Source organism: Ischnura elegans, chromosome 5 (genome assembly GCF_921293095.1).
Source record: "Ischnura elegans chromosome 5, ioIscEleg1.1, whole genome shotgun sequence".
In the NCBI taxonomy this organism is placed as follows: Eukaryota; Metazoa; Arthropoda; class Insecta; order Odonata; family Coenagrionidae; genus Ischnura; species Ischnura elegans.
This window is the reverse complement of record NC_060250.1, coordinates 53,740,641-53,812,729: the sequence shown is the minus strand read 5'-3', so window position 1 is coordinate 53,812,729 and position 72,089 is coordinate 53,740,641. Positions and strand designations below refer to the sequence as shown.

The 72,089-nt window shown below is 38.0% G+C and overlaps 1 protein-coding gene across 1 annotated transcript; it reads right to left on the bottom strand.

Annotated features, from left to right (window-relative positions):
• Window positions 1-38,408: 38,408 nt before the first annotated feature.
• LOC124159824 (caspase-6-like) lies at window positions 38,409-68,008 on the bottom strand. Its single transcript, XM_046535732.1, has 7 exons — window positions 67,949-68,008; window positions 62,277-62,357; window positions 52,616-52,704; window positions 50,281-50,564; window positions 46,533-46,711; window positions 43,672-43,822; window positions 38,409-38,674 (listed from the first exon to the last, which is right to left on the bottom strand). The coding sequence occupies exons 2-7, from the start codon at window positions 62,277-62,279 to the stop codon at window positions 38,442-38,444; spliced, it is 939 nt and encodes a 312-aa protein (XP_046391688.1). The 5' UTR covers window positions 62,280-62,357; window positions 67,949-68,008; the 3' UTR covers window positions 38,409-38,441.
• Between the last annotated feature and the right edge of the window lie 4,081 nt (window positions 68,009-72,089).

Sequence of the window (72,089 nt, the reverse complement as noted above, 5' to 3'; positions counted from 1 at the left end):
TGGAACGGGGAAGCCTACCCAGGCGGAACTTGACCCCGCGACCTCTTCTTTGGCAGGCGAGAACGTTACCCCGCCGCCACCGAGGCCGACTATTTTGTTAAATTACGAGGAATAGAATTGAGAAGTAATTTATTTTATAGACCACATCATCATTTTTATAGATTTCGGTTAAAACCCCTAATCGTACATCATTTCCCCGTGAAACTCGGATCAATTTGTCCGTCAGCGACACGAGTGGCGACTTCTGTAAACTCGAGGTAGATGACAACACATTTAGAGGCAGACTTGAGGATCCCCTTTTTTTATCTTCCTTGTTTCAAGCAATAATTTAAATAATCGGCGATGGCTCCAGGGATGGTAATCCCATGTCTTTTCCATCATTCGCCACGTCCCTTTTGCGTCGCTGAAAGCACCGCTGGTACCATCACGTTCGATTAATTGCAATTCTTTTGAATCCGACATAATATGTCGTGAATAGATACACTTTTGGTGAAAGAATTGAGTTTATATTTGTAACGATTCGCCACATTTTATCCTTTCATACTCTTCGCTATCGCAAATTTTGCCTCTCGTCTCCTATGTTCGAGATAGTTAGTTTTATTGATTCCCTCCTGGGAGTAAGATTCTCTCCTATTTATTAATCCATAACCACTGTTTGGGATTGAGCTTGAAGAATAATATAGGTAAATATGACTTTATTATGTCTGCTTAAGGAAAGGAAACAAAAACTGTATGAGTATATCTGTATTCAAATCACTTCCCTTTGACTCAGCGAAATACAGTAGATATTAAATAATATTGTGTAATAAATGGAGCGGATAAGCGGAGCTTATGAACAAAAAAGTTTATTTTTGTTAAAAAGTATATTTATATTTAAATTTTAAAAGTTTATTCTATTAAAAAATAAATGTAAAAAATATTGGATAAAAATGGTATAATTAAGTGGGATTTGCCGTTGAAACAAGTTTCCTTTATGGATGGCCTTATTTTGTGCTCATTTCTTGAGCACCTAAGATTGATCGTGGGAATTGTGTCCTGTCATGAAGCTCGAGTGAAGTCTTTCTTAGCCCATACATTCGATCCATTTTTACGAGATACAGTGACAGATATCATCAGGATAAAAAATAGTGAAGTCATGCGGAAATGGCTCTGAAAAACATACCCAATGCCTGAAAATTTTATGGTTGACTTATCTTAATCTCACCCACGTACCTTAAAAAAAGCGTAATGTCAACCAACCGTTGTAAAACGGGCGCGTGCTCTCAGGTCAGAGGTCATAACTACTCTCAAGAGTGCCCTCTCGCTTGTCTTCATCTTATTCAAAACGTTTTACGAGAGCAGGGGCCGGAGGAAATGAAGTCGCAGGTTTTTTTTCGCTCAAGAATGGGTCAGAAGAGCATGGTGACCCCGTCATGGTCCATTCAGATGTCTCTCGTGATCGCTCGTGATTTCATCTCCGGGATGGTCGTAATACGTGAAAGGCATCGTGCTATTTTTTTATTAGGACATAGGCGTAGGGATTGGAGGTCGTTTTACCCCATTTTCATGAGTATCGAAATGACGTGTGCTTCGAACGCAAACATTATTTTTCATTCCCGTACAAAAATTATTGCTCGTAGAAAGGACACATTTTCCCTCTTTTGAAGATGTAGTGAAGGCTTTTTTCTCCGTAATGCGTTGGGAAACATAAGTGACGAATTTAGGGAGTACTGATGAGTTATGCATGGCTAAAGATAGTAATAATATGAAGGAATATTTTTGGAATACGAATACACTAGTATATATTGAGGATGATATTATAAAAGGGGTTCAATAAAATTATTTTATCATGAGAACTACAATCCAAAAGAGAAATATTTAAAATAAACTGTGTATTAGTGTTCATAATGAATAATATAAAATAAATCGTAATCTTTTAGCAATTTTATAATGATTTTTATAAAATACTCTATGGTAATGTATCCAATCTCTATTTAAAATGACCTCGATTGAAAAATAATTTCCGATCGTGTGATGTGGTGTTAATAATCCACCTCCTAGGCCACAATAATGATTAATGAGATTCACTATTTTTATTTGCTTTTATTTATTTTTTTCCTCGAATGTCATCAAATCACCATATTTTCAATTTTTTTCAAAAATTTGACCGGCGAAATTTTGAGCAATAAAATAGAAAATAATGAGATCATCAATCTTTATTTTTCGTTTTTGTGTTAATGACAATGTGATTGAGTGATGCACATTAATAGCATCCGAAATATATCCGTGGAAGTTACTGTATTGCCACATGACCATGAAAACGGATTTTTTTGACATTCTGGGTTTTTGATTAGTCCTAAATAATAAGTGTCGAAGTAAAAACTTAAAATGAGAAGTTAAAAAACTTCGCTGGAAACTATAAATTTATTCCAAAAATTTTAATTTGATATCATTCGGTATGAGTATAATTTCTCTTCATGGTTAATAACCGTCTAGGTTACTAAATCTCTTAAAGTGTGAGATTACGTGTATTTTTAAGTCGAGAAAGATGCAGGTAAATTTTTAGCTTCATTATTAATTATTCTCCGAGACAGTCGGACATACGCAGAAATAATAATTATGCTGAAGAATTTAATATGTCATTTTTAAGCAAACGGTGCCGCGCAGCATATAGCTTGAAGGAATCAAAGCTGTGAATTTAATGTGTTTTGCAGATTAAAAATAAAAGTGTTCTTTTTTTTAGCTTAATTATTAATTATTCTCGGGTACAATCGGACACACGTAGAAATAAATAATTACGATGATGTAGTAACATTTATTCTTTAAGCAGACGGTGCTGCGCAGTATATAGCCTGAAGGGATCAAATCTGTGAATTTTATGTGTTTTGCAGATGAAAAATAAAAAATTTTCTTCGTCCATTTACATTTTTCTAACTCAACGTTAAAGATTTCCTGACTACAGAAAACAGTATCTCAGAAACCTCTTTTATTTTAATAGCCGTTGAATGATTTCAAGCGTGAACTATCTTTGGAATAAATTTTGACCTCCATAATCATATTCATCCGAGCCGTACTCATTTCCCTTCTCCGAAATAATTGTTTCCCTTGTTACGAGAAACATCGAACAATTTTTAAAACATCGACTTAATTCCAGGAAACATGAGGTTGTGCTTGGAGATGTAAATTGCTTTTCAGATTCGAGAGGGATTCAGTGCAATATTTTCCGAGCGCTCTCTCTGACATGGTCAAATAAAAGCTGTTTTGTTGTTGCGAGAAACATGCTTTTCCACAAGTGGTGATTTAATTTTCTCGTATCAGCACCGCAGTTAGCTCAAATAGTCCCGAGGAGTTAGCTTATATTCCTAATTAGGTTGCATGTATAGAGGAGACTTTCAAAGCAAACTGCCGACTGCCGCAAGAGTCGTTCGGTTTTCAATTTGCCCACTAGTCAAAGGCTTTTTACTTCGCTCTTTTGGTGTCAATTATTCAATTAGCCTCTACGAGTAAGCGTACATATACACTGTTGTCCAACGGAGGTAAAGAATACATTTTATTATTAAAAGAGTGAGTGCAGATCGGTTTGTTAAGCTGTAGAATGGAATCCGTCCAAAGAATAATTAAATTGGTCTTATATGCCTCTTTAAATCGTTTCTAAAATCATTTTACACCCAATTTTCCCATGATATTGGTAGAAATTCAAGAATTTTCTGTATTGAAAGAATGGATTTTAGTTGTGAAAAAAATTGTATAGCACGAACAATATATATTTTTAGTTCGGTTGAATGGTTTTTATGTGTAGTTTCCCTTCTTTTTCTGTAACCAGTTCTTGTTTCATGTGGTAAAATATTTATTTACGGTTTTTTGAAAATATTTCAAACCGGCAATCAAAGAAGAGCATCTCAAACACTCTCTTCGAATACCTATGATGATTAAACCAGAAAATATGTTGTAAACTGATCTATGGCTTAGAATAACCTCATTACCGTGTGTACAAATAGTGTGTATTTTTAATGTTATGAACGCGTTTTTGTATCATATAATCCTCTCTATATAGTAAGTATCGTTTGATCCTCCGTAATATGTCTTGGAAATATGATATGGTACAGAAAACCTGATTTCACCAAGGCATTCACCACCCAAAAATTAGATAAATTATCCAATAAAAAACTAGATGAAAATTTTATACCTGTTGCTCAAGGTTACCTTCGTCATACCTTGAATAACCATTTTATTCCAGGCCCAAGGTCAGAATCAGCTTGAAAAAGTACATAATATATTTTTAATTCAAATAATTTCATCGCCTCAATTGAAATTCCAATAGTTAAATTCATTTCTCATACCACTTACTGCATAATAATTAATATGATGTTTCTTTCACTAAAAATAGAGTAATTTAGGGATAAAATACAACCATATACCATATCATTTAAGCGAAGGGACATAAGTGAAAATTTTGCCTTAGCGATTGACTAAGTAAAATTGATGGTTTGAGGCAGTGGCGGATTCAGGATAGGGACAAGTGGGGGGGGGGGCTATGTAGGGGGTTACCTCCCAGCAGTATTACGGGTCCGAACAAAATTTCCATTCTATCTAGTGTAAATTGGATATTCAAGGGGCTGAGGGAGTTATAGCTGCCTTAGCCCCCTACAGATCCGCTACTGGTTTGAGGCGTAACTTGGTGAGATTTCTTCATGTTAAACAAAAATACTTTGTAAATTTCACACATGATTTTAATAACAACCAGTTTCGTCGCCGTGCGATATCATCAGGTTCAAATACAGGATACAGGGAGAGTATGATCTTATATTCATTGAGTCAGTAGGGGTAGATCAAGGAGGTTTAACAAGGAGGAACAATGAAGTATTACAACCACACAAAATATGGTGTCGATATTGTTGACCAAATGGCAAGACACCTTTTGGTAAAACCATCATCAAAAAGGTGGACCGTGCATACATTCAACAATACTCTTGACCTTGCTGCAATAAACACTTTCATGATATGTAAAGCTATCACGGAAGAGAATCTGTCAAGGAAAGTGTTTCTTCAAAAATTATCAGAGGAGTTGAGATTCAAAAACTTAAAAACAAAAAAGTGATGGAATTGAGGCAGTATCTGAACTATATGAAAACAATTTACAACGTAGCACCAAAAGGCAAAATTGCCAAGCGCAGAAAAACTGCAAAAGTAATAAAATAAGGGAGATGTGCATCAAGTGCAGGAAAATTGTTTGCGGACAATGCACTGATAGAGTGAAGTACTTTTGTGTGGACTTCAAGGAGTCTTTTAATTAGTAAACAACAATTTTTAAAGTGATATTAAATTTTAAATCTATATATATATATAAGTATTTAGCATGTAAACTTATTTGAAATCCTTGCAATATCTTCTCAAAATTCATTTTTTGAAAATAAATGGAATAAAAAATTCAAAAAGAATATTGTCAATAAATGAGTTTTTTGTTGTTTTTTATAACCCTGCCCCGCGTGTGATTGACCTCATACTAGTAAAACGAAATAAATTGGCCAGCAAAAACAATAATATTTTAGTTAAAATTTCATTACCCTCACCTATTTGCATAAATATGCGGATAACTCGAAGGGGATCAATTTGATCCCCTCGGCCGTTGAAGGTGAAGTGGAAGTCCGGACGTTCTAGTGTTAAACATCTGGAGGCGCCGTTTCCGAGTTTTTATAGCGTGGTCGAAGTTCCGCCATCTTGGTTTGACAACTTTTGGACTTAAGTCTCCGACTGATATTTTAAGGTGGCTAAATTTTGTTCTGAAAATGGATTACAATAAGAAAAATATGCTTCCATAATTTCTGAAAATGCGCTACATTAAGTGAAAAATGGTAGGTACCATAATCACTGCTATTTAATCAGTGATTGTCATCCGAGTTTTCCCATCATTTGCGATACTTCTATTACTGTATTAACTCTGTGCCCAGTTAGCCACTTTACTGGCGGGGATATCCTTGAAGATATACTTTTGCACTGTAGTAGATAGATTTATTTTGCCTATAATAAATTAAATATCAATATTAGTGCAGATAGATGACTAGTTTGCAATTGTAAAATTTCATTTTCTGCTAAGCTGGTTGTAGAACGTAACCGTGGTGATTGATAATAATTTTTCCCTGGGAAAAGATGTTTGAGACAAAACCTCGCGCATAGCCTACCAATGAAGTAAGAAAAAAGGTTTATATTGTGCGTTCCCTAGTGTTATTTAATGTATTAAATTGTTATGGCCAAATGTTTCACCAAATAGTAAGCATTGACCTTTATGGGATTGCCAATGTTTTGGTCAATGGTATTTAACCGGTGATTGTCATCCGAGTTTTTCCGTCATTCGCCATACTTCTATTAATGTTTAAACACTGTTTCTGTTATAGGCACTTTGCTGGCGGGGATATCCTTGAAAATATACTTTTGCGCTGTAATTGTTGGATTTCCATTGCCTATAATAAATTAAATACCAGTATATGTGCTGAGAGATGACTAGTTTAGTAAAATTTCATTTTCTGCTAAACTGGTTGTAGAACGTAATCATAATCGGATAACAATATTTCCCTGGGAAAAGATGTTTTATACAGAACTTCGCGCAAAGCCTACCAATTAAGTAAGAAAAAAAGGTTTACATTGTGCTTTCCATAGTTTATTTTAACTTGTTATGACCAAAAATTTCACCAAATAGTGAGCATTGATCCTTATGGGATAGTCAATGTTTTGGTCAAATTGGGCGTGGCTTATCCTACCCAAGCACCCCCATTCCGGCCAAACTTCGCTCCGCGCTCGAAACCAGTGGTGCCCCCTGGTGGCTGGTCAAGGTGGGGAAACTAGAAAGGAGGTGGTACTTATATGGAGATACTTAACTCATACCAAGTTGGCCATTGGGAGGCACACAAGTTATAAAATGACAAAATGGAAGGAACACAATGATAAAAAATGATAAGTAAACAGTGTAACTTAACAGGTATTTAGTAATAGTATAATATTATACAGTTAAACAGTGTAACTAACAGTGTATGACTGGAGTACCGCCATACCCTTCTTCCTATCTTCCCCACCTTAGCCAGCCTTCTACCTCTACTGACTCAATGAATGAATATAATGTCACATTCTCCCTGTATTCTGTATTTGAACCTGACTCGCACGGCGACGAAACTAGCTGTAATTAAAATCATATGTGAAATTTACAAAATTTTTAATTTGACATGGCCTAAGTAGTTAATTTTTGGTCATTGGAAACAAAGAAAAACCTCCGATATACAATGACACAAATTCACGCCCTGGTCGGAACAAATCAATAGCCATAATCTCTTCTGAAAATGGTGTTCAAAAATCTGAGATTATTTTCACGAATTTCTCGTGCTTGACAGTCAAACGTTTCCACAATGGAGTAAAATTTCCATCTCCAGAGTTCCGCTTGACGTATCTGTGCCTCAGAGACTCGTGGAGTTAATACGAATCTGTAGTTTCAGTCTCGCCGTCACGTAATTGGAGCAAATCTTGGGCTGACGTCGACTAATCCGCGTCGTAGACAGTGACAAATGAAAGGCGAGACGGATTCCGCGGCGGAAATACGACGAGCGCGGAGTGATCATCCGAAACCTTAAATTGGGTTAAACATGAAGGCTCTTTGATCAAATGCAGTCGCACTCGGGGAAACAAATGAGAGGATTGCTACCCGCGACACTGGTGGGACACATTCTCATCGCCCGCCCCATCCTATAATAGTAAGGGGACCGCATAGAGGAGACTCAATTCCATCCCATTGAAGGCTGATTTCTGTTGCCACTTCGATCGCATGTTAATCGGTTTTCAAAATTTTCCGCGGCGCAGTGATGAGTGCAATATGTTAATAATCGCGGATTCAATTGGAAATCGATCCAAAAACATAAATTAAATTCAACTCAGTTATTATCGTGGGCCTTTCACCCATGAGATATTTTACAAGAGCACAACAATTCAGGAAAAAGCGATTGACAGAGATAAAAATAAAAAAACGACAGCAAGGCTCAGTAAATACAAAATTGAAAAAAAAACAAAATATTAACCTGAACAAGCAGATGCATAAAATTCCATCCCGAATGCGGACACCCGGGTATCTAGGCACACAACATCTCCAGACATTATATGACAGACAACATAACTTTATGGCAGCTACCTGTAGTGTTTTGGCAAATCAATGAAGTTATAGCTCTTCTTTTCATAGAATCTGAAAAATTCAAACGTTAGCAACCGAAAATGCAGGTTATAAAATGGTAAGATTGAACCATGGGGATAGCATAGAGGAGGCTCAATGCCATTACATATAATGCTGATTTGTGTTGTCACTTCGGTCGCATTTTAATCGGTTTTCAAAATGTCCACGGCGCAGTGATGAATGCAATGCAATCCACTTTCTTTTAAATTTTTTGCAGTATAATTTTTGTTATTGCGAGGAATAGAACTGAAAAGTCACGAATTTGATAGATCAGATCATCATGCATATAAATTTCGGTTTACACCCCTAAAATTCGGATCACTTCTTCCGTCAGCGACGCATGTGGCAACTTTTGTAAACATTGAAATGCGCGGTGAGCGACAACATATTTAGAGGCCGACTTAATGATCCTCTTTTGCAATATTCGTGAGTGAACTACTCGCTAGATTGATGGCCACGTGGACCGATGACGCGCAAAATATACTCAACTCTTGGTTCTGTGGTGATGTGCTAAAAATATTCACTCCGGCATTGTCAGTTATTAAACGTGATAAAAAAATATTCAAACAATTATTTGCACTACTCTCCACACAGAACATAGCTGGGATTTTATAAACAAACAATTAATTTCTCCCGACACAAAAAATTCCTAAATCTTTACATTATAATATTGCAAAAAAATAAATTAATGGTTTTTTAATAATATGCGTGGATGTCCCTGATCATTATTGAATTTAGTTTTATTTTCTAAGTCGTGCGTGTTTTTGTCAGTTTTTTGTCTTTCTGTCGCTGTAAAGCCTTGTCTTTCTGTTGAAAGAAATACATAAGAAAAATTGATTCCAACCTTTTGATGCAATTATTGTTTTAAACGCATCATTCCTTGAATAAATATAAATTTTAATTGGTGTATTGAGCCAAATTAAAAAACTTGGCCTGAATTTTAGTCAGCACGTCTGCTGCGTCAAAAAACGAAAATCCGAGCGATAAATACTCGGGTACCTACATTGTCCCCTACTGGCCCTCCATATTAATAATGAATATTCAAGCTGCGTTTCGGCCACAATATTTTTTCTCTCAAGGTCAACCAAAAACATGGGGTAAATATGTGCGAGTACAGGTCACACCAGACTAAGCCCGAGACGTGAGAATATCATATATTAAGCGGCCGATTCCTTTCATTATGCAGGAAGAGCAGCAGCAGTTCGAGGACCCCCCAGGCCCCCCAGTGATATGAATTAGAAGAAAGACTATATATTTGATTATTTATTACCTTATTTATTTATTGTTTTTTATTACATCAACGCAGTTTAACTTTGGCGTGTTGATATTTCATAGTGTATAGTACCGTGGTGGCCTGACGGCGGTTTTACGGGTTTCCCGCCGTCCTTAATGTGAATGCCGGACCAATACCACTCCCGTACCAGTGTTTACAATACTTACTTTTTGCGTACGCCTCTTCAGCACTATTGGGGATAAACAAAGCCTCCACGGGATGTTATGTTATTGTTATTTTGCTACTTTGTTAAGTATGTATATTTTGTTACATCTTGTGGAATAAACCGTTGTTGAAGTGAAACTTTCATTATGCCACCTCGTACTTCGAGGGCTTTAGGTTGGCCCTAAGTCTTCACCCGGTTTTGAACCTGGGACTCGTCAATTACCAGCGAAGCGCTCAATCCACTCGGTTTCTACTCTTCCCTAAGCCATGAAAGGGACTTTATTCATGGCACGCAATATATGCCTCTTCATATCCCAATATATTCCCGCAGCCCCTGAATACTTGGCGCAATTGCGTTGTCCGAGATCACAACAAAAATACGCATCATAGCGGTTTACTCTTGGTAAGATCCCTAGGGACTAATTATTATTTTCAGCACAATCAGAGCAGAAAAATATTTTCATCGGCTACGACATTTTATCAGCCTAGGATCTCATCTAATGACTAAAACTTTAGCATATGAATAGGACGTAAGGGTTAATATAGGGTCTAAAATACGTAAAAAAGTCACACAATGGGTTGCGTCAGATCATCAGCATCTGGAGAAAACTATTTATACGGCTCTAATATTTATTTATCGTGTTATAATCATAACGATAAGTGCAATTGCGAGCAGATTTTAATTTACTCAAAATATACCGTACAGTAGGTCCATCAATAATTTCACCATTACCATTTATCGCTCTCATATCAGCGGACATTTTAAAATAATAAGCTAATTTTAATATATATTTTCTTGAAAATTTCCTTAGTTAACGGTAAAAAAATACAACTGTTTGGCCAAATTTCTCGCAAATGAGTCAATGTGACTTCGATGAAATAATGAAAAATATTATAAGGGAAGAGCGAAATGGATAATCTTATGCACAAATGATGATTTTCCACTGGTCGGTCGAACACAGAGAAAATGGAATTGAACGTATTTTATGGTGTCACCAAATGATGGAAATTTGAAAATATGGAGTTAGTTTTACTATATGTATCTTTTGAAAATCTCCATAGCTGACGGTAAAAGACTACGACTGTTAGGCTAAATTTCTCGCAAATGAATCAATGTTACTTCGATAAACTGAATGGAATAATAAAAAGTATTATCAAGGAAGAGCGAAATTGATAATCTTATACATATATGGTTTTCAACAGATCGGTCGAATACAGAGAAAATGGAATTGAACGTATTTTATGGTGCCACTACCTTGCCCATAAAATATCCAAACCAGCAGTAAGGCCACAGGTTTTCAATCCAAAAAAATGAATTAGGACGGTTTTACAAGAGACCATGAGAGGGGACCCGAGCTCATCTTTATTGCAACCCGTTGAGATGGAAGGCATTTCATCCAACGACTCATCCACGCAGAAAGGGGAAAGGGGGGCGTTTATGACGTCCGTTCGCGGACCTCCGTATGAAGTGTCCCGTGGGTTATGGGGGCACACTACCTCGGCGATAAGCTTGATGCTCGTAATAGCTGCAATTTCTCCTCTATTTTTGCATGAAAACTCAACGCAATATTGCGTTTGTACATAAAAGTTTACAATATAGAATTTAATGAAGCATAACTGATGTTTTCAAGCTCAAATGTGTGTATTCTTTCCATAATGGAAAATGAATGAATAAACTTGGTTAGGCTCACTAATGTATTTGAAATAGCACGACCCGGGTTTCATAACATAGTTGCAACGTCATTATGGATTAATAAATATAACGCTCATGATTAAAATTATTGAAAGGACCTCATGATGAATCTGTAACTATATCATAAATCCCAGGTCGTGCTTTTTCAAATATATCGGTGAGCCTATTGGTGAACCTATTAATAGTGCTGTGATATTTAAATTTTATGCAAAAGAAATCATCAAAATGAAGTGTTTTTATGCAACGAATACATTATTATATGTAAGAAAAGTCACAATACAGTATGTTAATAGAAATTCATAACTTACAAGCACATTTAAATGAAGTCCTCCTGTTAAAAGAAATCTGTAATTTTCTTTTGGAAAATCCTTTCTTGCTTCGATCCGGATTTTGTTGAGGTTATGAATTCGAGGTTTTGGAAAATATTGAAGATAAATTCAATGCTAACACTTTAAGCTTGGCGGGACTTAAGAACGAATGACGTTATATCCGTGTTGACCGGCCATAATGGCCGAGGCCGTAATAACTAAGTTGCACTGTTTTATGTTCCCGATGAAAATTGTTGCTGGACAGTACAATATGTTCAGAATATTTCCGATTGTTGTAAATATAGGAACTGAAACCGGTAAGCGGCCATTGCTTGTCAGGGAAACGATGTATGGCATTAAACAGATATCGATATTACGTTCTGATTCAGTTGTACAACAGTAATTCTACTTCTTGTTTTGACTGGCCCCGAAGAGATCAACTGTCTCTACTGATAATAGTTAATAAGGCTTTCAAACATGTAACTAATTACAATCAATTTGGTGAAATCCCTGAAAACGTGAGTTCATTTAACTTAGATTTTATTTAATCATTGCCAATATAACCGTGAAAAAGAGATATAGAACTCTTTCATCCACACATTTGTCAATTCTATCTCCAAAATTACAATTCATGTAGGTTAATTTTGAAAAAAGTTAGACCAGCGTTTAAAATGTGTTTTGTTGACTCTAATTACTTTACGCTTATAACTGCGCTAGATGATATGTTTTAGACAAAAACAACAAGCCAAAAGAGGTATTATCCAATTGATCAGCAACGAAGGTAAATGCTAGTTCTGTTAATTACGTTCTTGCTTGGAGGTGCCCAGTAATATTCTCACTCAGTGTGAATTTCGAACGCGATGTGACGCCATTGATTGGATATTGGAAGGATTGCTGCACTACCTCATCTCTCCATCCAATGTGATCAATTCGCAAGGTCAATTGAATTTTCGCATCAATTTCAGCGGCATCAATCTCTCTCGGGTCCAATCTCATCTCCCAGAAATTGCAATGCATTTTGAAACGGTGAGGTGATTAGCGCAATGGCTTTCAATTCCATCTGCACAGTTTCGAAAATGGAAGTTGCGAGAACCCCACGTCTGAGGCGGCCATTCGTAACTATTGTCTTCCCGAGATTCTTAATCATAATTCGATTTCCCATCATCCCGGTAATCTCTCTGTAAGCTTAAGCTAAATCATGGCATCGGACCTACCAGCTCACGGACGACCGGTCAATCAACTTTTGGTAACGATTTCAATCGCTGCAGGGCACGGTTTGTGATTAAATCGTAAATGCGTACACGCTTTATCAAATTGTATCAGTGAGGATGGACGCCGAGGAAGGAGGATGAAAATAGGCCGCAGGCGTTTGAGGTGTGGGTGTGGAGGAGAATGGAAAATAAAATAATATGCTCTCACAAACTCACCCAGTGATTCAACGCTAATCACTCACCCAGTGATTCACCAAGGTTTGTTTGGCTAGGTGAGGGTAGAGCTCACCCTGAAATAGGCCACAGACCTGTGAATATCGCACATAGACTAGAATAAAATATATTAATTTATGTTCTATGCATCACTCTAGGTGCAAAACACAATTTACAATGATTGACTAATCAAAAAGCTCACAGTTATATGAATACTATTGGCTAGGTACATGAAAAATCAAACAGAAGTAATTATTTATGTATCAGTGTGATACATAAATAATATCGAGATGCCAAAGAAATAAGGATTCAAATTTAATAACATGGTTAGTATAAGTTGTGCTAGTGGTGGGTTATAATAGTAGTGTTTAATAGAAGAATATTGCCTCAAAACTTTCTTTTAAAATGAAACTTTACATGGAAATTTTGATTCATAAAATATTATATCTTAAAATATAAGTTTTTCAACTTTTTTCAGTAAAATAATGAAGTACATAGTCCCCCTTTTCGCAGTATTCCAGCTGATACTGCTTTTTCTGCACTTTTCTTATCTAATATTCCAAATATAATCCTGAAAACCGATTTTAAGAAAGCATTCTAAACTCTGCCATTGGTTGTTCTGAACTTATCTCCAATTTAAACTTTAAAGTTCCATGCAAACCCACTCGCACGCATTCGCTCATCCATATGGCCATTCCCAGATTTGTCACTGGCCAAACGTTACATCCTCCTCCGCCTCTCTCCCTCAATAATTCTCATCATGATTACATTGACTCATTCTCACTTCCTAGCCACACTTTTACCAACCGGGCTCTTACCCATCTTAATAAAAATTCTTAAATTTATTATCTTTAATGCATTTTTATTTATTTAAATTTTTATGTTTGAATGTATTTTTAGGTTTCCTGTATTGTGCAACTGTAAACTGGCGAGTAACTTGTGCGTGGAAAAGTTACTAAACAAATGAATAAGAGCTATAATAAATTGAAAAATAAGAAAACGTAGAACCAATTACAAGTAACAGCTGGTAGGGAAGAGGCAAATTTTAAAAGAAAATAACTTTAAGAGGGAGTAGTTTTATCAAATGAATTCTTTTCCATCCCCCAGGAAAGTGCATTCGAGTTCATATAGGATACATAAGGATGCCAGTCGCTTTAATTACGTGTCCAGGAAGAGAGACACATGCCGGCACTATCCTTTCACCTCTCCGTTTTAAAATACCAAACTCGAGAGCGATTCTCGAAAAACTAAGCAACCAACATCCCTGAACTCTGACGACAAGCGAAAGCGTTGACGAATTCTCGTTGAAGAAATCTCGAAAAAAATTAAGGGAAGAAATATCTGAGACGCGTAAATTAAAAATGCCTGAGCGCCCGGAATTTATTGAGCTATGCCAGCGGCCAGCCATGAGCCTTTTACCTGCTGAAATTATTTTTCCTCTCGAAAAATAGAGCGAGAGTTTTTACGCTGTTTAGAGAGAGATTTTACGCTGAAACTTTTGGAGGGAGTTTCAATACTGTACTGTGAGACTTGCCTTGAACGAAATGTTATTGAAACAAATACGTTTCTAATCAAGGATTTTGTGTGAACGACCGAAATACCGCAGAGCTATGCTATATCCTTCACCAGCTACATTAAAGATGACAGCGCATATTATCTTCGTTCTGTAATCAGTATCCGTCAAGAGCAATGCATGTTTCAATGCAGTAATGCAGCTTCGAACGAAAAATGTTTTTTTTTATTATCTTGATCTTATGAAAATATTTTAAATCCTGAAAAAAACCGCAAACTTTCCATAGGATATCCTCTTCTCTTATTCTCTTTGCAGAAACTTGTTTCGTGGCGTGGTAGATGAAAAGAATATGTGGTACAGGACAGTAGCGTAACCAGGATTTTGAAATGGGGGAGGGGGATTACCGCTGATTTCGGGGCCTTTCTGGCATGTATGGAAAACACCCCAGAGCAAAGGCAGGTCCGGGGATTTTTAGGATTTTTGATGGTGAAAACGTGATTTTTAGGAATCAAAAACAGTAATTTTGTAAGACTAATTATTAAAATAAAGCTTTTATTTATTTATTGAGGCCATATAACTTGTTTTTGGTACCTCTTTTTAGAACCCCCGGGGGGGTGGGGGTGTTGTAACCCGAAAACCTCCCCCCGTGACTACGCCAATGGTCCAGGAACATATTTGCAAAAAAAATGCATTCGTCATTCTTAGTCCTTGAATAGTGAATGAATTACTCCGTGTACCTCCCTTTGCTTTGATTCAGAAGCATGGACCTGGTTAACATCGCGTGCTGTGGGTATCTGGGGGTGGAGGCGAGTGAAGAATGTTTTTGTGGACGACCGTGTTTGGAAAAACCAAAGGCCGAGTGGCGCACGAATGTTTGTCTCCCTGCTTTTCCTTGCAGACCACTTATCTTGCTCGGCGTGACCGAATGTCAAACCGCTCACCACTCTTTGCGTTTTGTGCGATCCCTTGCCCACAGCAATACTGCCGTGTATTCATGATACGGTACACCCGTACAAATAACAGTCGTGATTGACTAACTCACGACCTAGGATGACCTGTGATAGATATATTGTCGACGAGTTCACTACGTGGAAATTTATCGATGGCAATGGTACAAACAGCTTTTGTAATTCTCTAAGAGTAATAGCTCGAAGAGCAAATTTAAAATTGCAGAAAATTACTACAGCTCTCTTTGTCATTATTAACCTGTGATAATTTTGATGGTACAACAAGGGAACTCTTAGTTTTCACTAAGAAATTTTAGTTATTGGGAAATTTCAGGTCCGTATAATTGGCCATTAAAGTCTAATTATTTTTGCTGGATAAGTCTTTTAAGTTTTTTGAGGATCTAATATACCCTAATAATTATTTTCTGATCGTTTTTATGACAAGTGGTACCGATAAAACTAACCTTTGAGGTTTTTTTTGAATGAGTGCACGCGAAAATATTTTATGCCTTCAATTTTTACTCAAGTGCAACAAAAAGTCTTTTTTCTCTTAGTAATACCGATTCCGTAAAAAAAAACTTCTTTCCTTTCTCATCTACCATTGTTTTTGGACGGACCTTATCAATTCCCTCAAAGGTTCTTGTCTTTTGAACAAAATTCTTGGTTATTGAGAAATATGTCACCCCAGGGGTCTAGACGATGATTTTAATTATGTTTTGATATTCATTAAAATAAGCATTTTATAAACGAGAAAAATGTGCCTGTATGTAATATTTCGGTAAATATAGGTGTACGCGATACTGCAATGTAAATTTTCAAATGGGGTGTCATCGATACCCCAAAGAAAATATATTTTTTCTATTTCCTTGGAATGATATAGTTATGCTGTTTTCTTTTTAAAATAGGTCCACAGAATTAAATTAATACTAATAATTATTCATATTAAATAAAGAAGAACCATGGGATGATATATACCCCGGCCGTCCCTTTACCGGGTTATGATAGATCTTTAGCTGATTGGATAGATATTGGAATTCGTTTTTTCACCGAATTGTAAAGGATTTTAATGAATGCTAGTCGTAATTTCCCTAGAGCACTCCCTTTTTATTTGTAAACGGCTGGTGTCCTTACACCCTCTGCCACACGTCTTTTAGGCGGCGTGTGGGGTATTATATAGATGTAGATGAACACTGCCACCTCCGAATAATTATGTAAATAAGCTCGCATCGTGTTGCTTTACCTTGAAAATGGCTAAGCTCATAACAAACATTTCGTAGTTTTCGGCGCATTTGAAGAAGCATTTGCTTCACATACATCGTATATTTTATTTTAAAATTCGTCACCATCTTCGTCATTTGCTGAAAATTTATCATCCGTTTGACATTATTGAGGTCTTCAAACTTCTCTCCATCCACGCCTTTCCTCCGGATCGAAGCTCAAGGGTGTGTGAGAAAAGATTTGACTCCACCTCATCTGTGCGAGTCTCCGCGCTCGATCCTACCCTACCTTCCGAGTTTCCTCATCCACCAAGTGCAATGATTCGAGTCACGTCCGCCCGAACAGGGAGGGGGGTGTAAGATACCCAGCCCCTCCCTTTCTCCTCTCCCCCAACCCCTCAATCTCCCAGTGCGAGAGGCGAGAAAGGGCCCGCCGAGGATTTCACGCGAATGAATTGCCTATTTCCTTTGTGCACGAGGCGAAACCCCTACCCTCAGCATCAGTTGCCTGCGGGGGATCAAGGTGTTCTATTATGTGTGTGGTATGCTCCGCGGGCCCAGGAATCGAGTATTTGCTATGGACAGAGTCGGGCGTTCTGTCGGCGATAATGAATCTACAGAAAAATCTGTGGAATATTTTTATCATATAGTATTCTTTCCTTTCCGTAGAAGAACTAAATTATAGTTTCTCTGATAGTGGCCCACGTCGACCCAATCACGGTGTTGGGATTTCCCTACCTTGCATCCCTATCATATCCCTGTAGGCGTTCCCAAGTAGGCTTCCGCGAAGATTATGTCGGCAGGACGATAGGCAGCAATTCTTCCGGGTTTCCTTCCGCGTTTATACATTTTACTGCACAATATTTCGACAAAGTTCAAGTTGGCTTCCTCAGGTCTTAAAAAGTGGATACATAAAATTGGATAAGGGCGTGAAAAAGTTTAAATGTCCTGGAAAAGGGTAACTGCGTATTTTGCTGTTAAAACGGGTCAGTACCTCAGTTAGCATTCATCTCAACCACTCTGGCCGATGTATCTGGTTCAAGTATTGTCCATTCCTCTGGGGATTGCTCGTGTTATAAGGTGGATCATACGTCATAGCAGTGCATTCGTACAGCTGTCGATGCTGGAATTTAAACCACTAGAATACCAATTGTATGTTGCAAGTGTTGGAATCGGCTTTAGCTTGTATTTGTAAGACACTCTTTGCTCAAGTTATTAACGGTAAATATATAAAAGATATGTAACTTAAGAAATTAATTCGTTGAGATACTGTAAAGCTTTCTTGAAACGGCTTTTTAATTTGTAAAAATTAAGATTTTTTCCTACTGTAATTTTTTCCCTGATACCACCGAGTACTCATCTGGAGTAGTAACAATGAATAATTTATACTACATGTAATTTCATATGTACCATAGCGTAAAGTACCTGTATTACCGTCCTTTGTCTGATTATTTTAGTGGTAGACGAACGATGTGCTCGATTTTGGATGACACAGGATGATTTGTGAGTGAATTTCTCCGCTTTTTATAGTGGCTGAAAATTCCCCTGCATGTTAATAGACTGAAGGGATTGCACCATCTAAAAACCAGAGAACGAAGTGAAGTCCTTCTCAATTTGCGTCTCAAAGCTTTTGATCGATGGAAATGCATCCTTTATTTGCAAATAGTATTCAGCACCGCTTGTATTCCACTGTGAAGCAGACTCGCTATGGGTCTTCCGTTCCGAGATTCATCATTTCAGTCAGTTGGCGAATGCACACCACTCTTCATAAGGTACCTATTGCGGGATACTACAATAGCTTCAAATTGAGATCAAGGTCCGTGGCTATAAATGCAGCGTGGGATAATTTTGGACGTTTGTAATGGAAAAATTGGGTTACAATTTCCACGCCTATGGCATTACATACAAAATAAATTATCCGTAGGTACTACTCCGGAAGAGTTTTGGGTGGTGCTAGGGAAAAAATTTACTGCAGAAAAAAATGTCATAATTTTCAAAATTTAAAAGCCGTTTAAATAAAATTTTACAGTCTCTCTACGAATTAACATCGTACCTTACATTGCTTTTACATTTTTACCGTTTACAATTTTTTACGTTAGCTATAGTAAACACTTTTCTGTGCCTTATATTTTATTTTGTATAATTTTCCCAATGGTCTCAGGTTATAGGACGTTTTTAATGGTTGTAGAAATATATCCCTAGCTGAAAACTTACCTTTACCGCTAGACAACTTTGAATAAATGTTAAAAGATTGGCTGGTAAAATTAAGTATGGGGTGTATGCAAGTTATTGTTAAGTATTCCGTATCAAAAAGTCTCATTCTATATACACCATACATTTTTTCAACTTTTTCTTCGCCTAATACGTTCATTTTTGGCTGTCATATCCTTGAAGAATATTTTGATCGAATTATTCTAGAACTTTAGCTCGTGAGTTTTCCTGTTCAATTGTTGAAAGTTTTTCTTTTAGCCACCATTCAAAGAAGGTATGTGCGAAGGAAATGATAGAATTTTGCTCTGAAATTTATTAGGTATATGAAGTTCACCGTACACAATAACTTTTCGCTCGCATGAGACCTTAATAGTTTAGTAGTGCATATATTCTAGACCAAATTTTCAATTGATGCAGTGCTCCGCCGATAATTGGTGACCCCTATCGTGGAAGAAAGCTGGAAGTACTGAACTTTTAAGCCTAAAAATAATCATTCAATTTCATCAATTACAAAAACATGTTTACGTCAAATTCTGAAGCCATTGGGCATCCAGCTAATGCCGTTAGATATGAAGAACACCTGGTGTATGAATTTTAATGGTATTCCACTCACACATCGCTGAATTATACTTGATAGTATTCAACAATGGATCTTTGAGACTCATTTGACTCCTCACGTTAAATCATGGTTTTCACATTAATGCTAATATTGGCTTACCAGCGCAACTTCGCAAAGGAATAAAAATATACTAACTCTCTAACTCAAATAGCTCCACGTGACATAATGGAGAAGGTGAAGCTGTTCCTTTGATTCAATGTTTCTTGGAAGCGAAATCAAGTCTTGCTTGCAAAGGACTTTATTCATTTATGTGTTTTTTTTGGTGGCGTCTCGTTTAAGTAAACTTAATGAGAATTATATCATAATTTGTTTGTTTCTAAGCCATTAATTTAGATATTATTTGCATAGGTTTTTTAAACTATTGTTAATCTTTAATTCAAATCGTCAATTCTAATTTAAGCTGGAAAATATTCCAATGGTCGATAAATTTATTAGAATTGAGCCGTATTATTTTTCTAAAAGTTACGTTTTAAAACATTCATGGATAAAATAACGGAAATTTTTTGTGGAATTTTTTTTTAACTTTACTCACTTTGCCTCTTCACTTGACTTTTGCAAAAATTTAAACATGATACTCCTTTTGATTCAAATTATGAGACCCAAGAATGGCTTGGAACATAAATTTTGAACAAAACTGTTTGATCCATTTTGAGGTCGTTTCGCGTGACGCCATGTTTTTCAATCCTTTCTCTAGAGAATGAATTTCATGGCTGCTTATGGAGATAGGCTGCAGTGATTAAAGAGAGCTCCACAAAAGGGAGTAAAATAAATTATAACCTTTTAATTTCCTTCTCTGCCTTGCAGGAAAGAAAATACCATCTTTTCTCATTTTAAGCCTTTTGCTCTCTGTCTCTTTTTCATCCCTTTCCATGCCTCGATTGAGAGGAGGCTTTGTTGGTGGGAATAATAGACTGCTGCGGAAGAAATTCGGTTGAGGGTAAAAGCATAGGCAAAATGCGCGTCGATTGTTTTTGGATTTGTATAGACCGACGGAAGAGGCTGAGGTTTTGCGCTGGAATTTCTTCTTCATTAAGAGGATCGTTGTATATTAGGGCGGATCGGAAAAATCGATTTTTTTCAAATCCATCTGGCCCATTGAAAAAAAGTTGTGGGACCGATCAAAAATAAGGCCTGAAAAATTTGAGACCTGTAGGTGAACCCCTGACCCTCGCTCAAATGCAATTTAGGGGGGGAAGGTCGAAATTCGAAAAATATAGTATTTTATGGTCATTTCCTATAGATTTTGTCGAGTTACTGCCCTTCTAGGACAAAAATTTCGTGCATTTTGACGTATCTGCCACCGTTTAGCCACAAAATGCCTAATTTGAGTCCGCGCCCGCGGAGATAATATTCCAACGCCCACGCAGCGTCGCGGATACAAGAGCCGCAGGCCGATCCCCTCCCCTCCCCGCTCACTTCTACCCCTCCCACGCCTCCAATACAGCAAAATGCATCCCGCGTATACTGCTAGGAGGTCATTTATCTTTGATAATATAAATCGGAAGATGGTAGAAGGTAATAAAGGAAGCTTAGTGAGACGACTTGTCCCTTATTAGGCGCCTCGTCGGGGTTAAACAAATCGATGTTACCAACTTTTAGACAAGTGATGAAATATTTTTAGATCCGAGAACGCAGGAAAGGAGCCTACGGTCCATGAAAAGGCCTCTCGAGAGGCTATAAAGGTGTGCACCTTCGGATATGCGCTCCAATTTCGGTTTTGTCCGACAGATATGATTAAATGGATTTTGGGCGAAAGCCGCTCGCGTCCCCTCCCCGCAAGCTTCTCCCACGCGCCAAATGCACCAAAATTCACACCAAGTGCGTCTTACTTCGTTAGTCTAAATATTTAATGTTTCAGTATCGTCTGTGGATGAACAATCACGAAAGAAATTTTCAATTACCTGCTTTCCAATCTGTATTTCTTATATCAGTGTCATTCCTCGTCTTTTGCTGTTGTCAACAAAGTTTTTGTGAATATCTTCACGAATCTCTCGTCCGTATCTATAACAAAAAGAAATATTTAACTTCAAATCTGAAAGTTCATCAACAGATTTTTGAAAATCCACAGCCCTAAGGTCAGATGTAGCCGGAGGTACTGTGGTCTCTCTCCAATATGTCATCAGCGAGTAGTCCTTAAAGTTGATATTAAAATCCAGCACTTTAAAAAATCTCGGATCGGCCGCCAAACAAATACTTGCAACAACGCAAATTCGGTCCTTAGATTGCCCTCCCAATATTTATGCCGCAAATCTAAGTCAAATTAGTGCAATTAGCAAATAGACCTCTGTAAGGGATGAAATATGATTTGATACTTTCCCGGCGAATGATGTGGGTAAACTCTTCTCGGGATTCAACGAAATTTATCCCTGATGATGAGTCCCGAGTCGGAGCTTGAAACGTTTGCCATTATGGAAAAATTAACCCGGTGGGAATCCCGAGAAGAGTTTACTCACATAGCAAGGGATGTTGGAATTATGCTTGTAGTATAGGGATGATGCCTCCTTTTTGGGCGGTAATCACCATCGCATTCAAATCCTTTTTATTTTCGTGTATCTAATTTTCACTCGGAAAGGAATCGAGAATGGCAGATTTTATAACTTTTGCTAATCCTACGACTGGGGAGGCGAACCCAAAAGTGGGACCCTGTTTCTTCAATTAACATCACACATTCCCCTCTAAACTTGGATTGATAAGTGCTCTTGCCTTTTTTCATCAGACAAAAGTATAGTCTTTCACTCCATAAAAATGTAGCCCTTTGATGACACCCTTTGATACCTCTCTTTTCGTATTCACAATAATTAGCATCTTTTTCTGTCTACGTAAGTAATTCTTGCAAACTACCTTGGATGTTTCTTACGAAGCTATGATTTTTGCGTCAACTAAAGTTGCGGGGACGATCATTGCTGTTTCTTGGTTCTTGCATATACCTCTATCACATTTGGCAGACGCATTTTCCTCGCAGAAGTTCCAGTTTGAGTTTAGTCCTGAATTTTTATTTGATGAGGAAAGTAGAGATAAAAATCGGATGATATCTCTTCAGTTTAATTTTCTTCGGATGAATTGATGAAGAATATTTTTGATACTATTTTCCCATACAAGAATTGACGATGTTGACTCAACACTCTCCGGCGATTCTCTTTTTTTTCCTCAGTTGTCGAGTTTCTTTAGGACTCAATTCTGCAGCCATCATCTTTAGTTTCGTCCGCTGGTCTCTCAACATACTTATTCATTGGGGGGAACATTATGCTCCTTCTTGCACTTACACGCAAAAATATCGCATAATTTCAAATGTTCTTTCCAAAGTGCTTCAGGTTTGTACTTAAGCAAAAACCCTACGTTTGGCCTATTCGCATTTTCCGTAAGTTTTAGTACTTCCTTTTGTCCCGCTAAATCATTTAGTCACACACATAATGGAAGGGAAGGGTCACCATAGTTCGCACACCTTTATAGCCACTCGAGAGGCCTTTTCATGGACCGTAGGCTCCTTTCCTGCGTTCTCGGATCTAAAAATATTTCATCACTTGTCTAAAAGTTGGTAACATCGATTTGTTTAACCCCGACGAGGCGCCTAATAAGGGACAAGTCGTCTCACTAAGCTTCCTTTATTACCTTCTACCATCTTCCGATTTATATTATCAAAGATAAATGACCTCCTAGCAGTATACGCGGGATGCATTTTGCTGTATTGGAGGCGTGGGAGGGGTAGAAGTGAGCAGGGAGGGGAGGGGATCGGCCTGCGGCTCTTGTATCCGCGACGCTGCGTGGGCGTTGGAATATTATCTCCGCGGGCGCGGACTCAAATTATGCATTTTGTGGCTAAACGGTGGCAGATACGTCAAAATGCACGAAATTTTTGCCCTAGAAGGGCAGTAACTCGACAAAATCTATAGGAAATGACCATAAAATACTATATTTTTCGAATTTCGACCTTCCCCCCCTAAATTGCATTTGAGCGAGGGTCAGGGGTTCACCTACAGGTCTCAAATTTTTCAGGCCTTATTTTTGATCGGTCCCACAACTTTTTTTCAATGGGCCAGATGGATTTGAAAAAAATCGATTTTTCCGATCCGCCCTATTGTATATGTGCCGAATGACTCAGGAATCAGGTTCACGGCTGATCGATTGCACATACTTTACCGGTTTTTATAAAAAAAACAAATACTTAAGCTTTTTTTTAAAAAAAAAACAAATACTTTCTAATTAAAAATAAGGCTTTGCCATATCATTGGCGACATCTATCGAGGTTGCCATTTCTTGGCTTGGTTTGTAGATTGCAACCTTTCGTTTGGACTTCATAGGTATGTGTTGTCTCTCCGAAAGTGACGATGGAAAACTTGAAAACAAGCTAACACAAAAACATTACGTAATCTAATTCGGGTTTTTTATCTGAGTCGATTTATCTTCTTTTGAAAAAATTTTCTGAATGGGTTGAATAGACAAGTAATTCCGCACGCAATCACTCGCATATATGCAAAATTGTAGTTAGATATCAAGAAACATAATAAAAAGAAAGATATCAAGAAAGATATTCGCCGTGAGAACATCATTTGACTTGTCAGAATTTGAACAGTCTCCAATTCGATTGGGTAGTTTCCTTCATCAAAGAAAACGAAAGGCATTGATTGCGATTCGTCACCCACCATTAGTGTATTCATAATATACAAATTATTTCGTTTTAGAAATACCGGTTTAGACGAATGGCAATGGTCCATTTTTATCCTCATTTGAAAAGGGCCAGATTGGCGCCCATGCGATGCCACTCCACGTGACGTCACAGGGACCTAGTTTCTATGAGAGAAGATAGGAGTTATACATCGCCTGAGGTTACCAATGCATGCATGAGGCGCAGAGCTCAGGGAAACATGTCTCAATAATCACTTATTAAAACTGGCTAAGGTCGGAAAGTTTTCTTCGTTTGATAAGGTATTAATAATCCTTATTTAAGCCAAGCGCTACCAGCCAGCAGGGTACTCAGCTACCCGCTAGCAGCCTGCGTCGTGTCAGCGCTAAGCCTCGCCTCAAGGTCACCTCACAGGGCGGCAGCGGGAATCAGAAATACGTCGTACGGAGAGATTTCCCGGCATTCATACTTACGCGTCGCGTTTTCGCGCGCTTGAAAATTTTCACTTTTCATTTAATCGCTAAAAATAGATATCGTAATTTAAAAATCTAAAAGCGTGAAATACGTACTCCAGGAGTAATAATCTTTTGATTTAGGCAATAAAAAAATAATAGGAAACCACCCTATTATGTTAACTTATAAATTTGGGCTTAACTATGTGAAACATTTCCATCGTGGAAAATAAGATAATAAAACTTTGTTGCGCTCACTTGTGTATTTAAATTGGGTATCATAACATAGTTACACCTCCCTGAAGGTGAACTTTACGGAGATTGAATAATTTCCAATCCAGATGTACAATAATATGACTGATAACTTCAAGCTTTACTATGGGAAACTTTTCGATCGTGGAAAATAAAATAATAAAACTTTGTTAGGTTTACTTGTAGATTTAAATAGGTCCGACCAGGGTTTCATAATTAAATTCGAGTTGTGCCTATTGAAATGTACTAGTGATCAGTGGCGCAGTCAGGGGGGGAGGTTTCGGGGGGTTCGGACCCCCCCTCCCGAAATATAAAAACACAATTATTTTCCTTCACGAAAGAAAAAAAAATATTGAAAACCATGAATTTAGAAAATATTTCTTCAACAAATGAAGTTTTTTGATTATGAAAACTGATAAAACCCTTTAATTGGTACCCTGTTTTTCAAAACATTTTCCCCCTCGTTTTGGACCCCCCCCCCCCCCCCCGAACGAAATTCCTGGTTACGCCATTGCTAGCGATTCTAATGAATTTTTATTCAGATCCCTGACAGTGGTTTAGTGAGCATAACATTTCCTCTTACTCACATCACCATTTGTAATTAAATCGCAAGCAAACTTTTTTGAAAAAAATTGCCCCTTAGATTTGCTTCGAGTTATAGATGGCTTTTAAAATGCTAATGGTGACCTGCGCCCCTAGCAATTCGGAGATCTTGCGTTCGAATCGCGGTCAAGTTAAATGATTCGTTCGCAGCAAATTTAACTCCCGAGATGTCGACAATTCTTCTTCTCCTCTTTGATCTCAATTCAGCATACAATGGCGGATCAAGGATTTTTCTGGGGTGGGGGGACAAGGGTCTGATAGACGAACGATATTCTCATATTTGAGATTAAAAATAGCGTACAAAAATTACTGTTCGAAATATTCTCTTAATCTTAATGTGAAAGTTATCAACATGATATTAAATGATTGAGGCTCCATCATACACAAAACAAAACTAACGTAATGATAACCGTATTAAAAATCTTGTGTATTTTTTAAGCGTTTGGAGGGGCCACGTGCTCCCTTCTAAATCCACCTATGTTGGTTTACAATTAGCTGCTACATGCCATGAGTCAAATGTGTATTTTTTTCTACAATGGGAAAAAGATGGCGGAATTCAGTATTCGAATCGATTCGCACAGTTGCTCTGGAAACTTTTTGAAAAAAAAACGAAATTTTTTAAGTAAGGGTATCTCCACCTACTTTTTCTCTCGTCTCCTGCATGAAGTAGTCCTGAGGGGGCAAAGTAGGCTCTCTCCCTTTCAGGGTACTGGGCCACGCGGGGCACGGTAATCCTTGAGTGCGCCCGTTCAGCGTCTTTTGTTTGCCTCACCCCTCTCATCCCCTCAACCCCGAACCCTTTCAAAGCGCTGCCTTTCTTTCTCCTCTTATCTCATTTGCTTCCATTCCATCCTCCAAACCCCGCCTCCATCGCGCACGATTCCATAACCCAAATTTCTTCCCATTATTAAACCCGCAGCAGTGATTCTTAAGTGGTTTCAAAGTGGCTTCACTTGAAAATATGGGGAACTTCCACTGTGATAGGCTTTATTACGACCAGACTGTACAATGTACATTCCTATTCTTTTACCGGTTGCTAACTCAAGGTAGTGAAGATATATTAGCGGCTGTTTCTACGATTCAAAGGGACTACATACAGTGGGGTATCCAGGAATTTCGTTCGGGGGATGTCTAAAACTACGGGGGAAAATTTTTGAAAAACAGGGTTCTAAGTAGAGGCTTTTAAACAAATTTTATCCCTTTTCAAAATCGAAAAAAAACTTTATTCGTCAAAAAAATCTTTTGTGAATTGATGAGTTTTCAATATTTTGTTTTCTTTTATGAGGGAAAGTAATTGTTTTCTTATATTTCGGGGGAGAGGAGGGGGGTTCGGACCCCCCGGACATCCCCCTTCGCTAGGCCACTGACTGCATAGAGGAGGTCCAATTTCATCCCATAGAAGGCTGATTTCTGTTGCTACTTCGTTCTCGTTTTATTCGGTTTTCAAAAATGTGCGCGTCGCGCTGATGAGTGCAATACGATCCACTTTTTCCAAAATTTTGAAATGTAATGTTTTTAATTTCGAAAAATAGTATTAGTAGTATTGAAAAGTTATAGAATTGATAGATCACATCATCATGCATATAAATTTCGCTTACCACCCCTAATTACACCTTATTTCTCCTTGAAACTCGGATCACTTTGTGCGTCAGCGGCTATGTTAATAGTGCGGGCGAATAGGGCTTACTACAAAAAGAAGAAACTTCTTGCAGAATATGTTTAAGGAAACAATTCATCAGATGCGACGTATGGAATATATTTCTCTGTGTGAGCGAGGCTTGGACGTTAACATCAGCAGAGAAGTCAAGAGAAAAAGAATTCGAAATGTGGTGCTGCCGAAGAATGATGAAGATATAATGGATCGACCGAGTAAGTCATGAGGAAGTGCTAAGAAGGGTGGTATAAAAGAGAAGTTTTCTAACAATCTTAAGGAGAAGACGGTACAACTAAGTTGTCCACATTATGAGGCATGATAGCCTCATGAAAGAAATCGTAGAAGGACAGGTGGAAGGGAAGAAGGGCAAGGGACGGCCCAGAATGATTTATATCGGACAGGCTATAAAAGATTTCATCATAATCATCATCAGTCAACAATCCTAAGATTGGTTTGACACAGCTCTCCATTCCTCTCTCCTATCCGCTAACCTCTTCATAGCAACGTATTTCTTCTCTTTAACATCCTTTATAACCTGTCCTATGTAACTCATTCGGGGCCGCCCCTTGCCCTTTTTCCCTTCCATCTGTCCTTCAACGATTGTCATCATAAAGCCATCATGACTCAAAATATGGCCCACTAAGGTGTCCCGTCTTCTGCTTATGGTTTTTAGGAGGCTTCTCTTTTCTCCCACTCTTGTGAGTACTTCCTCGTTACTTACACGGTCAATCCATTTTATCTTCTTCATTCTTCGGTAACACAACTTTTCGAATGCTTCCACTCTTGACTTCTTCGCTGCTGTCAACGTCCAGGCCTCGCTTCCATAGAGGAAAATACTCCATATGTAGCATCTGATTGTTTCCTTACTTCTATGCTTGTATTCTCAGCTCTAAGAAGATTCTTTTTTATGTAGAAAGCTCTCTTCACCTGCGCGATTCTACTTACTAGTTCTTTCTCACTTCGTCCATCGGTGGCAATGCGGCTTCCAAGGTAAGAAACCTCTTTCACCTCTTCAAGCATATGATTTCCTAGGTTAATGTTTGTCCGAGCCTCCTCTCTTTTGCTGCATACTAATATCTTAGTCTTCTTTTTGTTGACTTTTAGCTTATATCTGGCCATTGTCCTTTCCATATTTGTCAGTCTTCTTCAAATCCTTCTCTGTCTCGGCTATGAGTGCTACGTCGTCAGTAAATCGTAGCATGCTGATTTTTTCTCCGTGGATATTGACACCCAAAGCTTGGACCTTGATTTAATTGATGACTTTCTCGATGTAAACATTAAAAATTATGGGGGAGAGTGCACAGTGCACTGAACACCCTTGTCTCACCCCTTTTCTTATTCTTGCCTCAGCACCGTTGGGTCCACATATGATCACGGCTACTTAGTTTTTATACATATATGAACAATTCTACGATCATTATAGAGCACTTCGATTTCTTTCAGAAATATAAGCATTATTCCAATTCAGGTTATCAAATGCCTTCTCTGAATTGACAAATGCTATGAAAGTAGGTTTGTTTTCCTCCATTCTTTTCTCTATGAGCAGCCTGAGAGCCTAAATTGCTTCTCTTGTGCCTTTGCTTTTCCTAAATTTTAACTGGTCCTGATCCAGGAATTCTTCTGCTCTTCGTTCTGTTCTCCTGTAAATAATTCTTGTCAGATTCTTCGACTCATGTGTCGTGTGGCCCGTTTAGTTTAGTTGCGACCTGGAGTAGTTTTGACTCCGATTTCGTTTCGACCCTGAGTTTATAACCGTGTTATAACCAGATTATTCAGATCTTCGGCAGGAACCAGCAATGTGCAAGGTTCTAATCAGATAGGGCCTCTTTCGCCGCTCTGTCTGCTCTTTCATTTCCGCGTATTCCCATATGCCCTGGTACCCACATGAACATTATCCGGTCCGGACCCCCCCCCCCCCTCGAAATATAAAAACACAATTATTTTCTTTCATAAAAATAAAACAGAATGCTGGAAAGTCATGAATTAAAAAAACATTTCTTTAACAAATGAAGTTTTTTCTATAATGAAAAGTGCTAAAATTAGTTAAAAACCCATTACATAATACGCTGTTATTAAAAAAATTTCCCCCCTGGTTTTGGACCCACCATCGAACGAAATTCCTGGCTACGCCACTGGCTCCCCGGGTTTCATTCCATTTCGTTTCGTTTCTACATTTCGCTCCCGGCGACGAAACTATTGAAATCCTACTGGTTTTGACTTTCGTTTAGTTTCTATTGCCATCCCTGGTTACATCCAGGGCCGGGCCTAGCAGGTGCGGGGCTAGGGGCGAACCTTCAGTGCGGGGCCCTTCACTTAAAATATTAAACTCTATACCCCATCTACAAACTCGAGCATTTTGAATCCCTACCACTCTCTGGCTAAGTATGTGTCCCCCTCCCAAATTCAGACTTCGTAATTACGTTGTCTGTTAAATTCTCTCACTCGTTTTTATCACTCATACGACACAGTACTGTACTGACAAACGCAATTGCACAATAAAAATTACTGCATTATTATTCCTTTTTCATAATATTATTTTTTGTCTAGCACGGACTTAACAATACAGTAATAGTTGAAATTGCGTTTTCAAAAATATCGTATATTTTAATTTTTTCACGAACACGGGGCCCCCCAAAGCGCGGGGCCTGGGGCGGTCGCCCCGCCCTATGGCCGGCCCTTGTTACATCACTTATGCTTCGCCGCTGTTGATTTTATGGATCGAGGCGGCGATCAAGCCTACTGTCGACCCGAACAAAAAAAGGAAACGCCACGTGTGTAAAATTCTCCTTCCCCTCCACTCTCTCAGCCAAACTCACTCCCACGTTCTCTGTGGATAAAAAGGCGGAAGGAGTGAAGGAATAGCTCTGAGGTTGGAGTGGCTTTTTCTACCCTCCTCTCCCACGACCACGTTCCATTCGAGGCTCTTTCTACCCGGTCCCATTCAACCGACTCCTGAGGAAGGCTTGGCAAGTGAAGCTTCGCTCGCCAGCAGCGGAACACTCAAAGCGTGGCGTGTGACCTAATTACCGGAAGCGGCGTGGTCTCTCTCTCTCTTACTATTTTATTATTTTTTTAAAAATAATTAATAGAGGCGCAAGAAGTACTCCTCTGGGCAAACGCTTCATGCTCTCGCGCTTCGGTAGGGATGGGGAGAAGAGGAAATTATTCCGCCAGCAAGGATCGTGGAAGAGGATTTGCCGCATAAAATTACTAAAAAAATATTTATCATTTTTTTAGGACCGAGAATAATTTGTGCAAAGGAAAATATGCCCTCAATTTACCTATATAAGTGATGATCTTAACTTCCTGCAACCTTTTTATTGGAATTAGCCTCATACCAAAGCCTAAACTTTGAGATAGACATAGACAAACAAATGACTAATTTTCTGCATTACTAAAATTCATATTACGAGGGAAATACGCTAGAAATGGGAGTTTATGAGGTTTAAAAATGGGAATGAAATCAAGAACTTAATACGTCAAAGATTTTTATTTTAGCGTAATCAATGATGCGAAGTTATATTAAATTCAAGATTCTTTAAATGAGAAATTTGCTTTGCACCAATCAAAGCAGAAAATGTTGTTCAATATAAATCCTTTATCCAGTTTTAATTCTTTGTTTAAGTCAAGTATATTTCTCTATGCTAAATATCTATCATTATTGGTTAAAATGATTGTTTAAAATAGAAAATATCCCGAGATTAAAATCCATCGGTTTATTTAAGTACGCATGTTATCGATTTAACATTTCCTGATAGCAATTAAGGCTGTAGTGGAGATATAAATTAATTTATTTGGATTCAAATTCGTTCTAGTATCCAATTCTAAGAGTAGGTACCTAACTAGAGTTCAAGTGCTGAATAGAAAATGAAAATCCACTTCTCTAGGCTCATATACGATAGAGCAAAGGTAGGCAACTTTTATAAATGCCAACATATATCAGCAGTGGCGTAACTATGGGGGGGGGGAGGGGATGTATCCTCCCCGAAGCCTCAGAGAAATAAAAAAAATATTTGAAAATCTTGTCTGAATTTGATTTATAATAACTGCATCTGCTTGAAGTTGAATTTTACATGCCAAAATAATCTAAAATGTGACCCTTACGAGAAAGGGTTTGAATATCCGTTTTCTGTGGGTACCGGGACATGAGGGGATAGCCGGGAATGAGATAGCAGATGCTATGGCCAAGGAAGCTCTGAGTAACGAAGATCTTGTCTCAATGCTGGTTCCCTATGAGGACTTAAGAGCATCTCTAAGAAATGCGGTATTTGAAAAATGGAAGGAGTCATGGAGGATTCTTAATAATAACAAGCTCCGTGGCATCAAGGACATAGTAGCAGCGTGGCCCTCCTCAGCTCGTAGTAATCGGAGAGAGGAAGTAGTACTAACACGATTGAGGATAGGGCACAGCCCCCTGACCCATGCGTATCTCTTTACTGAAGAGAAGGAACCTCCACAATGTGAGGATTGTAAGTGTCCATTAAGTATTAGACACATCATGCTAGATTGTGTTAAGTACCGCGAAGCGCGAAGACGAAATAATCTTGGGGGAGACCTAAAAACCCTTTTAGGAGACCACCCTACTAACTTAATCTGTACATTTCGGTTTCTCAGAGAAATAAACATTTTTAATAAAGTCTAATTATGTACACTCTTTGAACGAAGACATCAAATGCAGTAGATTACTTTATACATAACTTTTGTAATTAAATCACACAGCAGTGATGCAAAATGACCTAGCCGTCGACGCACCCTAAATCCAAATAATACTACTACATGATGTAAAATGCATATTCAGGCATGTTATTTTTCAAAATTTTTATGACCTCCCTGTTTCCTGGGAGGCTAGCTCCCACTAACCCCTTTCATACCCCCCCAAAGCCCGATCATCCCCTCCCCAAAGCCCTCTCATCCCCCCAAAGCATATTCCTAGCTACGCCACTGTATACCAATTCATTTTTAACGTTTGGCCCCTGCGCAGGCATTTGTTTTGGGCATGGGCTAGTCTATTTTGAACATAGTCCAGTTACATGGGGGCATTGGTTAAAACTACGATTTTTGATTGGGATTTGACTAATTTTAAGTCCAAAGCGCATCAACTTCTCTTCGAAGTTCCCTCACCAGAGGCACTTTCTCCTCCATTCGCTTAAGTTCTGCTAATTTGTGAGCCACCAAGTTTTGACTTGGCTTTACTTTCAGCATAGGGGGTAATATGCTTACCCCCTGAGGAGAATGCCCTGTGACCCACTTGACGATAGGCCTCTTGTATCAGAAGATTGAGAGAGCCCAACGGTGGATCAAGAGATGGGATAGAGGGGGCTATTGACCCTCCCTTAGGTATCCAATTTACACTAGAAAAAATGGTAATTTTGTTTGGACCCCCATTACTTCTGAGAGGTTAACCCCCAAGCTCTCCACCAAGCCCCCCCCCCCTGTGTCCCTATCCAGGGGCAGATCCAGGATTTCTTTCTGGAGGGGGGGTGCACAAGCAAGGCCGTATCCAGGATTTTGTTCTGGGGGGCACAAAGATAACCTGTAATACAAAAGGCCATATTAAAAATCTTACATATTTTTTAAGGGTCTGGGGGGGGCACGTGCCCCTAGGTTCGCCTATGTCCCTAACCAAGGTATAATCTAATAATATCCTAGATAGAATTTGAGAAGCATTTTCTGGAATGTTCCCTGCAGTACCTATATTAGCAGTAAATACTCCACCCATGGGCCAGTCACAAGCATATCAAGCTGTTTGTCAGATACATTAGCAGTAAATCTGTTAATAGCCAGTGGTACTTTTCATTTTCACCGGATATGCCACACTCCATAAACTTAGCGGCATGAGGTAGGGTAATGTGGGTTGCATAATATGGTTATTTTTACTAAAGGTATTCCACCGGTTAAGGTATGTTTACATGGAGGATTTTGTAGATTTTCCCTTATGTTCCCCTCCACAAATTGATCTCTTTTTTTCAATTCCCAATAAGGCTTATTTCATTTCAATCCAACTGGAAATTCTTTTCTCTCACTATCCTTTCCTCACCATTCTAACATGCTTCACTCTAAACATGGCATTTAATAACCTCTCTTAACATTTGCTTCACTGAAACCCACTGTCTCCTCCAGTAGCAGATACAGAAAAAACAAAAGGGAGGGGCACTAAAGATATCTTGCGCAACTTTAACTTTTATCGTAATAAAATAATCAAGTGACTTGTACAGTTTAAGAAAGCTTAATTTAAACTCATTACCCACGTACACAATGCCATTTAATGGTTAAAAGAAAGTTACAATTGTGGATCGATTCAGCCAATTTGAAAATGTTTACATTTTCTAAAGTGAAATGCAGTATTCTTTGTACTTAAAATGCTTAAAGGAATCCAGTTGGCTCCCATTGTATATGCAAGGAAGGAAATATCGATTCATAAAATATGGATATCATGCCCGTTTTGTTTACCACCAGGGTCAAGCACGAGTTATTGACCGGTCAATCATCTCTATCCCATATCTCAAAGTGGCCACCAGATATTATCTACTTTGATTCCTGTTCTCTTAGACCATAAAAACTGTATAGTCTACAAAACATAGTCACTACGTAAACTACGTAGATCATATGGTCTAAGCCTCTTGTGATATGCATGGCCTGCGGCACATCGGCAATATAGGTGTCCCCGTAAGGGGGGGGCACGTGCCCCCCACAAGTATCTGCCACTGGTCTCCTCCATATGAAAATTTCCTCTCATCACCAATTTCATCATTCATCCAACCTCTTATCATTCATCTTCCTCTGACTGTTAAAAAAATTTACTGATTGGTAGTTTTGTCCTCCTCTCCATCCAGCTTTCCCCAGCTAGGTATTCCTCTCCATTCGCATCACCTTCTCCATTCTCCTCCATAGCCGCATCTCGATCACGTCCAATCTTTTCTCGCTCATTTTTTTTACTTTGAGGGATGAATGGAAATTGACTATATCAACGTAGGTATTTGCTACAGAATTTTTTGCAATCACGATTTAAAAGATTTTCTGTTAGGAATATACTCTTCCACAGTGGGCAAGCAGAGCCTAGAGAAAGTGTACCACCCTTTATACTGAGTGTTTACTCACTCCGCCTAAAGTTTTCTCTGGTGTTTTCCTGGCATACAGCACCTTGGAATGCTACTCCGGTTACATACTGGGTAATTGTTGACAAGGCTACCAGCATTCCAGAAATAGAGTCAGTCCCCATATTCAGGGCTAATGATGGGAACTGACCTAGTTTCCAAAATACCAGTGGCCATGTCAACAATTAGTAGGCATCCATTAATTACGTGAGGCATTTACGGAGAATGCATCAAGCTGATTCTCGCCCAATCTCACATGGGGGACAGGGGCATCCTGGCAATTATCATATAATTTTTTTTCCTAAAGAGACAGTGTAAAATTGTGATCTTAGTAATCTTAAATATTAGTCTTAACTAATCTTATATTAAAATAATGGAACAATTTGTTATGTCTACATAAACCCAAGGCAATGAAGCATAGGTTAACGTATTTACACTGAAAATATGCATTTTGAACAATCTGGAAAGGAGATTAGAGAGTGGGGGTCGGGGGGTCGAGCCAGATCTCACAATATCTCACTTGGGAGGTTTCGGAGTGGTCCAAAAATTGGCAAAATCACCTCACGCAATTAATGGACGTCCCCTTACCTAGTGGAAAACCCTAGTAGCCTTCATAAATACTCTACCGAGCATGGAGTGGAGGGGAAGAAGAATCCTATCCTTCCTCAGGTGTGCCTTATTCTTCACTTTACTCATCCGCACTCCACTCTCCACGGAGTACAGGAAGGAGAGCACTACCCTTCCTCTATGCTTCACAGTGTGGACCTTCCTCTACACTTAATAGCAAGTAGAGGAAGGTGAAGGACACATTTAAATCCATAGATGATAGGTAGCCTACCCTCCATGTTTCTAAAATATTCTTTGATAACCAAAAATTGAGTGAATACAGACAGTATGGTTACCCTTTACCAGACTTCCCTTGCTACTTGCTATTGACTACCCTTGCTAGAATGTAGGCATACACTCCACCAAGGACTTTACTTTCATCAGGATAGTTCCAATGCAAGATACTTGTCCTAATCCCCATACTTGAAATTTGGGAAGAGGAACCAATTTACAGGTAACTTGATATCTCTGTGCTCCCCCTAAGATAGACAGGCCAAACTGAAGCTGAAATTTTTGTGATTGATTATTATTAATGCTCTTTGTACCACAGGCCAATATGCTTCATGGGCAAAAAGTGCCACAAGCCGATATATCAGCTTGAGCATAGGCGTTTAAAATCTTTTCCTTTTTAGTAAAAGGCAACATTACATTGATACATAAAGTATTAATATTGTGTTATTTCATAAAGTGCTACAAAATTCTTAAATTCACGTTGGCACTTTTTCCCAGTACCACCAAATATTGGTGGCTCTATGGGGATTTTGTATTTAATTTTGGTGAGTTCCTTCCTTGGCAGGTGGCAGCACCAGGGGTTACAAAATTAGTGCTCCTCAAGGGGCTAATTGCTGAATAAGTGGGCTAGGGTTTAGGCATAAACAGATGGTTAGAGTCACCAATTCAATCACAAGAAACAAGATTAGTACATAAATTAAATCACATGCCATATGAAAAGGAATGAAATGAAATAATGATAGGATGATTACAAATGTAACCATATATGCAGCTAATTTGTTTAGTGCTAAATTCAAACTTAATAATTTGGACAAAAGTAGCGTCTATACTTTAATTTGTAACTCATGTAATTCTACAAAAATTAGCCATATGGGGATGAAGTTCGGTGCTATAAGTGAGGATCACTCAACATTTTTTTAATGCAAATGAATTCCTATGTGTTTTTCAAAACATCTCAATCAATAGTCACACAAGCAGTGTTGAACAGCAATTTTTCCATTTAAAATTCAATGAGAAAAAATTGTGCAATTTGAAATTGTTAAAACAATAAAAATGGCAAATTTAATCAGGTAAATGGTATAATATTTGATCCCCATTTTTCAGTAATAAAATTTTATTAGTTATCTGTGTCAAATGTGAGAATCATTGATGTAATTACTGACCTTGCACACAAAAATTTCATCGATGACCCACCTACTCCTTCCCAAAATGCATTGCACTGAACTCAGTAGTAATCACCCCTAAAGCATCAACTCAATGATCTCTTACCCTCCCTATCCCTTTCCTCCTCAACCCCTCCCTATCTATTGTCAACACATTCTCGGCTGAGGATTTGAAGACAATTTGGCGTGCTATGAGAAACCAAAAAAGAGACTCATTCTCTGGTCATTATCACCAAAATAGTGTAAAGATGAAGTACCTCTATGTTTTAGTCATTATAACCAGAGCGGCAGTGGACCAATTCCACCACGTACAAGCTTCAAGTTTCAAGTTAACGGACCATTTTTCATGTGGGTGGTCCACACAAGTAGAAGACAGGATTTAATGCACAATGGCCTTTAATTTATAAGATCAAGGAGGAAGGTTTTTCTCCTTTCTTCAACATTCTCAAATTTCAATCATTTGAAACATTGTGCGACATAACTCCGTAGTTTTAAAAACCAATGCCCATACTGCAAAACAATTGCTGTAGTTTAATCGGCGTAATTACTTGATCAGTGAAATATGTCATCTAAGAAACAGCAAATATAAAAGCTAACTACTTATTGTGAGCATTTTAAGGTCTAAAAAATGGGATAAATTATCAGGTGACAGTAAAAATAAATTCTTCAATCTTTTGGTTATTATTTATTTTTAAATAGATATGATTTGGTTAATAGTGATACAAAACAGCCTTTTTCATAGGTAAATGGATAAATGTATCCTAAAATACTTCTGTGGACAATCTATGCTGAGTAAATACATTATCAGGTAAAGTTTTTTTTACATTTTGATAAAATAAGTCTGATTGAGTCAGCTGTATGCAACTTAAAATTATTAGTTACAGATTTTCCTGATTTTAATGATGTGTGTTAGAAATTCACCCCATAAATTAACACAGAAGCTTTCTTTCAATTGTTGTGATGACAACTTTGATTCAATTAGAGAGCACTATTAATGAAAAGGTTCAGTCAGAGATATTTTTATATTTCCCTGAGCATATTGTACCCATTCATTCATGAGATTAGCCTCAAAGAGGTATATCATTGAAAATAAATCATTCCTCATACATGATAAAATATAATATTTTGACCACAAAATTAATGATGCATAATTATTTTTTCTCATTTCAGCTATGTAAATGGCCCAAATGGAGATGAATATATGTAAAGTATAAAAATATTACCCTTAGTAATGATCACTCTCTCCTAGTTTTTATCAAGTTTCTCTCCAGATAGCTAGCAACATTTATCAGTCTTTTTCTCTTGATACCTACCTATTAGCATTGAGCAATGTTTTGAAGTGCTGGATGCTTGGAGGAGCACATTATGGCTATTTTATTTATCTGGAGTTCAAAATCAAGCTTACATTTATCAGTGCTGCTCAGTGGCGCAGCGAGGGGGGGTTTCAGGGGGGGATAAAACCCCCCAGAGCTCAGAGAAATTTTTAAGTTTAATCCATTTTACTTAATTGGACAAATATTACTTATGGAATAGAGTTAGTATTAATCAATTATCCCTCAGAAAGCAGTAAAACTCGCCATTTTGTTAATCTTTTAATCATTTAATTTTGTTTTTATCAATCTTAAAATTTTTCTGGAGGGCCCTTAATAACCGCTTAACCTGGCGGGTATGCAATACCCCCCACAACCCTAAGTATTAGTTGTGCCTAAAACCCCCCCAGCCATAATTCTTAGCTGCGCCCCTGGTGTTGCTTATATACCCACTGGATCACAATTCCATGCTGGATATTTACCTATCAGATTTCAGTAAGATCTAAGAAGGTTTAGGTAGAACTAGCTTGATGATAGTGATATGAACATTCTGATAAATCAATCATAATGTGCTCATGGGCATATCCATGATAAGATTGAAATGTGATGCAGGGCTTAAAAGGGACCTTATGGATGCTTCATTATTATTTATATAAAGCCTTGGTGAACCATATGTTCAGCTAGATGACTTTCTGCTAAATGCAGATGTTCCTCATTGGATTCAGTTTGAAGTAACTTATTCCATCTTTAATTCTCAAAATAATTTATATTAAATGTGCTGAAATAAATATGTATATTAATCTTTAAATGCATCAAAAGATGATGGGATTAGTTAGGATATGATTATGTGTGGCTTTTACAGCTAGCGAAAACTTTCATAGACTTCTTGCTTGTGTCAATTTATCTCTGTCTCTTTGGTTGTAGGATAACTTTCTTAGTTAGACTTGATTGATAATAACTGGTCTGCCTCAGGATCTTATTTCCATCCATTGCAGGCTTCTCTGATAATCTCCTCGTAACTCTAGTAAGGATAGTGGTAAGGTCATCACCACGCTTTGCACCCTCTGCAAGCTCTTCACTCAAGTATCGAATGTAGAGTGATCCTTCCTTTTGATGACGGTAGCTTTTATACCCTGAAAAATTATAATAAAGAAGAAAATTGAATGACAATGACATGGTGAATATAGCGATTTTCCTTCTTGGTTATATCTTTTGGAAACTCAATGATGGTTGAAAAGGTAATATCATTGAATGGATAAAGAGGAAAAATATAATAAACAATATGCTGATTTTCCTTGTACATAGACATGGGTGAATTTAACCCTTGGCTACTATACTGTTCTGTTCATTTTATCTCTGCGGGTGAGCTGGTGTGGCCAAAGCAAGTGGAGATGAGGGGAGGGAAAGTTTCTAGACACGTGACTCTGCCTTTGCCAATCAGCAAACAGTAGGCGTGGCCTCAGTGAGTCGCTCTCAGACCTGCGCCGAGTGAACATCGTGAATCTGCTCGTGGAGCAGTGTTGCCATACCTAACGCGTTCTCCTTGTACGTGACTAAATATGCCTTCTACCAACGGTGCCTCATTCAGCGCAGTAGCTGATAATGTCATGGGCTTCTGTGAAAGGATTATCCCCGATGCCTTCCGAATGAGTAGGTATATTGTCTCGGCGCCGGGGCTAAAACTCCTGTGGCCACCTATGACACACACGTTTTGAGGGACAAAGTAGGGCGGCTATGTACATTTGGCAATGTTATGTTCGCTCCTCCTCTCTCTCGGTACTTCCCCTCCCTTATCAGCGAAGCCATCCGAGAGTGTCCGCGCTCTCACGAAAGCTCACCCGCAGACATAAAGTGAACAGACTATAGTGCCCAGTGAGAAATGGGTGGTGGAATCCACGTGGAACCCACGTAGAGAATTAACGTGGATACCACGTGTTTTTGGTCGTGGAATCAACGTGGAACCCACGTGGAAATTTGGTGGAAAAATTAAAACAGCAGTAGGTGCTGTCCTAAAACCATTAAAACCTCAACCACTCTATATCTAAACCTTCTATATATGTGTCTACGATTTTTCATGTGCTCTCATGGCTGCCTTTCCACGAATTATATAAAAATAGAATGTGCGATACATTTTCACATAACTAGCGTGGTTTCAGGATGATAAATCACGAAATGTCACCAGAGAGTTAAGTTTCACAAATTAGAAATTCTGTTTAACATTTTATGATAATCACCACAAATCCACTTGAAATCAACATGGATTCCACGTGGGTCCAACCACTCAATATCCACCACCACCAAATATCCACCACTCAACGTGGATTCCACGTGGGTTCCACGTGGATTCCACCACCCATTTCTCACTGGGTGTGGTTTTTTGAGACGTTAGTACTGGCGTGGGGACATACCAGAGCCCCAAATTATTTATTTAACCCCTCAAGCACGGTGGGCATTTAATTAAATCCCATCCCAGCGGCCGGATGAGATTTAACACTTTGAGTGCTGGCCCCTAATTTCTATGCCCTACTGAAAAATCCAGCCATTTTTGCTAAATTCGCAATTTTTTTTTAAAACATTAGCATCAAAAGTATATTCATATCGATGTGTATTTCAATAAAAATGGACTTTGATCTTCTTTATGAATTAGTTGAATAACATTTTTGCTAATTTTTAAATATATAATTTAATAATGAAAACCTACTGTTTTTGAAAAATAAAAAAAAGTTGCAACATATGATGTACAACCATAAAATGCAAAATAATTTATTATTACGCTCAATTTGAACATTTTAAAGCATGAAAATCATAAAAAAGCATTGTTCCGAACAAAGCATTATAAATGCTGGATGAAAAAAAGGGTCACTAAACCCTCAACGAACGGTTCATTGGCCCAAGGAATTTTCACACAAAGTGGCCTTAGATAAGGATGGCGGTAGCTACAGAGGAATTTTCGTCCTCAAGACATAAAGTGAACTCTTTTTTTCCATCGAGAGTTGATTTTTGAAATAAAAGAACTACTAAGCAATAAACTGGAACAGTACGATGGGTAAATATTATGGCTTCACGCATACAAAGCCAATTAAATAGAAAGACCTAATACTACGTCCATGGCATTCTTCAGAAAGATTAACAGGACGTAATATTACGTCCATGGCACACAAAGTGTTAAATGACTTCGCCTTTTTGGCATACGATTCAATTCAATAATTTATATCTTTCATAATATACGATCAGTATCGTTGAAAATTTTTGTAAACTTGCGCAATACAATGCGCTACTATGTAATAATTTTTCGAGCGATTTGAATGAATATTTATTGTTTTATGCATCTTCTTCTATGAACTAATGTATAAATTTTCAGTTGTGAAAGATTTAAATTTGGTTTCGAATAGGCCGTGAGATCTCTAACATTCCATGCATTTTTAAAATACAATTACATGATGTATTTTAGTTATTTGTGGTTGAAAATTTCATAACAGATTGGATACTTTCGATAGGATTACCCGTGTCGCCTACTTGAAAATGTATCACTTCGCCCATTTCTCTGACTTTATTCAATACTTCAATGCAAAATAAACCAGTTTGAAGGGAGGAGGGGGAGTAGACTTGAAGTTAGTGAGTAACTAAGCGATATCGCCAAATCACCCTGTAATGAACAAATTTACCAGCCTGGGGATCTATCATTACCACACGCCAGTAGTTAAGGGTTAGGGAGGGGGTGGGGGTGCACGGCAGCATGTGCCCCCCTCAGAAACTTAAAAAAAAACAAGATTTTTAATAAGTTACCACAACGCTTGTTTTCAGTATATTAAGGAGTCTCAATAATTTTATTTCATATTACATAATAACTCTCACATTAAAATAAAGAGAATATTCCGGACAGTAATTGTTGTAGGTTATCTTTCATATCTAATAGGAGAAAAAGACGAAACCCTGTAAGACCTTTGTGCCTCTTCCCAGAAAAAAATTCTGGATATGCCCTTGAACATAAAGGATTTTTTTAAAAGTGAGTATAAGTTGCCCTCATATATGAAGCTCATATACTGACTCATACAATTCTCGTGAAAGTTTTTTCCTTAGGCACAAATACAACAGCTCCAAAAAAAATTGATGTAGCTATATATATAAGGATACCATATATCCTCTGATATGTTCCCCTACTTCTTGTGCAAAATCTCCCACAGAAATGTAGTTGTGAGACTATAATTAAGCGTAATTGAATTATTTTTTTCCAAAATGAATTTCAAAAAGAAAATGAGCAAGGGGAACTAATATTATGGGGGGACTATGTGAGGGGGTTTTGAATTTCAAAGAAATGTGGTGATTGAAAATATTTCTCCCTATATTTAAATTCAGAATTGAATCATATCTCTGTTCCATGGCTGAAATTGTATCAAAATCATGATAACTTTTGTTGGGGTTTCATTTTCTGCCGGCTATCAGCCAACAAGGTTGGTAAGCGTGATAAGGTGCTATTCATTTTTCTTGAGTATTCATCAGTTGTTGCGCCAAGTGATGTAATGTGGGTGGTTGATAAAGTTGTTCACTCCCATCAGTGGTTTAGCCAGGAATTTCGTTCGGGCGGGGGAGGGGGGGTCCAAAACCAGGAGGGGAAATTTTTGAAAAACAGGGTACTATTGTAAGTAGAGGGTTTTAAACTAATTTTAACACGTTGCGTACCGGGGTATTTAAATTCCTAGGAACGCCGATTTGGAAATATATGCCTATTAGGGCGTAATACCTTTGGTTTAAACATAGTTAAAAAGCTAATGTTTAGAATATAACTTTACCCAATCAAACGTTATGATGCATCAATTCATTATGAAAAGCGAGCAACAACTGAAAACGTAATAATGAATACGTATTGTACGCTTTAAAATTGTTTAGGTTGACGCACCTAAATGACGAGAATCTTCGTCATCCATCCAAAACGTTTGGGAAAAAAATGACGAGAATTCTCGCCATCCGTACGCAACGTGTTAACACTCTTCATAATTGAAAAAAACTTAATTTGTTAAAGAAATATTTTGTAAATACATGATATTTCAAAATTTTGTTTTCTTTCATGAAGAAAAATAATTGTGTTTTTATATTTCCGGACACTCCTGACCCTCCCCCTGGCTATGCAACTGGCTCCCGTTCATTGTGCGTTTTATTGCCAATACCAATGCTACACTGCCAGTCAGCATACAACTTTCAGTGTACCTGGAAAACTTTGCAGAGTAACTCACAATGTGCAAATTGTGCAAAAATTCCACAGAGAAAAAGTCATTCACCTTGATCGGGGTTTGAACCTAGATATCCTGATTTTTCTGGTCAAGTGATTAAGGCAGTTAAACTACTGAGGCATCTTTCCCCTCAGTAGAAATTTGGAAAAGAGCAAATACCTCTCAGTGTTAAAAGTTTGGGCTTTGCTCTCAGGCTGTGGCGCAGTGCAGTGGCGCAGCGAGGGGGGTTTTGTGGGATAAACTCCCCCCCCCCCCCCGCCCCCAGAGCTCAGAGAAATTTTTAAGTTTAATCCATTTTACTTAATGGATTAGTATTACTTACAGAATAGTGTTAGGGTTAATCAAATATCTCTCATAAAGCGGTAAAACTAGTCATTTTGAACTATTAATCTGAAAATTTTTCTGGTGGAGGGCCTCCGCAAATCCCACTCATCCTTGCAGGTATGCAATACCCCCGCACCCCAAAGTATTAGTTGCGCCTAAAAACCCCCCTAGCCTAGATTCCCAGCTGCGCCCCTGGCACAGTGCACGCGGCTTGTACTGCCAGTCACATATTATGTATGCTCAGCAGTCCAGACCATCCTGTCCACTACTGTCCAAAAATTTCCACATAGGGTATAACATACATATCTTAATGTGAATTTGATTTTTGCAATGGATCATCTATAATAGATACAATGACTTCCAAAGTACCAATTTAGGATAAATTTTCAATTGGCATAAAATTTGCCTTCATGGAAATTTGGCTACTACAATACATACATGTGTTTTCTTGATTACTGTTGATTATTCTTTTGTATGAATGTTGATGTGAATGATAATTGAAGACGAATAGACAATTTAACTAATCTATGTAAAAATTTCTTGTGATGGCCAATGAGAAGAGTGTGGCATAAACTTACCCTCCCATGTACTGTAACCAAACAGGAAATCTGAATATGTATGGGATGTTATTATCTCTTCTTTTTTGTAAAACTGTGGATTTCCAAGGTTATAGGCCACCTGTCGCACACAAGGTGAGTCCACCGAATCATCTTTGTTGCCTTTGCAAGCCTGAAATGCAAATTATTCATGTATGTCATAATACACCCTTCATTTTACCAATCAACCTTCCTTCTGTAGCATTCTAATAACATATTACATTAGGGTGGTTCTTATTTTTCGAATTTCTTTCAAGACACCCCCTCATTTTATGCCAATTGGTGTAAAAACATATCCTGTAAAATATTATAGCAATTGGATGACGGGAAGACGTGCCGCATCGCACTCAAAGTTGAGAAATTTTGGCATTTTTGGCTGTTCTTCGGACATGAACGACGATAAGAAGGTGCTGGTATTTTTCATCTGATTTCCTCTGGTAACCAATGGCACATTGGACATTTTGACATTCTGCACCTTAAATATTTCCCAACTGTGACCTGTGGTTCTCGAGATATGGCCCCATGAGTAAGCACATGCCAGCCCAAGTGGAGCCACCTTGCTCCAATGCTCGAAGCTCCCAAGTCCGTGGCTTCATTCGGCGTTAGTCCTATTCTTTCAACGAAATGTATTTCTATGTGATATTTACTTAATCTAGTTTCAATTTTCAACCCCAATCCCTGACCTCACATCAGTATGAAGTTTGGTATCTAAAACAGTGGCGGATACATATGGGGGCACAGGGAGCGCCCCCCCCCCCTTGGGGGGCTGCCCGCATTGCCAAACATTGCAGAAACACAAATGTAAAATTTTATATATCATAACATGGCAATGCCTTGCATATGCATAATATCAGTTAAAATGAAACTTTCTAAAATGTTGCATGTAATATGATTATTTTTTTTATTACAATAAAAGTGCAGGTAGCTCAAGATATCTTTTGCCCCCCCCCCCTTGAGTTTTTCCTGTATTGGCTACTGATCTAAAATTGGAAAAATGGAATTAACGTACTCCAAGGGCAGAGCAGTTAGCAGTGCTGAGTCCCTGAAGTGAATATTTGACACGCTTTTGTGATACTGTACTGGTAGGTCCTCAACATGAGGACCTCTAGAATAGTCCCTAGCAACAGTGTACACCAACAGTGGCTTTCCCATGTTCCACCACTCTCAGTGGTGGGAGACAGCCAACTGGGGTGCCACTTCTAGGCAGTGGCTTAAAGATGAAGCTAGGTGTGACCCCCGAGTGGGTAATGCAACAGTCTGAGTCCTGAAGGTAGATTCCACCCCACTTCAGATTCCTACGTAAACTCACTACCTCTCCTTGCCAACTAGCATTAGAGTCCTAAATAGCCCGTGCCTCCTTAGTCACTTCTCTCCAGGCATTTCTCTTAATAGCAAGGGCTTGCCATCTTCTACTGTTTGCTAGGTCTTCTCTTGCCATCTCCTTACTCCACTCTATACTAGGTCTTATCTTCCACGTCGTCAAGCCATTATTTTTGCAGTTGTCCTAGAAGTCTCCCTTCTGGCCTCTGAATGTCCACCGTACTGCACTATTTTCAGCCATTCTCTCCAGGTGACCAAGTCACCTGTTTGGCAGACTTGATTTCATTTACCTGACTAGGTTTGCCATGCAGTCTCTATATTTCTGCATGGGTGCAACTACACCAAGTAGTTTTCCTAGATGGGGCCAAAAATTCTTCGCAAGATCTTCCTCTCCCATCTCTTGAGTAATAATTTCTCCCGGCTTTCAATGACTGGGGTGTCATTATTGAGGCTATCCTTATTGATTTTTATGCTTTGGTGGTATCTGCTGGTTGAATCCTTTTCCGAGACTTGATTTTAATTTCGTAATAATAAATTTTTTTTTAGTGAAGTGGTGAGCCTCAAACCAAACCTCCAAACTGTAGGACCAGGTACCAATTTTAATTTTGGGGTGTTCTTCCTCTTGGATGATTGCCTTTTCTGCGGCTAAAGGGTCCTACCTACCCTTATAGTTCATCCGTCATCTTTCAGCTGAGCCAGTTATCTTTGTCACAGGCCCTGATGGACAATTGCCTTTGGCCTCATGCGGGTATTGGTGATACTGCTTCTCATTACCAGGAGTGTATAACAGATACTCAGCCTAGATATGCTATTTTCAGTAAATGCAGGGTGGCCTTGTGCAAAGCATGGTTCATCAACACGCTGCAGTGCTGGCTCTCACTTCCGCAGCACTGATTTATGGACTGTCTTGGATCCTTATGGTGGCTGGGTCAACCCCTTAAGCCAGTCCCTTGAAATCATGTGAAGACCAGTAGTATTATTGATTAGAAAAAAATATTAAGGTGTGAATGCACAAAAACTAATGTGGCCATTAAATCAGTTGATAATTATATGCCATCATTTAGAACAACGGTAAAAACTTTTCCAAAATGAAGGCCACTTGTCAAATCGGCTTGGAGATAAATTGTACAAAAATAACAATTTTATTGAAATATATTCAAAAGGTATCAGTAAATGATTTTGATTCATTCTTACACTTTCTCCATATTGGCTCCCATTCTCTTATGTGTTGAAATATTTAACAGCTATTAGTTGTTCAGACATTGTGAAATAGTTTTTAGGTCATGTAAATGCTGGCATTGGTATAATGCTCAGAAATAGCTTTTGAATGTTTGTGAAAAGCTCGCTAGTGATCATATGCATGATTAAAGCACATTTTATAGAAAATTTTGGGTGATTCCTCAGACGACGTTTCAGCTTTGCCACTGTTGATGAGTCACTTTAACGTAACTTCCTCCCCACTGCATGTTTTGGAGCAAAGTACGCAAAGTAAATGAGTTCCAGAGTGGACAATTAGTACTCACATTGAAGAAGAATATTTTTGGTTTTCCTTGAAGTGATGCGCAGGCCTTGCTATTGAACATGTTATATAGTTGCTGAGTGTAGTAAGTGCCTTCTTTTGCTTTCAAAGTATCCATTTCGTCTCCATGAGTAAGCACAGCCATGGCAAAACAATCACATTGGCGGTGATCTTCCAAAGCAACTGACAAGAAAAATAAAATTCTATTTTATTCCCTCCTGACTGCATTAGCTTAATACTATCATAGGTAGTTAGGAAATAGGAGATAAAGACTAGGAGTGGATCTGGGATTGCGTACAGGTTTAGATTTTAAAAAATAATGGACTTGTATATTTTTTCATTTTCTCAACTACTTTCTTTGCAAATTAAAATTGAGCATAGGTCTTGCAAACGAATTTGCACTGTTAGAAAGTGTCAGAACTTTGCTTAGTTCAAGAAAAAATATTATTATGAGCAGTGGCGGATACAGAAAATACTCAAGGGGGGGCGCAAAAGATATATTGAGTTGCCTTTACTTTTATCGTGTTAAAAAATAATCAAGTCGCAGGCAGAGTAAAATAAAATGTTAATTAAAGTAATTATATACATATATAAGACATTGCTATCTTATGATATAAAAAAGTCACAATTGTGGTTCTGCAATGTGTGGCAAGACGGCCGGACCCGCAAGGGAGGGGCGCGCGCCCCCCGCGCCCCCCATCTGTATCCGCCACTGATTATGAGGAATACATACATGCATTTCATCTCCATAGGATAGTTTCCTTCATCAAAGAAAACAAAAGGCATTGATTGCGATTCGTTACCCAACATTAGTGTATTCATAATGTACAAATTATATGGTTTTAGATATTCCAGTTTAGACGAATGTTAATGGTCAATTTTAACCTCATTTGAAAAAGGCCCAATTGGCACCTATGAGATGCCAACCCATGTGACGTCACAGGGACCTAGATTCTATATCAGTACCAGGAGTTACCGCGTGAAATTACCAATGCATGCACCAAGGTGACCTCACATGGCAGAAGCTGGAACTAGAATGACACCACACTGGCTTTTCCCAGCATTCATACTTAGCCCTCACGTTTTCGTGTGCTTGAAATTTTTCACTTTTCATTTAATAGCAAAAAATAGATATTATCATTTAAGAGTCTAAAAGCATGAAATACATACTCCAAGTAATAATCTTTTGATTTAGGCTGTTTAAAAAAAATAGGAAACCACCCTATTCTCATTTGATTATTTGAAATCTGGTATGCATAGTTTTTCCTTCCTCTGAATGATTGGGTTTTTAATTTCAAGTTTTGTAACAACAGTGTTGGTTATGATCATTGGTATGAAGCAATATGGGGTATATAGATCCTCATTTCATGAGGGGCGTGGTTCTCCTCAATCATTTTCAATCCACTGAAACTACAATTTAAAAAACTTTGTGTTTTTATTTAGAAATCTCTCTTCATCTGATACAGATCCACACCCAAAGAGGCCATGATCAAAACTGTAAGCCAAGTGATGATAATTTTCTTTCAGAGTTCCTTCATCTCCTTCCTATCAAAGATGAAGTCTTAAGGAGGCCCTCAAGTACAGTGCAACCTCGATATAACGACACCCCACGGTGCACTAATAAACACTCGCTATAGCGAATTGTCGCTTTACCGTAGGTGGAGCAAATAATAGCCAATATACCTGTTGCGAACAGATATACAGGAACAGGAGTGGTGCGGCGACAGATAAACATCTATCCGATAAACGTAAGCATAAATCCAGACGAAAGGCGATGTTTTTTTGCATCTCTAAATTTCCTTACTCAAAAAGCAACTAACTATTCAAACAATTTATAAGCGCCGCACTGAATAAAAATCATGCAAAGCATTGTTTCGTCAATCATTATATTTATCGAACGACAGTTTACCACATATATTTGAGACTGAGCACTCCATTAACTTCATTTCTAACAGATCGCTAGCAATTACAGAGGTTAAGGAGTCTTGATGAAAGTCTTCTGGCGCGTAAAAACGAATTTTTTAACACGCTCATTATAGGGTCAATTGACGGTGCATCGGCTATCTCTCGTAATAGCGGGGGTGTCGCTATATCCCGTACTCGCTTTAACGAGGTTCCACTGTAGTCCACCAATGGATGAGGTAGGGACTATTAGGGTGGGCCTATGCCTAATGCAGATGGAGGTGGCTAACTAACCTCCATTTCTTTTTTGCCTCCCATGAAGTGGACCCAATGATTCTCTCAAGATATCACCTTTTGTCAACTTGAAAAACCCTTGCATCAGTGAATTCTACGCTAATTTGATAACTACCTATCTCAGCCTCCTAGGCAATGGCAGAGGAGCCAAAAGGCATCTATGATCTTATTCAAAAATGCGACTGGCACAGTTATGTAAGCTTGGAATGTTTCAAGCAGTGTCATGGCAGGGACTTGCTGCACTAGGGATATGGCATGGGTAGAGAGAGAGAGGCAGGAATTTCCATGCTTTCTCAAAAGACTTTGCCAGTGAATGGAAACAAAAGACTGTCTCAAAAACCCTCTTTCCACATGGCAACGCAGCTAACTTATTAATGAAGCGTACACCTTGGAGATCTGAACGAAGCAACTGAATTTCCCGAAGACTAGGCTGCACCCATCACGTTTTGGTTGGTTTTCAGGAAGTCATGCATCCTCTGCCATCACCACCCAAAAAACATGGACCTGCCTCTCATTGTCAGCCACAAAGATATTTGTGATGAACCCTAGCTGCAATTGAAAGATGCATTGAGTGCAGCTTATGGATTGTCAGAATCTTTCATCCCACAGGTTCTGGTGATAGGTATTGCAGGCCTCTACTTCATTTCTGAGTGGCAAAGAATATGAAGAATTCTGGAGTAGTAGCTAGTCAGCTCAGCCATTGGGTTGCATGTGTGAGAGAGGTTTAAAAACCAATCACTGGCTTAGTGTGGGTTAACAGGGTGGCATATTGAGGTATTTAAATTTCATCATAAAAATGGTTAATGAAAAAAATGGGCATTGTTATGTTATTTCATCATCCATTATAGTTGTTATTCATTGTCCACAGTAACTCCCTTTTTTCATTTGCCTTGAAGAGTAATTTACCTTAAAATAAAATGCACTATTTTCATATTGCTCTTTGTCATTTCAGAATTTCATCCAGCAGGGGAATGCATAAAATGAGAGGCCAAAGGATTACAGACCCACATATAGGAATGAGGAAAATAAAGGTAAAATTTAGTACTGCAGTCTGTATTGGTGTAATTTATACTCTGTCATAGATGTTCTTATTATTTATATTAATTTAAATACATAAAATATATCATGGGGCATCCATATTTTTAAATGAAGTAACCTAAATTTATGACGATCTTGGCCAGCCAATTTTCGATCCATTGCCTAGTTATTGCTCAGCTCTCTTTACTTGTGTATCAGGTCAAGAGAGAACCAAACCCAAAAGATCAAAACCACCCAGCTGAATTTGACGAATAAAGCTGAAGTGTCCTGACAGGCATGATTGCCTTTCGTCACTAAGGTTATACTCTGGATTGAGGATAAACTATCTATATTAGGAGTTGCTAATACATATAAATCTCATCAGAGTTGGACCAAGGGGTTTTTAACCCCTCCAAAATGAGGATTTATATGCACCATTGTCATGTGGTACCAAGTATTTCAAAGTCACTCACATGGCTTTGACCATTAACGCTGTGAAGACTTTATCAGCTGAAAAGGCTTAAAAAACGTTCCATTACCTTTCTTCATTTCGGTCAACACTTCACTCTTGCTTAGGTCCCTCATGCATCTCACTTCAAAGTTAAACTTCTCAAAGATGCGTTCTAGCTGTTTTACTTCTTCCTCAGCTCCCGTCCGTGGAGGTAAGCCCTTAACGTTCCTGTTAGAAATGATTATGAAGATGCCTCTGCGATTATGATTCATGTTGTAATAATCATTAAGGTCGCGAGGAGGTGGACGGATTGACCTATTTTCGTCCTTTCTGCTTCTCTTCCGATTCAAAGTAACTCTGCCCTCTACTTCACTGTAAAAGGAAAGAAGTGACATGAAGTACATGGAGGCCTGTATGTCAAACATTTTGGCTCCATGATTATACAGTTGAGGATCTCAAATCCGGAAAGCTTGGTACCCAACGGTTTCTGGATTTCTGGTCGTCTGTGCAAATGCTTCTATATTTTGTTAATTAATTAATTTATAAATGCATTCAGGCTCTTGTGCTCAATGTTTGAGATTCCTATGTGTCCCTGTCTAGGTTGTTAGCATATGTTCATAGTGTGTTTTAACTTTCTACTCGTCCCAGAACTAGGCTCGGAGAGTGATGCCATGAGGTGGCAAGTTGAAACACTATGTAGAGGAATTTTCAAACACTCCAGATTTCTGGGTTTCTGGATTCCGGATTTGAGGTCCTCGGCTGTACTTCACAGCCTTGTTGTGGTACATAGCAGTGTATGGTATACATACTATTTAATTATGCTGCTTGTAATATAGTTGATGCTTTCCTTTCACAAGTACCATTTTTCCTGTGTTTTAAATTTATTATCTGCGAAAAAATTATAATAAGTATTGATAGGAAATGTAACAAATCGTCTGCATACAGACCAAAAACATGAGTATGAAAGTCTTAATGTTTTATAATATGCATTGGGTATGTAGAATTTTTATTAACTTTATGCATTTTTAAATTTTTCCTGACTTTTTTGAAGACATACATAATTGGGATCCTTTTGTGCTTCATTTCCTGTGCTTACATTTGAGAGGTTGAGATTTGAAGTAATGCTCATGTTTTTTTAACCAAATCAAAGTCTTTAGAGTAAAACATTTACATAATCATATTTCCAAATATCATGGTGAAAATATAGATTTCAGAATTTCATCGTCATATTATTTTTTTATGTGAATGCATTGGATTGTTTTAACATATGTCAGCCTTTGAATTGGGGTGGCAAAATGTAGGATTAGAAAATATTTTGGGGGTAACTACCATGCCATCTCGAAATTATGCCCATTGCCCTGTTGAGTCAATTTATGGAATACAGGCACAAAACTAAAAAATAAATTGGTAATTGTGCCACATATGGGATGATATCATGAACTTGACCTGAGGGATAACAATTGGAATGATATCATTAAGAGTCCTTGATTTTCTCAAATACATAAATATTTTTTTTCTGTTTCAGTTTTTATTTTTCAATTTTTACGCAAACTTTAGCATTCCTGTCATTGTTTACCATATTTTCCTCAATTTAGAATGGAAATTTTCCGACCTTACCTCCCAGTATGCCTACTGCAAGAAGCAATGAGAACACAGTGAAACAGCAACAGAAACAATGAGAATGAAAATACTCATTTGAGAAAAACAAAGAGCCCTAAGCATCAGTGGCGAAGCGAGGATTTTAGGGGATAACCCCCCCCCCCCCAGAGCTCAGAGAAACTTTCTAGTTTAATCCATTTTATTTCATTTAATTAATATACTTATAAAAAGTGGAAGGATTAATAAAATATTTATTTATTTATTTATTTCCATTACCCCGTAAACAGCACATTTACGGCCTTTACAATGGGGAATTAACGATTAACAATGAAGGACATACACACACGCCCACGCCCTGGATAAGGGTAACTTACCCAGGCGGGACTCGATCCCGCGACCTTCGGTTTGGCAGGCGAGGACTTTACCCCGCCGCCACCGAGGCTGGCAATAAACCTCAGAAAGCCATAAAACTCACCATTTTGAAACATTTATCTTAAAAAATTTTTTTGTGGAAGTGCCCCTGCACCTCCCGCTTATCCTGTTGTATATACCACACACCCCAGGCCTAGTTGCACCTAAAACCCCCCCTAGCCTTAATTCCTAGCAGCGTCCCTGCTAGGCATCTTGCTCACAACAGTTGGTGAGGGATAAAGAAGTGGCTTTAAAGGTAACCTATGATTATTAGATGCCATCTTATAATTTTAGTTAGTCATTGATTTTTTATCATCTAAGAGATATTAACTGTGGCATATAAGCCATCTAAATCATACAGTTTGCAGGAATGAAAAATACTTGCTCCTCCCCATTCAGATCTGGATACCTACTCTCCATCTGTACCATAAGGTGCTTCATCTTCAGCAGGGGATACACAGCTGATGGAACGTCGAGAATCATCCGTCGACTGCTTATTTCCCTGGGGAAGAGAAGGGAATCAATCATCACTACTGAAATATACTTCACCATTTCGGGTCATGCTCTTCTTCAAGACAATGATCTCAGTTTTGTTCCTTATACTCTCTCCTGGTAAGTTATATGATATACAGTTTATCTGTATGTTTTTGTTTTCCTATTGTATTGGAATTTAGACAATAGGATTTTGGTGTGTAGCTGTGTAATAAGTATTGTATGGTATCTGGAGAAGGTGACCGACAGCTATAGATATTTGCACCATGAGACAAGAGTAGAGAAGGAAGGGTTGAGGGAAACTCGGCGTGGGCATTAGCCTGGTCTTATTGAAAGATGCCGAGTGGACTGCAGCTTAGTGTCCCATCCGATGGACAAAGAACTATACATATTTGAAATGACCAACACGTAGCTCTCAAGCAGGGATCAGGCAATCCCTGAAATATATCCTCTGCCATTATGGTTTGAATTCCCACCCACAGGACCAGGGGTGGATCCAGGATTTCTTTCTGGGAGGGGCACAAGCAAAGCTCTATCCAGGATTTCATTCTGGGGGGAGGAGACACAAGGATTCCTCATAATACAAAACGAACGCAATGATAATGGGACCGTACTAAAAATCTTACATATTTTTTAAGGGTCTGGGGGGGGGGGCACATGCCCCCAAAGCCTCCACCATTGTGATTTGAATATGAACCCACAGGGTACGAAATCAGCACTATAGCCACCCCACCAATTGCACCACTGATCCCAGCTGTGCAATAATTCCAGAGGATTTTCAGGTTAGCTGTTTTCAAGTCATTTTGATGGCATTTTGTGGCCTATACTGGCCACATCTTCACATCAGGTCTGAGTGCTGACAGATGGCAATGGCCCCCTATGTATAAATCTACAAGTTGGTCTGCTAGTCATCATTATCACTGGTCGATAATCCTAAGTTTGGTTCGATGCAGCTCTCCACTCAATTTTCCTATCAGCTAATCTTTTCACACCTACTTACTTCTTACCTTTCACATCCTTCTTTATCGTTTCCATATACTATTTTGTTTGAGGTCTTCCTTTTCCATTCTTGCCATCTACTTCTCCCTCGATAATCGTCTTCATCAGGCCATCATGTCTCAAGATGTGGCCTATAAGCTTGTTCTGTCTTCTTATCAAGATTTTAATGAGGCTTCTCTTCTCTCCTATTCTTCTTAGGACTTCCTTTTTACTAACTCAGCCAATCCATTTTATCTCCATCATTTTCCTGTAGCACCACATGTCCAAGGCCTCAATCCTTGCTTTCCCCACTGCTGTCATTGTCCATACCTCACTTCTGTATAGAAGTATACTCTAAATGTAGGTTCTTATGGATTGTTCCTTTTCTTCGATGTTTAAGTTTACCGCTGTAAGCATCTCTCTCTCTCTCTCTTTTGGTGGAATGCTCTCTTTGCTTGGGCTATTCTACCAATAATTACTTTCTTGCTTCTTCTGTCACCAGTTATCCTGCTTGTTATCCAGGATAACTAGCGTAGGGCCTACCAGTGACTCTGCTAATCAGGGTCAAGTAGCCCAATTTTGGCGAGCTTCTGCATATAAGTGTTAGTAGTATAATATTTGTTCACCACTTGGAAAAGACGCATATGCTGGTGGGCCACCCTGTGATCATGCCCAGTGGCATGGCCAGGAATTTCTTTTGGGGGGTCCGAAACCAGGGGGGAAATTTTTTTAAAATCAGGGTACTAAGTAATGCATTTCAAACTAATTTTAACACTCTTTATAATGGAAAAAATTTCATTTGTTAAAGGAATATTTTGTAAAGTCATAATTTTTTAATATTTTGTTTTCTTTCATGAAAGAAAATAATTGTGTTTTTATATTTCGGGGGGATTCTGACCCCCGGCTGCACCATTGGTCATGCCCTGCATGCAGGGATGCCGACTTACAAATTATTGGGGGGGGGCCCAAACCGGGGATCTTTCCGCGGGAAATTTTATAAGTAGTGAGTTTTAAGTTTTTTTAAGCATTTTAGAAGAGTCATATGATCAACATTAGAACCCTGATAACTCGAATCTCGATATCTGGACACTCCGGGGAAAATTGACAAGCCTGACACATTTTTCATCACACCCATAACAAATTTTTGAGGGGGCTCGGGCTCCCTCAAGCCCCATGGAGTCGGCGCCACTGCCTGCATGTCTTCTATAGATAATTTTCTTATCTTAGATATTTTAGAATGTGGTATATTTTTATGATTATCACTTGAAAGTGTTATTAATTGAATAATAAAATTATGCCAAAGAGTTATTTGAATCAATAGTACAAACAATTAATAGTCCGTTTAAGTAGAGCAAATTATGATAATCACTTATTAAATTCAGCATTAGATGTGATGAGATGAAGTGAATTTTCTTTATCTGTTTATGGGACCTCTGGCAGGCGTCATGAATTCATTATAAATATTATCTCGACTTTTATAATCTAGTTATTGCCGTAAAATTTAAGTATTTAATAAAACGGCTACACTGAACTATTCCTTACCATTTTTGAATATAATCACTTTTTATTCAACCACGAAGAATAGGTTATTAAAGAATAAAAAGCAGTATTGATAGATACATTATCGGAAGTTCATTTTTGACATCAAATTATAGCTATAGTAACTATCTAGAGCAGTGATGTAACTATGGAGGGAAATGAGGGGGCAGATCCCCCCAAAGTCTCAGACAAATAAAAGAAATTATTTAAAAATATTGTATATTTTTGATATGCAATAACTGCATTTGCTTAAAGTTTAAAAGATAATATATTAATATCAATTAGTTTTTCAAAAAATTTTGGAAACCTCATTGCTTGGGGGGGATCGGGGGGTTGCCCTCCGTGCTCCTCCATCCCCCCCCTCCCAGGGCATATTCCTATTTACGCTGCTGATCTAGAGTAACAGTGGTATCAAGGAAAATTTTTTTGATAATCTATACTTCAACTTAATATTTTTAAATGAGATAAAATAAACGGATTTGTCGTGTCTGCCATCTTTTGTTTCAAAGGGCATTTTAATGGAAATTGAAAGGGAATGATAAGATTTCTAGCACAAAAATTGAGCACTTTCAAACATATCACGATATTATTAGAGTGGAAAAGGACGATAAAATATTTAAAAAATCTGTCTGTAGATCAAGGAATTATTTAATTCCATATTTTTTTCACTCATCGCATTACGAACTCCGAGGTGGTAAGTCATTACAATACAAAAAAGTCGAAATGAAGTGTTCGCCTGCAGTTAGCGGTCATCACGTCAATCATTTTGCCATCGATTATTAAGCATTTTTGATTTAGCAATCGTATGTCATTGAATAATATGGATGCTATCGTCAGTTTTTGTGCGAGTTTTCATAAGTTCTTGACAAATAACTCAAAATAAAGTTATTAGAGCGATTTAAATTTTTCTTTCTTTTATCTCAACTTTTGGTTTTATTGGAACATCAAAATAATTTTTATACCGGTTAATTTTGCTTTTTCAGCATTCTTTTGCAGTTACATTGAAGCATAGAGTAAGTATATTCTTACTCTATGATTGAAGTAACAGTTAATGTAATAAAAATTTAAGGTCTATAAATATTTTAGTATACCTACACCAATCGGCAGAAATCCGACTTTGAAATTTTATTTGACTTCACATGGATTCCATACCGAATTTCCCAATTTTCATTAAGTGATCTGTATCCGGGAGCTGTAGGTTCGAATCCTGAGTAGGACTTTTTTCCTTACATTGGATTTTCCTTTGGACTTAAAATGTTTCTATCGGTGCCCGCGACTTCGTGTGAAGTCAATTTTTTGCGGAGAGCTCCGTCTCCAAATCCTGAGAAAACTTTTACCTTAAAACGATGATATACCTACATAAGGGATTCCTTTATTTTCCGACCTGATTACTTTTGAGCTCTCACTACCAAATTTTATTGCAATGTCTGTGAAGCATGCCTATGCAAAGTTTGAATGCGATTGAACTATTCCTTCCCATTCAGATTCGAACGCGAAGTTGCTCGAAAAAAACGCACAGATCTGTCGCGCTAAAATACGCTTGGGCCTGCCAATGTAGGATGTGTACGTAGCGGTTGGTCAATTTGCAGCTCTGAATTGTTTCATACGCGTATTCGGTAGATTAATAAATAACTGATCTAATGAATGAACGTATCAACAGTGATGCCGACGCGATGGGGCCCGAGCCCCCTCAAAAATTCGTGATGGGAGTGAGGAAAAAATATATCAGGCTGTCGATTTTCCCCGGAGTGTCCAGATACCGAGATTCGAGTTATCAGGGTTCTAATGTTGATCATATGACTCTTCTAAAATGCTTAAAAAAAAACTTAAAACTCACTACATATAAAATTTCCCGGGGCAAGATCCCCCCAATATTTTTTGTAAGTCAGCATCCCTGCTTTTCGATGACAATGGAGAATTGAAGGGAAAAAAACTCGGAAAAATCCTTGAAACTTAAAAGTGATTGAATATTTTCTAAAAAAAAGTTAGGGAGAAAAAAACCCGGTCACTAAATCAATATATTTTACTGTTATTTGTGAAATTATGTTATTTCCTGATTAAAAGAAGAAATTTGAATGCACCAATGGGTATTGACACGCAGTTTGGTTGGGAGAAACTGCAATTGGCCCGAAATTTGAGAATATCTCATATAGCGCCCGAAAAAGGATTTTCAACGAAGGCCAACATTTTATTGGTCTGTGATAGGATAGGACATACAAGCAGGAATGCAGCACTAACTCGTAGATTAAATGGATGAAAGTCAAAAATACAACCAGAGGATATATCGCATAAACATGAGATTTAAAATGTTCCACTCAATCAAGCCTTTATAATTGTTCTTTTAAGATTTTTTAAAAACCATTTTCAGATTATACTGAAGGAAAATAGTCCTAAAATTTCCATTAAACGCCATAAAATATGCCTATACTACATATTTTGACGTAAGTTAAAAAAATAATACTTCTAGTTTTGACGCAAGTCCTAACTATTTGGAATAATATCTCGGTGAATAAAAAATTGTAAAATGTAATCAATCCATGATCACTAAAGCCCTAATGCAACAAATAGAGTTTAATTACGAGAATAATTTTGAGAATCTGTAATTTTTGGGAACTAAATACTAATATATAAAAATAATATATGTATATGGAAAATATTTATTTTTGAGAAAATACCCTACCGAGTTCGCAGTATAAGGAAATTATTTGATGCATAGCAGCTAAAATATATACTCCGCTAATTGAAATCATGTTTGATAATGTCCACTATGGTTTCAGGGGACGCTTACACGTACGCGTTGGAAAGTTGCGCAAAAAATAGGGGTTTCACGATTTAGGTGGTAATTTCAGCGTAAGAATACAGCATGCGTAGCTCTCAACCGAGGTTTTGTGTAAATTATTGCTCTTGGTTATTACTGATAATGCCTAAAATTCCTAAAGTAATTTTAACTCTGCCATATTTGGAACAAAAAAATCTAATCTTGAAAGGGAGATTCATTAAATATGACTCGTATTGGAAAGTTAGTTGAAAGAATCCATTGTATGCTAATCACTTTTCAATCACTTAGGTACCTATTTTCATATCTTGGATATTCTGCATACATGTATATTTTCAATGAAATGAGAATTTTTTATAATTTTCGCGCAAAAACGATTGATGAATTGGAGAATCGATAAGAGGTGTATGTATTCGTCCATAGGTTCACACGATTGTACTTCATGGATGTCCTTAGGCAATTGTGGCCAATCAATAGAATTTACTGCAGCAAATGTAATAGAGAAAATTTAAAGCTTGACTTAAAAGAAAATTAAAAGAATGCCTATGCTAAAGTTGTAGCCACGTAATACTTTTTTACTTTTGTCATAATGCGAAGTAGAGAATCAGATTTTTTGGTGCTGTAGCCTGAGCCATGGAAAAAACGACTTCGAACGGTAGAACGTTTTATTTAAGAAAGTTCTGCTATCAAGAATGCATCATTTTTGCTGTTGACAACATAATTTTATTCTATTTTTATGAAAAATATGTTAAAAATTAATAATTGCTCTCTTCACCTAAACTTCAGTCAAAAATACCAACACTCCAAATTTCCCATTGAAATCCCTATTTACACATGTCGTTCGATTCGGAACGAGTTTACGACATTCAATTGAGATAAAATGTCATATGATCAAGAAGAAAAAATTAAGGGGCTTCGATGGAACATTTTCGCGAATAATATTTTTACCCGAATAAGAGGTACCCTTATCTGATTGTAATAATTTCCTTTACGCTACGTGGCTACGTGCATAAGTTACTATTTATGGAAAGCGTGCTGTACAAGGCTTATACGAAAAAGAACGTACTCATAACTCCATATAGACGATATTTCATTCTTTGATTCCATTCACGTTCCATTCAATTCCAATTCCGTTTACCAGATGTCGGTTACGAGATGTTGGTAACGAAATAGCCGTTTACATAGTGATGTGATACCGCTCTGATTGTCCTGAAGACGATGAGCAACGTGTTCTTCGAAAAGTTGGCGACGATAGAGTTTTTAAGCCGAATAGAAGCCAGCGGCGTAGCAAGGGGGGGTCAATGGAGTCCACCCCCTCCTCCCCCGAAATATAAAAACACAATTTCTTTCTTTCATAAAATAAAACAAATATTGAAAAATCATGAATTTCCAAAAGATTTATCCAGCTTTAAATCCACCTAGGAACAGATAATTCGATTACTTGCTCATATGGATTTTTTTTCCAATTATATCTGATTTTCATTGAAAGATTGTCGTTTTTCTGTGTCAGCAATGGGATTCATTTTACAAAACATGAGGCCACTGCCTCTGGTGTAAGCGGCTGTTTGCCACTTTTATCTTTTACTCCATTATTTATCAATCTACTGACTATAATCTGAAGGACAACGGATATAGCAGTTAAATAACATCGGATGCAACTTATGATTCGATGGGGATAAGACTCGTGATAAGCTATCTTTGACATATTTTCTGCAAAGAATACTTTCATATATTGTTTTAGTCTTTTTTAGTCAAACGGACGTCACCAAAGCTGTTTCACTATCTATTTTTATAATTGGTGAATCATTCAGCAACTGGCCCTATGAATCACACCTAGCCTTATCAGCCGTGATTCATGGGGGGACAATAACCTCGCATTTTTTATTCACGTGCATTTGATCAATAATTTCGCAATTCTACCTTCGTCATCTATCGTTCCTTACTCAATAGCATGCGTGAATTTGCATCATCTCCGGGAACCGAAGGGCAGTACGTACGTTTGTATAACGAGATGCATTCAAGGTCTAAAGCCTCCATTTTGTTTTATCCAGATTGGAAAGAAATGGAAACATTTGTATTATTTTAAAATGAGCGCGCACTCTTTTTCAATACGTGAAAGAGATGGCTGAACTGTAGGTCAAATAGAAATTTTTCGGCATCGTATAGAAAGAGAACTGTTTTAGATACTAGAAATGACGACGTTGTTTTTATGCGAACAGCGTGCAACCATTCATTTTCTGAATTTTTATGTTGTGACACCATTTGAAATTCATCAACAGTTGAAGGAGACATGTGGTGATGGAGTTACGGATGTGTCGAAAGTGCGTCTATGGGTGCGACAGTTGAATGAAGGCAGAACATTGTGTGACATCAATCCAAAACTATCTGGGAGATTTTATAGTGGTCTAAACAGACTCCTAAAGAAGCCTTTGCCTCGGTCATGGAGTATTGGCGTCGAAATTGTGAAAAATGTGTTCGCCTGTAGGGAGATTACGTCGAGAGGTAACGCCTGTTTCATAGTTTTCGGGTGAGCAGCCAGTTAGAAAGAAAATCAGATGCCTTAGAACTTTAATGCACCTCGTAGATATTCAATTTTGATTCTTCTTTAAGTGTATAGGCTTATGAATTTCTGTAGTGTCTAATTAATACCAGACGACAACCATGGCAAAAGGCGTAAGTTAGATTATGTAGGCGGCTGCCCGTAATTCCCGAGACATTTGAGAAAGGGCGACCGCGAACATGATTTTCAATTCAATTTTTTTAACCCTTTACAAACACAGAAAATATTTCGTATCGACTTTTTGGTCGGGAAAATAGGAATTTTGCGAGGGAGACTCTCCAAAATCACTGTGTCGTTGAGAGGTATTGCATACCCTTAAGGTACGAAAGAGAACCACCCTCGACGGAAAAACGATCATAATTACTCCCAGGCAAGGAATTGGATTTAAGAAACCCTGAGGGATATTCATCTGTGACTATTAAACTCATTGGGGGCCGTCCTCTACCCTTCCACCTGCCCTTCTACGATAGTTTTCATCAGGCCATCATGTCTCATAAAGTGGCCAACTAAGTTGTCCCGTCTTCTGCTTAAGGCTTTTAGAAGGCTAGTCTTTTCTCCTACTTTTCTTAGCTTTTCCTCATTTACACGGTCGATCCATTTTATCTTCGTCATTCTTCGGTAGCACATAGCACCACATTTCGAATGCTTCCACTCTTCACTTCTCTGCTGCTGTCAACGTCCAAGCCTCGCTTCCATAGGGAAAAGTGCTCCATATGTAGCATCTGATGAATTGCTTCCTTACTTCTATGCTTATACTCTCAGCTGTAAAAAGATACTTCTTTTTGTAGACAGCCCTTTTCACCTGCGCTAATCTACTATTTCTTTCTGGCTTCGTCCATCTCTGGTAATTCGGCTTACCTGTTTACATATGAGAAATTCCTGAGGTAAAATTTTCAGAATTATGATACGGTCAAATTTTGACTAGGGTCTACTCTAAATATAACCATGCTAACGTTTAAAACTAGTAATTCGGAGCGAATAAATATCGGTGGAGTGTTATTGATGCGTTCGCTAAATAACCCAGTTTTCTAGTTGCTGCGATTCGCCCTTTGCCCGGTCGGCAACTGCGCTGCTAACCGTTGTCCTGGCAACGACAATCAAACCACGTGATCAATTCGTGGAAGTACATACTTCACCCGCCAAACTACTTCAACCAGAATTTTAGTTTTCAGCCCGTGCCGTCCTTACAGATAAGCAGTTTCATGAAATCGAATTTGAACATCTCTCCGCCATCGGTATTAATTCATCAGAAATCATCACAAGGCGAAAAAGAGAAGAAGAAACTTAATATGAAAAATTTTAATGCGCATTTACACACATATTCGTTGAAAACGACGTCCAAATAGTTTGTGGTGTACCCATGAAATCAGGAAAAAACCTTCAATAAAATGCATTCTTCAGCTGTCGCAAGTTGATATGCCATGGCATGTATATAATACCTTTTGTTACCATGGATTATAGAAATATCGCATTACTCATGATGACGATCAGCATAAAATTACTTAAAAATACCTAATGTTTTTATTCACGGAAAAATCTCAGGAACAAATTTGAATATTTATGATAAATGCGTATTTTCATTTAAAAATTTTTATTTTTAATAAAAGTTGTACCCATACGTTGTTTTGGGTGTTGTAAGAGTCGAAATGGAACATAGTAACGTGCTCAGAGTATGCAAATAGAATTGTTCCCTCGGGTTCATATATCTATTAGAAATGAAATTACGTACCATTTTCAAAAAGAGCCTGCCCTTCTTGGCGGCCAATTTTCAATGGCCTCGTGTCAATCTGAACCGGTCACTCGATGTTTTCTGTGAAAGATAAAGAATTAGTTATTGTGACTGATAAGAGCAAATATTATTTTTAGATTTTATACTCTGTATCAGTGTTTTTTTATTCTGAAGCTTGTTTTAAATGGTTTTTATCATAAAATTTAAATCTATCAGATCATCAATTCATTTTTAATTTTCGGCAGTTGTACGAACGGACTGGATATTTGGATAGTGGTATTCCCTTACTATACGTACGAAAAAAGTGGAGTCATAGATTTTCTTGCGTCGAAATTGTGCATTGATTTATATTTTCTCGCGTTCAGCGTGCGAGTGCGATAGCCTTGTAGGGTGAAGGTTGTATTTATTTTCTGACCTTCAACATCAGCTAAAGTAGCTATACACGAGCAATAAATCGTGGTATTTTATTATATTTTTCCAAAAATTTATTCAAAATACACGACGCGTTTCGACCATCAGGTCCAGAAGGCTGGATACGCTGGAGAAATTGGAAATTGTGCTAGAAGGGGGCATTTCTTTGATGAATGAAGAAACATTCATGGGCGACTCCCCGCTCCTTGCCATCCCATTCCTCAAGTACACTACCAAATGACAAATCTTCCACCTCTTCTTCAACCTTCCCCGCCCATTCATCCGAACTATATAATTACAGCTCCTGATGTTAAAAACTTCATATTGTACTTGAGAATGAAACGGTCGTGCTTTGTTAAATAATTTGTGGGAAATTGCAATATCTCTCATTCATTAATAAGGCATCTTAGTGTACAACCCGGGATTCTTGACGGGGTGGGAGAGGCTCTGCTATGTGAACCTATTGGTTTGAACATGTACACACACGCACTTGGAAAACAGTCACACACATTCACTCATCCACGCATGGCTTCAACATTTCAGGAGAAAATAGCTCAAACAAGAGGAGAGTTTTCTACTCGAGGATTTTTCTATGTGACACAGAGTCGCTTTCAACTTTTACATTATTCCGCGAATTCACGCCCAGTATTTGGAGTTTTTTTATAATTTTTACTATAAGATGTGTAGAGCGCTAGACTACCGAGTGGAGGGATCGGGGTTTAAATCCAAGGATTTGCATTTGGAAACTTAACCAAAAATCCTCGCGTTCCCTCATGGTTCAGAGAAAGAAACAGGATACTCTTTCACTTACGCTGTGGTGAGCTCTACCGTCACCTATTCACCTAAACTTTGAATTAGATCACTGAGTGAGTGAGAGAATGCTTTAGGTGATCCACCAGTAGGTAAGGTATTTTAGGTATAACGAGACAATCAGAATGGATATAATTTCATATAGGTTAAGCGATGTACGAGAATCATATAGTTTGTCGCCCACGATGTTATGCGGCGAAGATGTATTTGCAAAAGAATCAGGTAATTTTAGACACAAAGTTTAATCTCTTTTCGATAATGAAGTGTTACTTAGATAATAAAACCTGAAATTATATAACAATAGAAAACAATACATTCAGTCATGGACTTAAAGCGATTTCCGGTGTTTTACCAGGGATGGCAATCGAAACTAAACGAATATCAAAAACAGTAAAATTTCAACAGTTTGGTCCACGGGAGCGAAATGTAGAAACGAAATGAATTTAAACCCGAGGAGCTAAACTCAGGGTCGAAACAATATCTGATCAATAATAAACAATACATGTCTGAGTCAAAACTACTTCAGGTCGAAGCTAAACTAAATCTCTGGGACGAAACGAAATACAGACAATGTTTCGCACCAGAGGGATCACGTGATTCACCTTCGAACGGTTTAGTTTCAACCCACACGAAGAGTACGAAGTACGGTTGAATGAAGTATAGGTTCGGCCTACCGCCATTGGATGCATGGGGCACTAATATTTTTACCACTAACAGAGAACAGTGAATGCAAACTGGTCATTCGATTTTTAAGGTCAATGTTTTAACCTCTCGACAAGTATGTCACACGTAAAGGGTCGAAACTATTCCCTCTATTCCCCCTCCACTCAACTTCTGGGATCGAAACTTAACTATGAGGAGCGAAGTTTCGATTAATTTAGTTTCGTTCCCGGGAGTTAAATTTCGTCGAAACTAAACTCCTGGGTGATATTAATTTCGTGCGGGAACGAAACTAAACCCATGCCTCGTATTTTCGTTTCGCTCCGGGTCGAAAGGAAACATTTTCGTTTCGTTTCACTTGCCATCCCTGGTTTATACGCTCTCGCTCGGGACGAGTCCTCGTGTATCCATGGCTTTTTCAGCTTACGCGCCTAAGAGCCAATCACCTAAACGAACCCTTTTCGGTAGCTTTACATTTCCCAGACACCCGCTGTGTGAACAGGATGAACCCAGTCCTTAGCCGATAGCAAAAAAATAATCCTTATCTTTGTCAACGTCCTCAATCGCGTCTCGACATCTGCTCTGCGGAATTCCAGGAAATGCGTTCAGGAATCAAGGTGAGATTAAGAATTGAAAGGATTGGTAGCTATAAACGATTTTAATTCCTCCTGGTGAATAAAATTGATGAATTCTTCTCGGGTTATCAGCCAGGTTAGTTCTGTCGTATAAGCCGACGTTTCGAGAGACGACTTGTCTCCTGCACTATTGTGAAATGGGACTTTCAAAGAGTAACACGGCCTTGAAGATGGGAGAAAGTTGTTCCTCGAAACGTCGCCTAATACGACAGAATTAACCTGACTGAGAACCCGAGAAGAATTCATCGATTGGTAGCTCTGTTTTTCGGTCTCAATTGTTGCGTTTGGGAAATTATTTCGTGCCACTTTCGATCCACCATGTGAAAGAAACGAGGAATAAAAAAATATTTAGTGATTAAGCCTTAATTTTACTTTTCAAGGCTTTTATTTCGTTTCATTTTAACATCTTCAATTGAAACTCACCAGTTTAGATCGATAAACGCAGAAATTGTTGCTACTCAAAGGAGCCGTTATAAAAATGATTATATTCATCGAGGAACTCACAGCATTATCTCTATTCACAACTTATTTTACACTACGAATTTTAATGCAATGGGATTGGTTGTTTAAAATTAACCTTTCCAGGTTACTTTCTAGTCCTTGCACCAAATATTTCGAGAATCACCGCTATAACTCGTTAATTGAACAATTCGTATGAATTGAAGGAGAAATTAAGAAATAATTTTACTCTGGTAAGCTGTTATAGCTCTAAATTTGATCCGAATATGTCTATATTTACCTAATCTACCTGTCATGTACCGGAAGGCTAAGAAGTATTCGAATCTGAAGAGGTCTATAATTTTAAACTTACTGTGATAACTCTCAAGTGACGTCTGTTGAGTGATATGGTTTATTTGATTAGATCGAGATTTGGCGAAGCTGTGCCATAAAACCTATTGCGATTTCCCAGTCGCGTGTCCTCCAATACTACCCACACATTGAAGTGCATAAATGGGACATTTTATCTGTTTCAGCTGAGCCAATTGTAGCTAGTAAAAATATTGACGCTGAATCATGACTCCCAACTCATTGTGAGTACAAGAGCTCTAAAGTTACTCAAACACAAACTAAATCATACGTGTGTATGACTAATGTTTTCATCCAATAACATTTTACCGATACTTTAAACGCATCACAGGGACTTTCCTACTTCTTAACTAGTTTTCTTAGACTCGTATTGTGTGTGTGGGTATACTTCGTGGGCGAACATATTCGGAGATATTAACCCAATCATAATTCTGTTTGACGTAACGTAAACTCTTTCCATGAGAGTATGCTGGGATATTTAAATTTAATTAAATTGGCATTTGAAAGAACTTGGGCTAACGTCCTGTTGAAAGTATTTTTAGTTACTATTTTGATACATACATCTGATCCTGTGCTCACAATTCAATTTCATAATAATACGCCTCGATAGTACTTTTGATGCTGTCAATATTGGATTTTAATAAGCCAGAATATAATGTAGCCCTACACGGCATTTTGTATCATATATGATAAACTACACTCAGTGCCGGGTATTTCTAAAGAGCATAATTTTCCTCTCTAACGCATGTTGTATCGGATATGATACACCCCGCCACTACGCCATGTGGTTCTCGAAGCAGTCAATTAGGTGTTATAGGTGATCAGCTTCTTATTATATAGAAGGCAGTCCGCTCTCCACATGACAACCTGGAGATTTTTCCAAGCCTTCTCTAGAGTAATCAGTATAATGATGTTATCATTATAAGAAAGTAAAAAGTAAAGGTACGGGCGCCAATGAGAAGTTTTCAGTGAGTACGTGAATCATATGTAATATATATGTACATTTAATGTAAAAGTTGTCCATTACCAATATGTATCATATGTGATACATATTCAAATTTGCCTTAAAAAAATGGCAGAAAAGGTTAATAAAATGTAGTCATTGAAGCGTTTCTGGACAATTTCATAAGGATTTTTTAGCACGTATTTATAAATTCGTGCAGTTAAGGGTTAGTGAATTCTGAGCGATTAGATGTCTCGTGATTTTAATGATTGCACACTTTCTTTATTTAAGTTACCTACCTCGGATACCAAGGTGAAATAAATAAATGGATGTTCTACGGCACTATAATAGTTGAAATAAATAAATTCCCGAAGGCCGCACTCTTTGCTGAGGGACAAAGGGGGGAGCAGAAAGGGGAGGTATAACGGGGTTTGTGAATTAAAAGGAAGCCAATGGGGTGAAATACAACAGTTTAAACTAAAAATACAACCATACAATCAAACGTGCAAGCTTAGAAGCGTGAAAGCTCATTCTGAGCCTGTGCATTTGTGTGTATTATTGTTTTTTTAAATTAAAGTTGATTAATTTAAGTTAAAACTGTAATATTTCACCCCATTGGCATCCTTTATAATTTCCCAAACCACCTTACACTTCCTGTTCTCCTATTTTCACCCAGTAATGAGTACGACCTTGAGAAATTCATTTCTTTCAAAAGTATTCCACGGCTCAGTTGGGAGCATTTTGCGAATCACCTCAGCCGGTCCCTCCTCCTAAATTAGGCTTCCTTTTTAATTCATAATGAGACCTAATCCCTTTAAAAATATCTATTAAACCTATTCTCTTCCTCCTCCTCCGTTTACCTAACAACCCTCCCTTAAGCAAGGTTTTGTAGCATTCTTTTGCCGTTCAGAACGGGATCCATCCAGATACCTAACGTCCTTCGTAATGGGACAGAAAAAAATCGGCTTCCTTATTTGAATTTCAATCTCGAATAACGTGAGCTAAATTAATAATTAATTTCAAAGTTATCGAAGTACGTTAATTACGGTTTATATTTTAAATAGTGTAATCAAAACTGGTTTGAAGACACTCCGTAGAGAAAAGACGGCACTATCCTAGGTATTAAGTGTTAATTTTCAGAAAAAAATTGTTGTCTGCTTTCTGATAAGTTTCCGATTTCCATTCACCATACCCTCGAGGCTTAGAGGTGCTTTCTATCTAAAAAATAAGAGGTGCTTTCTATCTAAAAAATAAGAGGTGTTTTTGTTGCGTCAGTTTTCAAACAAGCGACAACATTGAATCTCCGAGATAGTTTTATCACTAGAAATCTGCATATGGATGACTCTCTTCTTCCATTTGTTTACACTTTTGAGGCACAAAAAGAATATTATGCGAATTTTCCTTACCTTTTGGCGTGGTTGCTGACCAGCGACTGATGTTCTGTCCTCGACCACCCCACAAACTGCACTGAGATGAGATATCAGCTGTCATCCTCGTCTCATCGAGAGTCACGTGGTTCCCTTATCGATAAGATCCTCGCGGTAACGCTGCAAAAAAAATATCGGAAACCAAATATAATTATTTTTTCGGATGCACCTCAGGATATAAATGATTGAGTAGGATTGTTTCGAAAGAAAAATTCTTAGCGTCAGCAGTGGGGCGTAGAAAATTTTGAAGCATGCGCTATTCCTAGTGCGAATTAAGTATGCAGACCGATGGCTACATTCATTCCTAACTAAGGATGTGAAAAGAAAAGCTATCTACCTATTAGTACTATTGGAGATAATAATCGGTAAATAATATGAATTCAATTAGGTGACTATGCTGCCTAATTGTTGCTTTGCCAAATGAATTGCATCAGATGTGCTTTGCCAGTGGCGACTATAATTTGTATAAGAAATTGAGTGTTATTTCCTCTTAATTTTTTTGCATCGAAAAACATAAGGCAAAATTAATATTTGCTGATGAATCCACAGCATGAGAAAAATTTCCCCAATATTAAAATTTGCTTCACACTAAGCAAAACATTCAACCTATCCGGAAGTATGTGTCAAACTTTACTAACTAACAATAAGTTTAAGTTCTAAAATTATAGGTTCGAAATAGAGCATGGTTATGGGGAGTCTGCTTTTATGGTAAGGGGTAATATCAGTGTAAGATTATGGAATTTTCAATAGGGACACTTCATGATATTCTTTATTACAATTAAATGTGAATTCAAACACATTTAGAGCGTTCGATAGTACTAGCAAGCACAGGCGAATTCAGGGGAAGGGCATGGGGGCACGTGCTCCCCCTAGAACTTAAAAAAATAGACGACTAGTTATTTTTTATACGGTTATCATTACGTTCGTTTTGTTTTGTGTATTGCGGAGCTTCAGTCACATAATTTCATATTAAAATGAAGAGAAATTATTTCGTACAGTAATTGTTGCATGATATTTTTAATGTCAAATATAATAATACCATTGCCTATCAGGCCCTTGTGCCCCTCAGAAAAAATATCTGCCCATGCTAATAGATTGACAGGAAGTATAGGTATCTTAGCTGTATTATAAGCAACGAGCTGATTCCGATAATGCCAACTCTTCATCGCAATTGACCTATTGTTGCTTGGAAATTGAGAACTTATTTTCGGTATGCAATGTTTTAAACTGGGGAACAGTTCCCAATTCTCTAGTAATCCTACTAGAAATATCTTTGGTGTCTTGGATTTCATCAAATTTTTTTACCATCAAATTCAGCGTAGGAATTGTTAGATATCAGCTCATTTATTTTTGTTCAAAAAATGGCACAAGTGAAATTGTCCTCATTAGTGTAAAATGTTCGTAAAATTGCAGTTAATGAAAACTGATTTTGGCGCCCTTTAAAATCTATGATTCCGCACGTTGGTTGTCATGATGGCCCCGATGTTTAACTCTATGACCTTTGACCCCCATTATGACCTTCGGAGGTCAAAATATCAACAATACGGATCCATGAACTGCAAAACTGACTTGGGCACCCTTTAAAACCTATTGATTGACACCTTTGTTGGTATGCCATTCTTTTTGCTTATGACCTTGAATGTGATCTTACTGGGTCAACGGTTAGATTTTCGTAAATAAATTGTTATGTTCGGTTTTCTCGTCTCCGAGAGCTAAGAGATTGATATCTTGGTCAATGAAATTCATACTTTTTTCTATCTCGATTTTTAATCATTAAAACCCCGTAAGGCAGTTTCAAAATTTTGGTTTGGACCCACATTGTGACGTCAAAAGATCAAAATTTTGCTTGCACTCAAAAAACTTTGGATCTTTCCCCATAAGTCTGCCAATTTTCATGAATATTGTTCGAGGTGAAGTTACTAAAATTAGAGGTCAAAAATGACATATGACCTGTGGGATAGTCTGTATAACAACACCAGCAACGGCATGTTTTTATTTGCGGAAGATAGTATCGATACATGTGCTTGTACCTTTGAGGCTGCCTAAATCTTCGAAGTATTTGTTCTTAAATAATATAAACAGTGATGGACTAATTATGCATTATGATTATGATATTCACACTTTCCAAGACTATCATATGCTCTAATCCAACATCCCCCTTAATTTTATAAAACTGTAGTCGATTCTGTGTCCCATGAAAATAATGCGATGGAATTATGAAATACCCAATGTTCTCCGTTTTCAAGTGCATTCCTTTATCAGTGGTTCCAGGATTTCCGTAATCTCATTATTGATAAGGACTCTTCGGCAGACAGCCTGTTGTTGCGGGATTAGAGGCGAGATGCAAAATTTTCGCGTGTTGAGGACGAAGCGTTAGATATATATTTTAATGATTAATTTTGGTCTTTATATCAAAGAGAGGTGGAGGCCTTGGCTGAATTTTATCCTTTAGTTGCAGATACTTTAGTGTTGGATGTTGATAAATCAGGGGAATAATATGTTGGTGGTTTACTGAGAAGGCATGTTTAAATACAGAGAGAGTTTCGATTTATAGTGAATATGTGATCTTGATTTGATAAAAAATGATTTTTTTATCATCCTTGTGTCCTATGGACTGAAATTTTAGTTACTTATAATTCTCTGCTACCCTGAGTAAGAAAACGAACCTAGCACTACCATATAATTTTTAGACAGGATGAAAGGGAGTAGGTCTTCTTGTGATTTAAAGAGAGAATTTCTGTGAATGGATGGGAGGCTGCCAGAACACATCTTCTATCAAATACTTCATTCAAATCCACTTAAATCGGCAGAATATGAGGTGATGTCCTCTGCGTCGCTATGAAATATCTCCTGTTCTATTTCTCAAGCGATCTAAGTCTCGCATGTATATTACGAGTCTCTAACGGCTCCCAACCTGTGGCGTAACCAGAAATTTCGTTCGGGGGCGTCCAAAACCAGGGGGGTGAGTCCAAAGTTAGGGTGGAAATTTTTTGAAAAACCGGGCACTAAGTAATGGGTTTTAAACTAACTTTAACTCCTTTCGTTACCGAAAAGACTTAGTTTGTTAAAGAAGCATTTTGTGAATTCCTGATTTGTCAATATTTTGTTTTCTTCTATTAAGGACAATGAGTGTGTTTTTATATTTCGGGGTGGGGGGGGGGACGGACCCCCCCTGGCCACGCCACTGCTCCCAACCCAATAAGACCCGTAAAGGCCGTTTTACACGGTACACGGAATTGCGCAATCTGACGTACGTGCGAAGGCGCAATCAAAATTTCGTCGTGTAAAGCGGTGAATTGCTAGAACACATGCGAGAATGCGTGGATGCGAGACGGCAAAATAGCCCCTGTTCAGGGGCGGATCCAGGATTTTTTTCTGGGAGGGGCACAAGCAAGGCCGTATCCAGGATTTTGTTCTGGGTGGGGCACAAGGATACCTCGTAATACAAAACGAACGCAATGATAATGGGACCGTATTAAAAATCATGCATATTTTTGAGGGTCTGGGGGGGGCACGTGCCCCCGTGCCCCCCCCCTGGATCCGCCTATGCCCCTGTTCTAATTTCGTTCATGTATCCGCGCAATTCCACGCCATTTTAGAAATTAATGCCGCTCTAACCTGCGCAATTCAGTGTACCGTGTAAAACGGCGTTAACAGTATTTGACGAATCGCGCCGCTTTTCTAAGCATTTTATCTAGTTCAGAGACTTCATCTTTCTGCGCCGGAATGCTTCATAAATACTTCATGGTTAGTTCCAGTGGCGCCGATTCCATGGGGCCTGAGGGGGCCAGAGCCCCCTCAAAAATTCGTAATGGGTGTGAAGAAAAAAATTGTCAGGCTTGTCGATTTTCCCCGGAGTGTCCAGATATCGAGATTCGAGTTATCAGGGTTCTAATGTTGATCATATGACTCTTCTAAAATGCTTAAAAAAACTTAAAACTCACTAATAAAATTTCCCGGGGCAAGGTCCCCGGTTTGGAATATTTAATAAGTTCAATATATTAGATTACAAAAAATATTATTAAATAGAACATTGATAATATTTTTTGTAAGTCGGCATCCCTGATGGTAACCTACCTTTAGCGGTATAAAAATTTAATAGTTATAACCCAGAACTAGA

What these genes read in the sequence shown, in the direction of transcription:
- LOC124159824 (XM_046535732.1), bottom strand. An exon ending in CAAAAATATTCTTCTTCAAT is followed by an intron (nt 43,823 to 46,532) that starts GTGAGTACTAAT and finishes TTTGCATTTCAG; the next exon opens with GCTTGCAAAGGCAACAAAGA. An exon ending in TGGTTACAGTACATGGGAGG is followed by an intron (nt 38,675 to 43,671) that starts GTAAGTTTATGC and finishes ATAATTTTTCAG; the next exon opens with GGTATAAAAGCTACCGTCAT.